The 59,898-nt window shown below is 42.0% G+C and overlaps 2 protein-coding genes across 3 annotated transcripts; one reads left to right on the plus strand and one right to left on the minus strand.

The window, feature by feature from the left end:
* The first annotated feature begins 6,690 nt into the window (after window positions 1-6,690).
* Window positions 6,691-20,338, plus strand: RBBP7 (RB binding protein 7, chromatin remodeling factor). Its single transcript, XM_068423498.1, has 12 exons — window positions 6,691-6,845; window positions 7,165-7,309; window positions 9,213-9,355; window positions 10,750-10,923; window positions 11,229-11,344; window positions 11,949-12,109; window positions 12,504-12,630; window positions 12,723-12,800; window positions 13,382-13,458; window positions 13,891-13,948; window positions 18,910-19,020; window positions 19,834-20,338. Exons 1-12 carry the CDS (start codon window positions 6,830-6,832, stop codon window positions 19,900-19,902), a joined length of 1,275 nt encoding a protein of 424 aa, XP_068279599.1. The 5' UTR covers window positions 6,691-6,829; the 3' UTR covers window positions 19,903-20,338.
* Window positions 20,339-27,658: 7,320 nt separating this feature from the next.
* On the minus strand, window positions 27,659-51,863 carry TXLNG (taxilin gamma). Of its 2 annotated transcripts, XM_068423942.1 has the most exons (10): window positions 51,720-51,863; window positions 42,790-43,102; window positions 42,002-42,093; window positions 38,496-38,666; window positions 37,552-37,746; window positions 36,009-36,128; window positions 34,863-34,937; window positions 32,564-32,656; window positions 31,934-32,029; window positions 27,659-30,898 (listed from the first exon to the last, which is right to left on the minus strand). In XM_068423942.1, exons 1-10 carry the CDS (start codon window positions 51,846-51,848, stop codon window positions 30,578-30,580), a joined length of 1,605 nt encoding a protein of 534 aa, XP_068280043.1. In that variant the 5' UTR covers window positions 51,849-51,863; the 3' UTR covers window positions 27,659-30,577. The 2 variants fall into 2 exon arrangements, with proteins under 2 accessions (XP_068280043.1, XP_068280031.1); XM_068423930.1 differs by lacking the exon at window positions 37,552-37,746 and having other exon boundaries at window positions 51,720-51,848.
* Window positions 51,864-59,898: the final 8,035 nt, after the last annotated feature.

The following is a 59,898-nucleotide window of genomic DNA, read 5'->3' on the forward strand; positions in this document are numbered from 1 at the left end:
AAAATGGCATTAGCAGCATGGTGAACCTTGATATGTCCCCCAGGGAATTTCAGACAGACTGCTAATTGCAGAACATGTTCAAGTAGACTTTTGACCTGACAGGGCAGTGCAGCTATCTTTCTTTTCTCCCATTTCTGAACAGGTGGCTATGCCGCTTCAGCTGCAGACACCAATGGGAGTAACTAGCGTAAAGAGCAGCAAAGTATATTTTCTGGATACTCCTAAGATGCTTGGGTACCCACTAGTTTTAGAACTTACTGCAGAAATGTAAACAGGCACCAACCTGGTCTCATCTCAGCAGATCTTCTGTCTGCCTATTCCTTCTTCCCTTATATGATGTCCCTAATACACTGTGAATCCACAGTTAATCTGGCCCCAGCCTCTGCCTCCCAAAGTAAAAAGCTGTACAGCCATCTGACATAACACCTATCTATTACTACATGCTCTGTGGAGTACTGTGGTTCTTAGTATTCAAAACACCTGGAAAGAAGACATCATATAAAATTCAAGATCTCTAGAGTTCTGAGGAAATCAAACAGAACAAACAAAAATCTTCATTACCACAGAAACTGATCAGTGAGCTAAAACAGCTTGATATGGTTCCTGTCTCAGTGGATTCACCTCTGAGATACCCAGAACCTTGAAGATAATGCTGTTATTAATTGCTTCAAGTCTCAAAAGAGTAAGAGTGAAGAACAAAGAGAGAAACCATATGGTGACCTCAGAGAAGTCTCTGAAAAAGAAGGCCAGGCAGCTCAGGTGGGGAGAGACATTCCCAAAGATTAGAAGGCAAGAGCAGATCACTTCCCTTCACTGAATACTTCTGGAGGCTTTTAAGCCCTAGAGTGGAAGATGAAGAGGAAATGGATTATAATAAACACCTCCCTTTCACCTTCTTTGGCACGGAAGGCTTAGACTTTCCTGTGCTTCATGATGCTTCAGCACATCACTGAGAGCAGCACTTTGCCTTGACTCCTTTCCATATAACCGAAAACAGCAGCTTCTGGGTTACAGTCTCCTCTGATTCCTGTGACCCAAGAACAGGCTTGGAACTACCCCATTCCTGCTCCCCAGGCTCCTCCGAGATCACAAGGAGGGAGGCCAGGGCAACAAGCAACGAGGAACTCCACTGAACCACATGCTAGAAGCTTCAGAAGTCAGATGTCTCCTTCCATTTCATTGACAATCCCCCTGTTGGCACCCATTTAAGCATTTACACTTTTAGGAAAACAGATAGTTTGTTGTACAAATTTGCACGTCTGTTACTTCTATCAAAAAGCCAAAGTATTTTCTGCTGAGCAAAATATTCTCTGCCATTTCTTTTAATATTCCTACACGTCTGCAAACTCCACATATGGGCAATAATCTGTCCAGGCCAGTAGGTTGCAGAACTACAGCAGACTATACAATGAAAGCACATCTGACATCCTCTTGGAAATGTGTAGCACGCAAAGCAGCACATATTGCAGCCCTGTTTCATAAGATGACCTGTTAAAAACTACTCTCATATTTCCCTGCTCCTCAGTAATTCCACCAGTTCCACTACTCTTTGCAAACTTTATAAAAGCCAGTACCAAGCCAGTTATGTAAATGATGATATCTATGTCTCAGATAATTTACCTGCCATTCTATATGGAATTATTAAAAAAATGCATAGAAAATGCTAAGCAAATGCTGCAGAGCACAGAAGCCCAGGAAGCCTAGGTGTTGAGGGAATGCTGCCATGTCCATGGCAAGCAACAAAAGTGTGTTCAGCAGGGTTGGATTTACTAGCCTGGGCTTAGTGCAGTGTTAATATTATTTCGGGAGGGGAAGAGCAGGGGGGCTTGTTGCATGAGAACAAACTTAGTTTTTGTGTTCCAACATAAATATATTCTACATCAAAGGTAAAATACTGTATATTCCTGAATACTGAAGGAATGCACAAGACTGCCATAGGATTCCTTCTCATTTGCAGCATGAAGTTCAGTACAATCTGCTATGGTTAGCTGAAAGTGTGACAAACAGTGCTAGTTATCCAAAACATGCAGATCATGAGTTCCCACTACAGCATCCCAATAGTGGGAACAATCCCTCCTAGAAGGTGCAAGAGGACTATTTGTCTATGATGCTGGATATAACCTGAGTAAGTCATGCCTTCCCCTAAGGACTGACGTTCCCACAAATGTACTTTATTTGCTGCAAAGCGCAAGCTATCATTTGCACATGGCTATGCAGCGTACATATGTTGCATATCAGGATAAAACACAGCCAAGCCTATTTAGAAGTGAACCGCCAGAGACATGCTGTCATTAGACAAATCCCAAACTGCGTGTCACAGAGAACAAGAAAGTCCAAGACACTGCTACACTGCTACAGCTCAAGATTTTCTGTGACAGCAGGGTATTGGTTAGGTGTGATTTATACTGGGGAGATAATAATTGCTGGGTAAACACAAAGAAATATTAGATGACCAGTGGGGAAAATGAACACGGTCACATTTTAAGAAATTCTGAATGGATGTTTGTATCAATTAAACTGAGGTGTACTTTTCTTATCTGCATGTTTGATGAAAATGATGCTTTATTCCAAACAGGCTACTGAGACTACGCAAAGACATCACATATATTAGAGAATAATAAACACTGAGGCTGCTACTTTACTTTTCCAATGGGCAATTTTGATTTTTTGTGCAAACTTGATTTTCTTTCAACAATTTTCTGGCCGAGATGGTCATTCAGAGTAATACTTACACCTACTTGCTGAGTTATGCTATGAACATCCATCAGCTCTGCATAATGTGTAAGGGACATAAGCATCAGCCAGCCAGCTAATTCTTTGCAGGGTAATAAATCAGCATACATGTCTTCAAGCTGAAAATTAATAAGTGCATATAATTCTTCATGAGTATATCTGGCAATTTGAAGCATGATGCAGCACATACAATTGAGGATGCAGGAGACTTCTTTTTTTTACTGAAATGAAAATGCAATATTTCATGCTTAGGTTTGAAAGAAGTATAGCTTAATAAAATAAAGCTTATGATTCAAGTCACTCTTTTACTTCAAAACTAATTTATCGTACATTTTACACATACTGCAAGTGATGAACAATGGCCTTGGATAATTACTTTCCTCACAAAGTGTGGGAATCAAAGGACGTGTTTTAGATGTATGGTCACAGATATGACCATGCTGATGAATTGCAAACAACCAACCTAAGAGTCAATGATGTGGCTTCTTTGATAGCTGTACTGTTTATAGTCTTCCATGACAATCTCAATGGCAGAAAAGCACTTAATAACAGGATTTTTGGTGTGTGGATTTAAATGAAAAGAAAATGTGGCTGTGTGCAAGTATAATTGCTAACAAGGAGAAGAGAACTGTGCTGGTCACTTACCAACTATTTTGATATATAGGTGTGACAGGTTTTGTTCACCAAAGCTAGTACTAGTCCTGGCAGCCCATTAGAACCCAACTCGATTTCCAGATCCTAAACAGTCTGCAAAAATCTGTGGAGGGTTGGGGAGCAATTCTGTTCTTCACTTACAGTTCAGCCAAGCCCTACATGACATCACTGAAGGACAATTTTGTTTATCGTTTTCCAAAACTAATTCACATTTTCCCCATCATGTTGCAGGTAAGCTGTGGCAACAAATACTGCTGTTTACAGCAAAAGGCACCAACAGCATCCCACCCAAATGCTCATACAGGTTTGATCTTTCCAGGGGGTATGTAATCACCCTTCAGTCAGAGCTAACAGAGGTCACTTAAAGCCAGGAAGCGTGACAAAAATTTCCTTTAGCCAACATCTGAGGTTTAAGTGATCAACTCTCTGTAACAACACACAGACTCTAAAACGTTCAGTCTTTGCTCTCCAACGTTTTAGGAAGGCCTCAGCACTTTGCAGGAGTAGACACATACTTGGCAGCAAATACCAAAACAACTAGTAAGCGCTGCCAAAGGCAAGCTGGTAACGCATCCTGTATGATCAAGGCTCTGTGTCTGTGTTAACACACTCACTTGTGCACTCCTATGTAGCGGATTATTTTGCAGCTTCCAATTATTTAACAAGATTCCCATTTTTAGTAAGTAAGCCATGCATAGCTTTAATTCCAATTTGTGCAGGTTGGAGAGGAAGATTAATACATAGTTATTTAGCTTCTTCACCAAAAGATTTCTGGTTTTCAACACTGGCCAAAAAAGCAACAGTTCATTGGGGAAGGCTTCCTGTTTGAGGAGCTGGCTGCCTACCTCAGCCTTCTTCCCCGATTCCCATGCTACAACCTTTGGCTGCTATTACCAGCCTCTGAGCTCCCCAGCCTCTCCTAGACATAAACATTTTCCATAACTGGATTCCTTGTTTGAAAAACTGGACTCCAGACCATAGAAAGCTCAGCTCATGAAGAGTGTCCTCAGAGAGGGAAATTAAGAAACACCAGCTCTTATTTGGCTACATGTTCCCCTCTCTCCTGCCATTATCTCTAGCTGAGCACAGTGAGCTCCACTACAGAGCTTATTTCCTTCCATTCTGGGACTCAAGGCATATAAGCCTTAGTGATAGATACAGGATTCAGCTCCCTGAGTTTAATATTGAAGCAAGAATTCATCTTAAGACTCTAAGTCACAACACGGTAGGAAAACCCATGCAATTTGAAAGCAAAAAGTCTGGGAGAATCTAATCTAATTAGACAACAGGATTTAAAACTCTTGTAACACTGATGCGACTGAGGATTCAATAATGCGTTCAGTGTCTTCCATACTCTAACTGCAACTAACAAATAGTTCCAAGAGACATTTCTCCTAGAAAATCAAACAACATTCTGTTATCTTCAGCACCATTGCCAAAAAAAAAGTAACTGTTCAGCTGTGGCCTCTGTAAAAACATTTTTCTAGTTGTAAAGTGGGATTAATATCTAAATTTGTAACATAATTTAGGGTTTATTAGCTAAGACATACTAAATATAGATCAACTGCTATTCTTTGCTGCTAAACACGTGTTTCAAATGTGGACAGGCCAACTGCTAGCTGCTGGATCTCCAATAAATTTCTCTTTTACCGCCAAAGCCCCAAACCTCCGTATACAGCGGAGCACGGACCAGCTGCGGTGAGGGCCTGCGCAGCCCCTGCACCCGAGCTGAGCGGTGCCCTGCCCTGCACGGCTTGCCCCGCAGCCCACGGCTGCCTGCAGCACTGTGCACCCCTGCTCCCCCCCACCCCGCTGGGCCCCCCGAAGTCTCCTGGATGTAGCTGTCTCCACTTGTTTCCACACGGCTAGCCTCTGGTCTTCATCCGTGCTGGGATCTTTTTTTAACAGATGTTAAAGATGTGGGCTCTTCTTTTCTCTTTTAATGGCTAAATTATTGTAATTTCTGATTGGTGGCAATGGATATCTTGCGTTTTATATTATGGACACTTCTGTCGAAAAAGTCATTTGCTCTCATTTCCCTCTCGTTGACTGCACTGTCCCTCCTTTCTGAATGTGCTCTGGGTTCTGTTCATGAAAACTAATGAATGATTTAAGCAATAATACTACTATTCCTGTTTCCTAATTTCTGCTTCCAACGTGCAGTGACTGATGCTCTGTTCTGTAAATCTCCCTTAGAGCAGCAGTAGCAAGTAGGGTAGTTTAAAGAGGGCCCAAAGAACCCTTTTGTCCTTCACCCACCCCTGTGCTTTCTGGGTATTTTATTTAACACCTCTAGAATTTTTAATTTTCATTTTATCCCTCTGTAAGTAAGGCAAGTGTAAACGATACCCGTGGGTAGGATTTTGGTACCGTGATCTTCCACAGCAGCAGTGACAAGGGCGCTTCCCGGCCTGGCTTGTGGCAGCACAGCCGTCCCTGGTATCACCGGGAGTGGGCCGGGGGGAGCGCCGGTGCCCTCTGCGGGAGCGTGCCTGCCCCCGGGGGCAGTGTGGCCAGGGGGTACCAGCCAAGCAGAGAAACCTCGTTATGAGCCCCGCGGTGGTGCGTGTGGCCCCGCACAGCTTGAGCAGCGGCCCCTCAGCGCGCTGAGGCACTCCGGCCGAGCTGGGATTTGGGGGCAATAGGGACATTTTGGTGAGCAGATCGCTGCGGTGAGGCAGCCCGTGGAACGGGCGGGCAGAGCGCTCCGCAGCGCCCTCGAATGGGGTGAAGCAGCGCGGAGCGCGCTCGCCAGCTCCCCCTCCCGTACCCTCGGGGGAGCCGCTTTACCTACAGCCCCACCTCGCGGCGACAGCGCGGCCAGGCCGACCCCCCCGCCTCCCCTCAGCTCGCAATCCCCGCGCCTCTGCGACCGCCTGGCCCCTCCTCCGCTCCGCCCCACCCCGTAATCCCGCGGCTGCCGCACGGATGCGCCCGGACGTAGCGTCAGCCCGCTCGGGGCCGAGCCCGGGGTCTCCCGGGGCAGGGAAGGCCCCGCCGCACCCGCAACCCCCCCTGTCCCAGCACCCCCCCCTCCCCGCCCGCCAGCGCTCCCGGGGGGCTCCCGCGTGCTCCCGCCCGCTAGGGCGGCCCGGCCCGGCCCCGCCTCGCCCCGCGCGGGCTCAGCGCGCGCCAGCGCCTCATTGGAGCGTCCCGGAGGCCACTCCGGGCCCTGTTTCCCGCCGGCCGCCCCGCGCGCACGCCCGTCCGCCCTCCCGGCCCTTCCGCCCACTCCATTGGCTGCCGCTGTGGGCGGTGGTGCGGACAGCGCGTGCGCGGTGGCGCCAGGCGCGGGTTGGCGGTCGGCAGCGCGCGCGCGGCGGGGCGGCGGGGGCCCCTCAGCGGCGGGGCTCGCTCCCGCCCTCCTCCTCGCCCCCTTCGGCGCCGTCAGCCGTTGCTTCCCGCGCCGCGTCTCGCCTGTGCGCGCAGGCGCACACCCAAAATGGCGAGCAAGGAAGGTAGGAGACCCCCTCCTCCCTCTCCCCGGCTGGACGGTGGGGTGAGGACGCGTGTGCCCGGGGGATGGGACTGGCGCGGGTGGCGTGGCGGGGCTGAGGCACCCCGGGCCTCCTTTCCAAGGAGCTTCCGAGGGGGTGGTAGCGGGCATGGGGCAGTTGCAGTTGTCCTCCCGCCGGCCGCGCCCGAGGGCGCTTCGGGACCCCCTCTCCGACCGCGCCCCCTCCCTGGCATAGCCCTGGCCTTTGGCGGAGCCTCCCGCGCCCCGGTTCAGCGGCGGCAGGCACCGAGGCCCTGGGTCATCTCTCTCCCTTCCCGCAGTGCTGGAGGACACGGTGGAGGAGCGCGTCATCAGCGAGGAGTACAAGATCTGGAAGAAAAACACCCCCTTCTTGTATGACCTGGTGATGACACATGCTCTGGAGTGGCCCAGCCTCACCGTGCAGTGGTTGCCTGATGTGACCAGGTGAGAGAAGGGAAGAGAGGCCCGGAAGGTGCCAGGGAGGCACAGGGCTCAGCTGCTGGATTTGCTTAGTTTGCAAAGCGGGAGCTGAGGCTGTGTGTAATTGCTTGTTCCATTGCTCTTTCTGTCTCTGTTAACTATGTCTGCTAAGTAACTTGAGGATGAAGACCACGCCGAGACAAGGATAATTTGGGTTAGACTCCTCTGTGAGCTTGTAATGCTTTAGTTTGCTTGCAGCTTTAAAAACCATTTGGGTATGTAGAAGCTTTGAGGAAAAAAGTCACAAGTTGGTACTTTAGAGAAGTATAAGAGACTTAACACTCTTCTGTAGTTAATTCTGATCAGAGAAATCTATGTAGTAAATCAGCTCTTTCTTGAAGACTCTTTTTCCTCGTGTGCACTACAGATGACTTTTCTGCAGAAGCTATAGTATCTATCTCCAATTCTTTTTTTGTTTTAAATATGGACTTATTTAAGAAGATATTGTTCTGAGACTGGCGCTTCATGTCACAGTTCTGTCCCTGGCTCACTGTTGACTTCACATATATTAATTTTCTCATTCTTCCACCTCCCCCTGAAAATTGTGGGCACAGTGGTTAATTTCTTAAAGAATTTTGAAGATGAGGATAGATTCTGTCCATGTGCCAGCTACTACAGAACTTAAATTGTCGCAGTAACCACTCAAGGCTCCATTAAGGTAGTGGACAAGGACTGGGTCCCTCTTGTTGTTGTAAACTGGATACAGCTAGGTTGTAAAATATGTTACGTGTAAAGTTCATGCAATAATCAGAGGATGGTCTTTTTCCTCTTTAAAATTCCACCTTACATATGTGATGTTGTACTTGGTGGTTAGATGATCACTTAATTTTGTATATCAGAATGTTTGGGGAAGATATTTAGAGATGTGAGCTAACTAGTTGTGGCATGGAGAAAATGAAGTGGGGATTTGAGGGTGTGGAGCCCTTATGAGGAACACTTCTGCTTGCCTCGTATTTTGCAGATTGACTTAATATTCAGTTTAAAACCTGGTATTTCTAATTATCCAGTGTCAAAATATGTAAGCCATTTAAGGCAAGGACTGTCTCTTTGTATGGCACCTGACATGATGGGACACCTGTTTCTGATGCAAGTAAGTGCATGTGAATTGTGTGGTTTTTGTTTTGTTTTATATTTTTCTTTCCCCCTCAAAATGTATGATGATGCCTTGGAAGGAGTGTAGTAATACCTACAGTGGTTTATGATTGCCCCTGTTTGCTTGGATTCAGACAGCGTAATTAGCTTGTTGCTTTCAAGAATGCAGAAGTTGCTTGGTTTTGACTGTTCAAATTTTTGCTTTCAGAGATAAATGGCACTGTCCATGCAGCCTTTCACTTATCACTAAATGTTGCATTTAACTACCAGAAGAGAAATTTGATTCTAGATAGCTAGGATTTGTGCAGTGTTCAAAAATGAGCTGCTGAAACGAAGTAGTAACTGGTAAAAGCTTCTAAGAGAAGTAACTAAAATAGGTTGCCACTTGCCTTCAGTATTTTGTTTTATAGAAAGTAGTATTGATTGTTTTCTAAAGCAGTACTGTGCGACTGCTAGGGGAACTAAAGACAGAGGTAGGTATCAGTGTTACCTTTAACTACTGTGCAAATTGTAACTGTCCCTTTCAAGCCATAGTGGCAATGTTTACTGACTTGTATTGTCACTCTAGCCTTGCTGGTTGTATCTTTGGGTTGCTTATGTCAGAGTCTAGTTCACTATTGCACAAGTTTCTTCTGATAAAGAAAGGATCTATTACACGAGTCTCTCTTTTCTAGCTCCCTGAAGAAGTTTGGATCTTCAGTGTTATTGATGCTAGCTATCAAACTTCTGGAACTGAGCACATAATTTTATTCCTTGCATTTATTATTCTAAACAGGCCAGAAGGAAAGGATTATGCTCTACACTGGCTGGTTTTGGGGACACACACGTCCGATGAACAGAACCACCTGGTTGTTGCAAGAGTCCAGATTCCCAATGATGATCAGTTTGATGCTTCGCAATATGACAGTGAGAAAGGAGGTGGGCATGCATGTGTTCTTAGATTGTGCTTTAGCAGTAGCATTACTAAGTGTTCTGTCTAATGGTATTCTAACTTTCTGTTAAATACTAAAGCTGAGTGCGCTGTCAGCAAGTTTGCTGATGACACAAAACTGGGAGGAGTGGCTGAGATGCCGGAAGGCTGCGCAGCCATTCAGAGAGACCTGGACAGGCTGGAGAGTTGGGCGGGGAAAAATTTAATGAAATATAACAAGGGCAAGTGTAGAGTCCTGCATCTGGGCAAGAACAACCCCATGTACCAGTACAAGTTGGGGACAGAGCTGTTGGAGAGCAGCGTAGGGGAAAGGGACCTGGGGGTCCTAGTGGACAACAGGATGACCATGAGCCAGCAGTGTGCCCTTGTGGCCAAGAAGGCCAATGGCATCCTGGGGTGTATTAGAAGGGGTGTGGTCAGCAGGTCGAGAGAGGTTCTCCTCCCCCTCTACTCTGCCCTGGTGAGGCCACATCTGGAGTATTGTGTCCAGTTCTGGGCCCCTCAGTTCAAGAAGGACAGGGAACTGCTAGAGAGAGTCCAGCGCAGAGCCACGAAGATGATTAAGGGAGTGGAACATCTCCCTTATGAGGAGAGGCTGAGGGAGCTGGGTCTCTTTAGCTTAGAGAAGAGGAGACTGAGGGGTGACCTCATTAATGTTTATAAATATGTAAAGGGCAAGTGTCAAGAGGATGGAGCCAGGCTCTTCTCAGTGACATCCCTTGACAGGACAAGGGGCAATGGTTGCAAGCTGGAGCACAGGAGGTTCCACTTAAATTTGAGGAAAAACTTCTTTACTGTAAGGGTGACTGAACACTGGAACAGGCTGCCCAGAGAGGTTGTGGAGTCTCCTTCTCTGGAGACATTCAAAACCCGCCTGGACGCGTTCCTGTGTGATATGGTCTAGGCAATCCTGCCCCGGCAGGGGGATTGGACTAGATGATCTTTCGAGGTCCTTTCCAATCCCTAACATTCTGTGATTCTGTGATTCTGTGATTCTGTGATATGTACTTACCAGTTCACACTAATTCTAGATCATTAATTGTGACTAAAAAGAAGAAACTTATTTCAGAAGAACTTAGGTAACATTACGATATACAATCCCTACTAGCATTTCTACCAGCTCTGTCAGTTGTGATGAAAACTGATACACATCTACCTCAAATAGAGACTAAAGCTCTGAAAGAGTTTGTATCGTAGAGGATTCAAAATATCTAAACTGTTAATGCTGTTGTGTTACATGGTGCTAGTCTTTCATAGGCTTTATTGTATTATAATAAGATGCTCACCACTGTTTCTTGGAGTGGAGGAGATAGCATGAAATGCTGTTTCACCCATTTAAAATGGTTGATGTGATAAACTGACCTTTTTCTGACAAATACAGAGTTTGGTGGCTTTGGATCTGTGACTGGCAAAATTGAAACAGAGATTAAAATTAACCATGAAGGCGAAGTAAACCGTGCTCGTTACATGCCGCAGAATCCCTGCATCATTGCTACAAAAACACCCTCTGCTGATGTGTTGGTATTTGACTACACTAAACATCCTTCAAAACCAGGTGGGTCAGACTCCTTGAAGTTAAGCAAAATGCCTCTTGTCATTGAGGGGTAAACTTGTGTTTAACTGCAGTTGGGAAGTGATAGGCTCTGGAATCCAAATAAGAAGGCCCATATCTTTGGTGACTTTAACTGCCTGGTTATTCTCAATATCATAAGAGAATCTTGATAGAAGCAGCACTCTCCTAAGAGGCTGATGTATAAGGTATGATTATTGCAACGGAAGCGAAGTTCTTAGGTGATAATGATGGTCTTGTGGATTGATGTGCAAGGTGAAGCTAAACGGAATTAATTTCGTCTCTTTCAGACCCAAGTGGAGAGTGTAATCCTGACCTTAGATTAAGAGGGCACCAGAAGGAAGGATATGGCTTATCATGGAACTCAAATTTGAGTGGACATCTTCTCAGTGCATCAGATGATCATGTAAAAACCACATCTTTTCCCCTAGTTGGAAAAAAAAACAAAACCAAAAACAAAACAACCAAACAACCCTTTCTAATTTATTCTGTAATAGATAATTAGAGAAAAACTGGATTAGTCTAGCTGTATGTTGTTATGTGGGGAAGCTCTCACATATTGTAATTGTATTTCTAAAGGCTGTCAGTTGACTTTAGACTGTAATCAACAACCAGTTCTTTGTAACGTTCTTGATGAAGTAAGAACAGAATGTTTTTATAGTTGTCTGCTGGAAGAAATTGTTGTGTAACAACCCTTTAAACTGGCCTGGGTCTGAGATCATAGATTAGTAAGACTCTAAAAGATCAATTGAACTAATAGCTTATAAACTTCATTGTGGGCTTTAAAAGTGTAAATTGCTTTTGTGACCTTACAATAATCCTTGGGCCTTGAATTTGCAGAAAACTGATTAGTAACAGGTCACTTCTCACGGCATGTTAAGTGTTCCTTTTGAAAAACAAAGAACGGTTTCAGGGGTGTCATCTCTGTTTGTATGTAGAATGTGATTATTTATTTGAAAGATAATACAGTCAGAGTTTGCCTAACAAGAGAATATGACTTTTATTTACAGACTGTGTGTTTATGGGATGTGAGCGCTGTACCAAAAGAAGGCAAAATTGTTGATGCGAAAGCAATCTTTACTGGGCACTCTGCAGTAGTAGAAGACGTGGCATGGCATCTTCTCCACGAATCTCTGTTTGGATCTGTGGCAGATGATCAGAAGCTTATGATGTAAGTTGGGGTTAAGCAGTTTATGGATAGTGCCTACTGTGTGCCATCAGTGGACCAATCCAGAGCACTTGGATAAAAAAAATCTGAATTGTGAATTGATCTCATGTAGCTCTTTAGTGCAATCAGCTATAGTAGTGCTGCAGAATCACTGAAACCTGCGTGTCATTTAATGTGTTCACGTCATTTGAAAATAAGATGTAATTACAACACACACAAAATACTGAAAGGTTATGCAATAAAAACTGTAGCTTCAGACTTGAGTTTAGTAATAATGTAGTCTCTTAAATTAATGTGTAGTGTAGTGAAAAAGAACCTCCTTTGAAAACTTACGTTTGTTCACTGTCGCTTTCTCCTCCCTGCCCCTCACCCTCCCCCAAACCCTTCATTGCAACAGTTGGGACACAAGATCTAATACTACGTCCAAGCCAAGTCATTCTGTAGATGCTCATACAGCCGAGGTCAACTGTCTGTCCTTCAATCCTTACAGCGAGTTCATTCTAGCAACTGGTTCTGCTGACAAGGTTTTTACTCGTGTATACTTTAAATTCATAAATATTCTAGATGATAGTTCTATAGCCATTATAGTAAAACAATTTCTTGTTACTTCTCCCAGACGGTGGCTCTGTGGGATCTTCGAAACTTAAAATTGAAACTCCATTCTTTTGAGTCTCATAAAGATGAAATTTTTCAGGTGGGTGAACTTTTCTCACAAGCTGTAGAAAAAACTAGAAGAGTACTGACTTGGACAAGAACATAGGTTTTCGTATGGTGACCAACTACCATAAATAAGTCTGTTAAACATTAAATAGTGAATTTTGGTTCAACAAATACAGACAGTACCACATGGTTTCTTTCTGCCTTTCCCCACTTGACTCTGAAGCAAGTAGTCAACACTTACTGCTAAAAACATACTGGGAGTTTGCAAGTACCTTCAGTACAGGTAGAAGGTTTCTCTAAAATATCTTGCTGTAGAGAGGACTTGGGTTCAGATCTAATGTTGTGAACTCTGCCTATTTAGTAGGTGCAAGTAACAGTGAATTTTAAACAATTAAATTTCATTATATGGTAAATCTGTAACAGTGAAATACTGTTGGCTGTTCCATTTGAGAAATCTTAAGACTTTAAAGCACTCTGAGCTATAGGATATCCTTTGTACTGGAAGAAACTGATTTCTTGAGTGTAGTTGTTGAAAATTAGTGGCCAGGTGATGGTTACTCAGGATACACTTTAGAAATCAGTAACTGCTTCAGTCAAGTTGTTTTCTTTCAATAGGTTCACTGGTCTCCTCATAACGAAACAATTCTTGCTTCAAGTGGTACTGATCGTCGGCTTAATGTGTGGGATCTAAGGTGAAGAGCAATTCCTTTCTTTTGGTATATATGAACAGATGGTAAAAAAGGCTGCAGACCTACTTTATTTGGCAGGCTTGATGTGTGCTGTTCTCCAGCCTTCCTTGCTTGCTTAACTCAGACCTGGTCTTTTGGGTATACGGTAGAAGCAGCACAGTACTTCTAATGCTACTTCTCTGTGAGGATTTCTTGCTGATAGAATTGTTTCCTGTTGTCTTCAGTAATAAGTGTCTCGCTTCAGCAGTTAGATTCTATTTCAGTAATGATAATGCCAAACAGTTGATGTTTTGCACCTGAGGCTTGTAGTTATTTGACAGTGAGAAAAAACAATAGCAAAAGCAAATACTGGAAGCAAAGGCTAGAAACTGTTGTTAAGCTGATATAGGATGCAATTTTCATTATTAATAAAAAGTATAAACTACTTTCTTACAGTAAAATTGGAGAAGAGCAGTCTGCAGAGGATGCAGAAGATGGGCCTCCTGAGCTGCTGGTACGCTCTTGTTCAGCTTTCAGTCTGCTGACATGCTTTATGGTGGTATCATGCCTTACGACTGTGCTGCTAAAACTGCAGCAGTTCATGTATTTTTTCACCTCCCTGGTTTTCAGACCATTGCTCCACCTTGCAGTAGGCTTCCTCTGTTCAACGAGTTTGCAGCTCGTTGGGGAGGGCGCTGACTCCCTCCCAGTGCACAAGGCGAGGAAGGTGCCAAGGAGCTGTGAACCAGGGGTGTCACCAGCAGGTATTTCCCAGCTTAGTGAGAGAACAATGGTATCTACCCGGCGGAAGAAGACCAAAATGGATGTGGGAACCCAGACAGAGCTCCCACGGAAGGAGGCGATGGTGCAGGTTGCCGGCTGCAGGGAATGCTACAGCGTCTCTGTGGTGTCAGGGGGCTGTGTGCGCTGTGAGCAAGTAGATGATCTGCGGCACAGCTGCAAAGCCAGGTTGAAAGGCTTCAAGCCGAAGTAGAAAGGCTTAGGAGCATTCGGGAGGCTGAAATGGAGATAGACTGGTGGAGCCAGGCTCTGCCCTCCCTGCAACAAAAATGGGAGCACCTGCTGGAGAGCTCCCAGGATCGAGGGACACCTGTACTCTGCCCCTCTCAGGTGGAAAACAATAACCTAGAGGAGAGGAGTGAGTGGAGGCAAGTCTATGGCCGTGGCAAAAGGCGAGTGCCCTCCTTGCCTACTTTGCCTCCACAGGTGCCTCTGAGCAATAGATATGAAGCCCTAGTGGAATACAGCTGGTCCAATGGGGATGTGGTGGAGAGGCAACCTATATCAGAGGTCCCACCACAGTCAGAAAAACCTGACGGGCGTATAGCTACCTCCTCTACAAGGAAGAAGAGAAGAGTTTTAGTGGTTGGAGACTCCTTCCTAAAGGGATCTGAGGGCCCAATATGCAGAGCTGACCTCCATCACAGGGAGGTCTGCAGCCTGCCTGGAGCCCGAATCAGGGATATCACCAGGCAACTCCCCAACCTGGTGAAGGCCACAGACTACTACCCGCTGCTGATCTTCCAGACAGGTGGGGAAGAAGCTGCATCCCATAGTCTGAGGGGGATGAAGAGAGACTACAAGGCCCTAGGACGGTTGGTGAAAGAGTCTGGGGCACAAGTTGTTTTCTCCTCCCTCCTTCCATTTTCAGGTGATGACGTGGGATGGAATAGTAGGATTGTCTCTATTAACGCCTGGCTACGAGACTGGTGCTACAGGCAGGGCTTTGGGTTCTTTGATAATGGCTAGTTTTATAAGACACCAGGCGTGACGGTAATACATGGGAAAGGTTTATGTCGTAGGGGCAAAAGGGTTCTGGGACAGGAATTAGCAGGGCTCATTCTGAGAGCTTTAAACTAGATTCGAAGGGGGATGGGGTAGTAGCTGGGCTTGCACCACTGGGGCAACGCTCTAGTGTTGAGGTAGACCAGGAGGCCTCCCATCCCCCTGGGGTGAAATCGGTGTGCTCAGCTTGCTCCCTGAAATGCCTGTACACCAATGCAGGCAGCATGGGGAATAAACAGGAGGAGCTGGAAATCCGTGTTCGGTCGGGGGGCTATGATTTAGTGGCAATCACAGAGACTTGGTGGGACGCCTCGCATGACTGGAATGTGGTCATGGATGGCTATGTCCTGTTCAGGAAAGACAGGCCGCTAAGGAGAGGTGGTGGAGTTGCTCTTTATGTGAGTGAGCAGCTAGAATGTATTGAGTTCTGTCCAGAGGCGGATCAGGAGCAAGTTGAGAGTTTGTGGGTGCGAATTAAGGGGCAGGCTGGCAGGGGTGATACTGTTGTGGGTGTCTATTACAGGCCACCGGATCAGGATGAGAAGGGTGATGAGGCCTTCTACAGGCAGCTGAGAGCAGTCTCGCAATTACAGGGTCTGGTTGTTGTGGGGGATTTCAACTACCCTGATATTTGCTGGGAGGCCTACTCAGCCAGCCATCCTCAGTCCAGGAGGTTCCTCCAGTGCATTGATGATAACTTTCTGATGCAAATGGTGGATGAGCCAACTAGGAGAAGAGCGCTGCTGGATCTGATCCTCACTAACAAGGAGGGTCTGGTTGAAGAGGTGAAGGTTGAGGGCAGCCTTGGTTGTAGTGACCATGAGATGGTAGAGTTCAGGATCTCATGTGGCAGGAACAGAATAGCTAGCAGAATCACAACCCTGGACTTCAGGAGGGCCAACTTTGGCCTTTTGAAGCAATTGCTAGGGGAAATCCCATGGGACAGGGTACTAGAAGGTAAGGGGGCCCAAGATAGTTGGTTAGCATTCAAGGACTGCTTCTTCCGAGCTCAAGATCAGAGCATCCCAGCAGGTAGGAAGTCAAGGAAGGGTACCAGGAGACCTGCATGGTTAAACAGGGAACTGCTGGGCAAACTCAAGTGGAAGAAGAGGGTGTACAGATCATGGAAGGAGGGGCTGGCCACTTGGGAGGAATATAAGTCTGTTGTCAGAGGATGTAGGGAGGCAACTAGGAAAGCTAAGGCCTCCTTGGAATTAAACCTTGCAAGAGAGGTCAAGGACAACAGAAAGGGCTTCTTCAAATACATTGCAGGTAAAGCCAACACTAGAGGCAATGTAGGCCCACTGATGAATGAGGTGGGTGCCCTGGAGACAGAGGATAAAAAGAAGGCGGAGTTACTGAATGCCTTCTTTGCCTCTGTCTATACTGCTGGAGGCTGTCCTGAGGAGACCCGGACCCCTGCGGCCCCAGAAGAAGTCAGGATAGAGGAGGAATCTGTCTTGGTTGATGAGGGCTGGGTCAGAGACCAATTAAGCAATCTGGACGTCCATAAATCCATGGGCCCTGATGGGATGCACCCGCGGGTGCTGAGGGAGCTGGCGGAAGTCATTGCTAGGCCACTCTCCATCATCTTTGCTAAGTCGTGGGCAACGGGAGAGGTGCCTGAGGACTGGAGGAAAGCGAATGTCACTCCAGTCTTCAAAAAGGGCAAGAAGGAGGACCCGGGTAACTATAGACCGGTCAGCCTCACCTCCATCCCCGGAAAGGTGATGGAACAACTTGTCCTTGGTGCTGTCTCTAGGCACATCAAGGATAGGGGGATCATTAGGGGTACTCAGCATGGCTTCACCAAGGGGAAGTCATGCTTAACCAACTTGATAGCCTTTTATGAGGATGTAACCCGGTGGATAGATGATGGTAAAGCTGTGGATGTGGTCTGTCTCGATTTCAGTAAAGCGTTTGACACGGTCTCCCACAGCATCCTCGCAGCTAAACTGAGGAAGTGTGGTCTGGATGATCGGGTAGTGAGGTGGATTGTGAACTGGCTGAAGGAAAGAAGCCAGAGAGTGGTGGTCAATGGAACTGAGTCCAGTGGGAGGCCTGTGTCTAGCGGAGTCCCTCAAGGGTCGGTACTGGGACCAGTTCTATTCAATATATTCATTAATGACTTGGATGAGGGAATAGAGTGCACTGTCAGCAAGTTCGCTGATGACACAAAACTAGGAGGAGCGGCTGACGTGCCGGAAGGCTGCACAGCCATTCGGAGAGACCTGGACAGGCTGGAGAGTTGGGCGGGGAGAAATTTAATGAAATACAACAAGGGCAAGTGTAGAGTCCTGCATCTGGGCAAGAACAACCCCATGTACCAGTACAAGTTGGGGGCAGACCTGTTGGAGACCAGCGTAGGGGAAAGGGACCTGGGGGTCCTAGTGGACAACAGGATGACCATGAGCCAGCAGTGTGTCCTTGTGGCCAAGAAGGCCAATGGCATCCTGGGGTGTATTAGAAGGGGTGTGGTTAGCAGGTCAAGAGAGGTTCTCCTCCCCCTCTACTCTGCCCTGGTGAGGCCACATCTGGAATATTGTGTCCAGTTCTGGGCCCCTCAGTTCAAGAAGGACAGGGAACTGCTAGAGAGAGTCCAGCGCAGAGCCACGAAGATGATTAAGGGAGTGGAACATCTCCCTTATGAGGAGAGGCTGAGGGAGCTGGGTCTCTTTAGCTTAGAGGAGACTGAGGGGTGACCTCATTAATGTTTATAAATATGTAAAGGGCAAGTGTCATGAGGATGGTGCCAGGCTCTTCTCAGTGACATCCCTTGACAGGACAAGGGGCAATGGGTGCAAGCTGGAACACAGGAGGTTCCACATAAATATGAGGAAAAACTTCTTTACGGTGAGGGTGACCGAACACTGGAACAGGCTGCCCAGAGAGGTTGTGGAGTCTCCTTCTCTGGAGACATTCAAAACCCGCCTGGACGCGTTCCTGTGTGATATGGTCTAGGCAATCCTGCCCCGGCAGGGGGATTGGACTAGATGATCTTTCGAGGTCCCTTCCAATCCCTAACATTCTGTGATTCTGTGATTCTGTAATTCTGAAGGCAGTGGTTTTTTTTTTTTCAAAGCTGCCCTGGACATGATTTACATGTCTTTATTGTTGAACATATTTACAGTTCGGCCATGTGCTTGTTGGTACTCTTTCAACTAAATGCGTGTAAAGCCAAGGCCTCAAATTGTTTACCTTCCATTAAACCAGTTAGGTCCCATATAGCTAACCTTACTGATGTAGAAAGTACAAAGGCTTATATTTCATTTTGCTTCCTTAGGAAACAAACAATTAAAAATGCTTATAGTTTGGTTCCCCATTTCCTGTGTTAACTGTGTAAGCGCTCCTATAATTAGATGAGGTAATGGATATAAAATACGGCTGGATTTCACAGCTGAACGTTGTGTGAAGTAGCAGCATTTTGAGGATGTCAGTCGTCGCTATAATAGTGTGAACTGTCGTCTAAAATGCTGTCTCAGCAGTTGCATCTATCAGGAATGCGCTATTTCACTCACACCTTCTTTACATCCGTATTGTGAATCTCTAGTAGCAAGTTTTTCTTTGTGTAGTCATCAGCGTGATGAATTTAACTTCTGAGTCTTGGGTTTTAACAGATTTCTTTCTAGTGGTGAAATGGCTTACTGAAGCTTGTGGGTTTTTTAACAGTTTATTCATGGAGGACACACTGCCAAAATTTCAGACTTCAGTTGGAATCCTAATGAGCCTTGGGTGATATGTTCTGTATCAGAGGACAACATCATGCAGATATGGCAAATGGTGAGTGTCAACAGCTCTTGAGTTGCTCTGAAGCTTGTTGCATAAATGAAACTGAAATGGCTTGTTCTTCTAGGGCAGCTTGTGCCTTCAGCAATTGAAAATAGTCTATGCTCTGTACTTCTTAAACTGTTTGTTAGGAGAGTAAGACTTTCAAAAGAAAACAAAGACTAAACCAACCTGAATAAATGCAACTGCTAGCTAATTCTTGACTCCAGGTCTTAGGTACTAGTTAAGAATAAACGTGGCAGTTGCAAACTTACATCCAATACTAGCCAAGACTTACTCTTCCCCTCCTCCCCCACATGTTGACCGTGAAGCAAGATGCCTTTAACTCTCTAGTTCATATTATTTTACATTACGGGAATTTGACCAGTTATCTTATAAATGTGGAATAAAGTCACTTGGGAATAATTTAAGTTAAAAAAATGTAACAGACTTAAATGTGCATCACAGGTCAGGCTTTCATTTTTTTATACCTGTTCTTTAACTTGGTTTGTGTGTTGACACTGAGGTTGAAATAAGTCCAAATAAAATGTTCATGATAAGGCTCATGGGTAAATGGCTAATGCTTATGCTGCTGAAATAAAACCATGTGAGAAGACAACTGCTGAAGTCTCATAGTGAAGTGTCACTGTGTGCACATTCCTAAATTTGCTGCCCTTTAAGAAAAGGGAGGGAGAGAGAGGGTCTCTTTAAGGAGGGGATCATGCCTGTGCCTTCTTTGTAGTATCATGTTTTTTCTATATAAAGTATAGAAGATTTTTTAAAAACAGTTGTGTCTACCACTTGTAATGTAATGTTTTGTGTCTTCAGGCAGAAAACATTTACAACGATGAAGAACCAGATATAACAGCAGCTGAACTGGAGGGTCAAGGAACATAACTTTTCTTCCTTAAGGAAATACTGGGTGTGACATAGTAGTATAATTTGACTACTGTATACATTAAAAAAAAAAGCCCCTAAAAAAAACAACAAGCAAAAAAACAAGCAGTGGGCAGAAGCATTACATCAAAATGAGAATATTCTTAATCGGGCATGAAAAGCTTGTATAGTCAAGTTGTCATGGGCTACCCTTGGTTATTTGGGCACTTTGAGCTATTGTATACTGTACAGCAATTAGCTTTTAGGGAAAATAAGAATGACTTCATACCTATGTTTATATTTTTAAACAAACTTAATGGGTTCCTGTAAATAAAACAGTCAAATCCTCTTCCCACACAGTGTGCAAAAAAAAAAATATTAATATGTAAAGAGAGCTTTTCACTTTTACACAACACTTTCGGATTGGCTTTGCATAAATAAAATTTATTAAATAAAATGTTTGGTGTGTTTAATGTCCATTGACATATGGTGAAGGCCTTCTTGCCTGAATATAATTTAATTTCTGCACGGTAATAAAGATACGTAGTTCTTAGTTTATAACTTACCCTGCAATTAAGGGTCTCGGGCAATGAGAGTTGTCTTGATGCTTGGAATAGGTAACTCTGATCCTTCACAAACAGTGGGTATAGAAAGAGGTTTGGTAGTACACAGGGATGATTGGTCGGACTCCTGTGAAGTTCAAGCATAAATCTTGAGCAGACTTGAGTAACTGCTGAGTTGGGTTTTGGTTTTGGGTGGGTTTGTTGGTTTTTTTGGGTTTTTTTTTTGGAGTGGTGGTGGAAGCACTGTCCTTTAACCTTTTCTTGTCTTAGGTGCTAAGATGGCAATGCAGTCTCAGTGAATTGGTATCGCCTGTAAGAGCCCTCCTGTAGCTTTTTTGATTAAAATGATGTGAGGCAATCAGGCAGGTGTCAATACTGTAGTATTGATTAATGTTCAGCCAAAGCTAGCCCTTTCCAGGACAGAGGTGGCAGTTGTTAGCTGGAACTTGACTCTGGATTTCTGTGGTTCAGCATTTTGTTCCTCAGGAAGGTGCTCACCTGTATGTCACTGAGAGGACCAACTTTCTTCCAGCATGCCCCCTCTAGGTGTCACAGTTTAAAGCTGGGCCTGCTATTAAACCTGTGGCAGACGCTCTCTGTTAACCCTCCCCCCCACCCGAAGGGAAAGGGAAAAGGGAGAGAGACTTATGGTTTGGAAAGTTAAAACAGTTTTAATAAACTGTAATAATGAAAAAAAAAAGGTATAATAATAATATTGGAATAATCAAATATATACAAATATATACAAAACCAAGATCGAGCTCCCCCGATGTCGGCCACGTCACCACCGGCACTGCAGGGCAGGCTCCGGGAAGGCCCAGGCTGGGCCCAGCGACGGTCGAGAGCTGGATTCAGGGATGCACAGATCGGGATTGGGGGCAGCAGGAAAACGGACAGAGTCCGCCTTGGACACTGGCCAAAGGCTCAAGCTGCAGAAGCAGCCCAAAGGAGCAGAAACACCCAAACACAGCCGAAGAAGCAAGGGAAAGGCGGAAGGGGCAAGAGAGAAGGCAAGGGGCAAAAGGGGAGAGACCCTCGTGATCCCCCCGCTTTATACTGAGAATGACGTGTATGGGATGGAATACCTTCGTTGGTCAATTTTGGGTCACCTGCCCTGTCTGCTCCTCCCTGCAGGTGCGACCCCACTTCGGCTCTTCACTCATAAGCAGTGAGGAATTTAGCAGTGACCTTGGTTTCTCTAAGACTAAGTACAGCAAGAGCCTTTCTACATAACATCCCTGCCAGTGCCTCAGTGATAACTACAAACTTCGAGCGTTATCAGTCCTAGAAGCAGACACTGTCTGCAAAACATGCAGTTACTTTCAGAAAGTGCAGTTACTTAGAAGAGACTTAGCTGAAAGTAAAAATCACTGAAAGGAAAATTGGCCTGGTTTAGGCCAAACCAGGACACTAGGTCATCGTCTACAGCAGATTATTCCTGTGAGGGAGTGGGAATGAAGCTGTGGAGTGAAGGTTCTGATGACTTTCCTGTTTGGCTAATGGTCATTCAGCTAAAAGAGTCAACATCTGTTGACAGTCTTGGTACATGTAATCAGGCCTCACAGGAAGGGCTCCACAATGATATCTAAGGGGAACTCGAGATGCTCTGAATGTTAGTTTAATTTGCAAGTGGCAGCAAATGGTAAGCATTAAACATACTGAACTTGGGGACGGTTTTTGGTCAGGTCCTACTTCCTTTTGACATTCATTTTGGCATATGCAGCTCTTGAACAGTAGGAAATGGAAGAGGTCAAGGGCCTGACTGATTGTTACTGCAAAAACAGAAGTGCTTCCCAGGGAGCATGGTGGTGGCTCTTCCTTGCACAGATATGGCTGTGGGCTATTACACGGCCCCTCCCGCTCCTGGTGCTCTTCAGTGCTTATGTCAAGGAGACCTACTGGCTGCTTTGCACCAGCATGTCCAGTGTAGTTCATTCCTATAATTAGTGATTTCAGCTTTGTGTGGCCCTTGTTAGGTTGGGTTGTTAATACTTAAGTCTTCTTACTGCCTCATTAACTAGATGGAGTGGGAAGGAGGGGTGAACTACTAATTGCAGCACTATTCTCATGGCTCTTATGCTGCTTGTTTTTAATCACGTGCCCTGCTGTTGGCAGGACCCCCTGTGTTGCAGGCACCGGGTCATCATGCATAGACATGTCTCCTTCCACACTTCTTTCCAGAACAGTTCCTCTAAAAGTGATGCAGATTCCTGTGGAAGGCTGAGATGCTGTCAGGGTTTAGCAGGTAGGCAGTAGCTGGAGAGATGTGCTAAACAGCATGGAAGGTCAAAGCTGTTGAAGGACAGCTAGGCCACTACCCAATTAACCATGCTTCTGCCTAGCTGGCGTTCGTGGGTGTACAAACAGCAGAAGGTGGAGATGAATGCGTGCTCTAAGTGTGGTTTTGGTTTGACTAACAGATGCAGAGGATGCTGAAGGGAGCGATCTGGCTTGGACACCCAATGCAGCTGCCATGCTAGCAGTTTCTGTTCCCAGCTGTCCAACTTGCTAACTGGCTCCAGAAACATCTCAGGCCACTCAGGAAGCTGGTAACTGTTAGAGGCCCTTGTACTAGACTGGCCCTGTAACTTCAGCTTCTCTGCATTCATTCCTGTTGGAAACAAGGTCTCCTGCAGGAGGCAGAACTGCTGAAGCACTGCCGTGTCTGGTGAGACCCAGACAGATTGCTACTCCTTCACTCACAAAAGCCTAAAGCCATTCTGTTTGGTTTTTTTTAATGACCTTGTTTTGCATCCCACCCGGTTAACTGGATAAAGTTAAATTATTGCAAAAGTGTACCTATCTGAGTAGCTGCACACTGTCATGAGAAATGCTGGCCGTGTTGCAATGCTATTGTACCTTTAAAAATAAAAAAGTGGTTGTCAGTGTTCCTGATTTCCTTTACTGAAATGCCAAGGGCTCCAAGCCAGAGCTCTACAAGTGAGTCGCTGGTGGGTACCTTCAACATCGCACAAAGCCCTGCCGCTTCCCTGTAGGGCATCGGAGAGTCAGCTAGCTGGGGCTTAGGGAGGCACTCAGTACCCACTCTCATGCAGCTGAAAGGCAGCAGGATGGGATAATTTATTATGGAACAAAAGGAGAGCTAATTCTTTTATCTTTAATATACTTGTAGTCCAAAGTGTAAGTACAACCTTTGTACTGATTTCCTTTCCCGAGTCCGAATTGTCTTTCACAATATATGCGTATGCACATACCTTCCTTCAACAGTGGCAGCCTTGCACAAGCCTTATTTAGGTAGCTATAGGACAGCGCAGTCCCACAGCCAGGTCACAGGGCCAGTATTTAAAAGTTAGCCTAGATCTTGTTGACATAAACCTTTTTGTTACTGAGTGAGAATGTGCTGCTGGGACCATTATGGTTTTTAATTTGCAAGTCCTATACATTTTTTTTTATTGCCTGAAGTGGAATGTTTGTGAAACATGGGAAGGTCATAATTTTTAAGCCTCTTTGTCTATCGGAGTGCCTTAATGTTTTGATTTTAAAAACTGGTTACCTCCATAGTATGTAGGTATGCTTATGTACTGCAGTTCGTAGTAAAAATAACAAAATATGAAGTTTTAAAAAAAGAAAGTCATAAAATGGTCAACCTGAACAATGGCTACAGCAAGATATTTATTTATTGCATTGAACAAGTTACTTTAGGTGTACTTACACAGTACTTATGGAACGTACTCAATTCAGTAGGTTACTCCTGCAGGTTGGTACATGCTGGTGGGAGGAAAAACCAGCATGCTTTCCATCCACTGGCCTTTCTTTTCAAGGGAACCAGTATAGAGTCGAGATGGCCCTTTTTTGTATTAGTTATTTCCAGAAGTGCAGGCAGACAGAAGGTAATTTAAAGTGAAAAACTGCTGATTTAGGGTGACTTCCTCATTTGTTCTCAACACCTGCACATTTTGTGCAGTTTTTCAGCATGAAGGGTATCTTCTCTCTAAAGTTTTTCCAGCCTGCACCAGGGAAATCTAAATTCTTTCACCTTTGTACTGAAATAAAACATGAATGGCAGCAGAACTATGAACTACATTGAAAACATGCTATTTTAGTTCAACAGACCTGTGTTTCCAGAAGATGAATGATAAATCTCCAGCCATGCTATCTTATCAGACCACCTGAGCACTTCAGAAGAGAGGTCAATAGCTAGAGAGCAGCACTCTTGCCAGACTTCCAGCACTGCAGTGTAGTGGAGGTTCATTACTAATCAGGCCAACGCACACTACTGGTGCACATCACAAATTTTTGTTCCCACCATTTTCTTCTCTAAGAACCTGATGGTTTGCATCACCGACTCCTCTGAATGTGAACTTGAAAGACAAATCGATTTCTGTGAGGAATTGCAAGTGATGAAGAGTAACTGATACTGCAATATTTTAGAAGACTGATACCTACACAGCAGGAAAACAGAGAGTGTGTAACATCCTGCATTTTGCTTCAGTGAGACATAAAGCAATTTCAGGGTTTTTCCTTTACTGTGTATGAAGAACTGCATTTGCTTTTGTTGTAGCATGAAAGACCCTTAAGTGTCAACTGTTTGATACCAGGCAAGTTTTGATACATAGCCCTGCGGTTTATGCCCTTACCTATGCTATATTTTGTTATTATTGGTGTGCACATTCAGTACTGAAGTGAAAAGGTACAAACAGCAGAACAAAGTGCGCTTGTTCCCTGTGTAAACCCTCTGCAGAGAAGTACTTATCACCGAGTTTGACCTTTTGCTTTTTCCAGCCACTAGAAATTGCAATGTAGTAGATTCTCTTAATTCTCTCAAAGTCAGCTGCAGTCCTGTGTCTTGGTACTTCAGATAAATGACTTGCAAACCCAAACATGCAGGGGTTTGCATGTTATGCACGGCCAAACATGCATAACGATTAGTAACCTGGTATTTGAGAGTTGTGGAACTACTCTTCCCCTTTAAAAGGCAATGATTCTCTGCTTTAAGCGTCAAGCCTGCATAAAAACCAGGTCCGGAGAACAGGGTTAGGAGAAGAGTCAGTGAGTAACCTTCTGGCAGGAAGCAGTGGAAGTGCAGTCAAAGCCAGCAAAACTTTTGATGGCCAGGCAACATGACAAAGATCAAATGGTTTTATATGAATATTGGTGGTGGGGAAAAAAAAACAAACAACCACCAAACCACCCCAACAAACTACATGGATTAAATATGAGTAACATATCTTGGACTTGGCAGAACTGAGGTAGTTATTTTGACTCTTAACACCAGGACACAAATTCGGTGGAAGTGATAGTGAACTACATCAGTACAGAGTATCTATTACATGGCTGTAGTTAGAATAAGGTTAAAAATTAGAGACTTTAATTAATTTCCTCAGCTTGAGCAAGTATCACAAGATGTACAGGCTATTTAAATTTTTAGATGCTGTGATTGCTTTCTTGAAGTAGAGCTTTAGAAGCAGTATTCTTGGCATAGTCTTGAATTATGCACGAGGCCTGCTTTAAGACTGAACTGTCGCACATCCCAGATCCTTGTTTGAGCAAGAAATCCAAAATAATATTCGACCTTAAACCCAGAAGATAACAGTTTAAAAAGAAATTAAAATAAAGGCTTTGCAGGCAGCACAATATTCTTAAATTACGTAAAAGTTCAGGCTAGATGAGTGCCAGTCAGCAAGATCAATAAAAGCTAGCATAGTTACATGAGACCGAGTTAGGCTGCTAGAAGAGTATACATCCTTCTTTCAAGATGACACATCTAAACAAGAGGCAAAAGGTAGATAATGGGAAATTTAAAAAGAAATATTCAGAAAGGAGCAAAAAAAGTACCTGTGAGGAATAACTTACTACAGGCCTCAAAGCAAGTATCTTTTTTCAAGTACATCAAACACTTGCCAGCCTGCCAGGGAGATGAAGCCCTGGCACCGATGGACTGAAGGGCTGGGAATGCAGCTGGTGAAAGGTTCTCACATCAGAGATACTCTTCTCTTGTGAAGAGTACAAGTATGGCCTCAAACGTGTGTGTACATGTGTACATGTGCATACATCTGTGTGCATGTATGTTAACAGAAGAGACAGCACCTAACAAAAAAAAATATAAATTAAAGGGGAAAATTCCGCAGCTGCTGTGATGTATAACCAAATTTATCTCCAGCAAAAGCTTGCAAACCCGACCAGTTTCTGTAAGTAATTTAGGAAGACTGGGGAGATCCGTGGAACTACTAACAGTAGATTTGACTTCTGTATCTGTATGCAGTGTATGAAAAGATAGCAATGGTAGAGATGATTACATAGGGGCAGAGGCAGCACCTTCTGTGGAGACAAGTCTCAGACGTGAAGGAATACTTTGAAGGAGCAAACAAGTACAGGAAGGACAGTGACTGAGACCAGACAATGTAGTTAGATTTCCAAAATACTTGGTACAGCTCCAGAAAAGGCTCAGCGGGTAGGACCTACACTGCTCAGCTTCTATAAAATGTGCGTCTTCAAAAAAGTGAATACTATCTTCAAAGAGTCACAGAGCACATCATAGTATATTTTTGTAAAAAATTCCATGTGCTACGTAGAAAAAAAGCATACATGAAGGAAAACTGAACTCAAAAAACAGTTCTCAGAAATTCAGGGAAGTTGCCAAACATTAGGGAATATGCCAAAAAAGGCAAACAGAACACTTGGCATTATTAGGGAACTGGGAGAGAACTGAACATTAATAACAAGTGACCTCACATTCATGACAGAACAGGGAGCACTTTATGAACTAGACAACGTAATTTTTAACAGAAGAACACGCATTTTTCACACTTCACCCAAATGAACTATGGTAGACAACCTTTTGGAGACAGAAGGCACAAGCAGAATTCAGAGCAGGCAGGCACAGGTTGAGCCAGTGCTCCTGTTCTCTGTGGTCCGACCTGCACTCCACCTTACGATGCCCCCAAACTGAAGCCTGCCAGGCAAGCGTAGCAAGGACAGCACTTGACTTACCGAACTCTGCCTGCATGGCTCATACTGGCTGCTACCAGTAACATGCAAGTCAGTGACATGACCCTGTAACAGCACCCTTCTGAGGTCTTTTCACTTGAACAATACGCTTGAACTCAAATTTCACATCTTTTAATTTTCATTCTCGAGTTTTCAAACAAATACAATGAGTTCAGTAGATCCAGTTAGAGGACATGAATACGTTAAAGAAAAACTCAGAGTCCAATATATTAAGCATACTTATTTACTTATCTATACAGAATCGAGTAGATAAAATTTCTGATTCACATTAGTGAAAAATCTCTACAAAATGTTTTTGAAAAGCAAAACAAAGACTGCCTGTTCATTTATCATTTTTCCTCATGAAAGCAGACATGGGTTGTAAAAATAAAGCAGTGTGTTTAGCACAAACTAGATTTCTGCATCACTTTTTTCACAGTTATTTCCATCTACAGTCCAAAGAGGTAGATTTTCTGCAACACCTGAGAATTGAACTGTAACGTAACCAGGTGTAATGAAAGGAAGGACAAACCATTAGATACAGCCCTAACTTACTTGTGTATGTATACACATATTTGGGTCTTGCTTCTTGCAGTTTAATCGTGGTGAAACTGTCAATCGGGCCCCAGAGTTTTGACAATGAGACATCCTTATTTCAGGCTACATCAGTTTACAGCCCGGGTGAAACAGTTTATGGTAGTGGGAGAAAGGCATTCATACAAGTTTACTTAAAAACCCTACTGGAGCCAACTTGGCTGCAGACCGGCAGTGCAAGAGCCTGCTGTATGGCAGATCAGTTAAGAGTGCTGAGCTTATCCCTTACATAATTTTTTTTTTTTTTTTTTTAAACACTCTTTAAGCAATGCATGAAACTGTATTGACTGGTTTCAGGAAGCAAAGTATAGCTCACCTTGGCCAGATAAGTTGATATGATATGGGTATGTTAAGGGTAGGAAAGAGAAAAGATAATCCCCATTTTAAAAGCCTTTCACTTGGGGCGTTCGGCTTCATTTACACATTAAGTCAGTAACAAATACATTTGTATTGCTGTTCTATACATCTGTCATTTCTCTAAAAGCCCTTTAAAATATTCTTGAAGCAGGGTCCAAAAATTCACTCTTGCCTCCATATAGAACAAGCACTATAGAAAGAATTGGTAGATACAAATGTCCAAATAATAAATTGTAAAAATAGAAAACTGCATGTCCTACCTTGCCAAGGGTATGATGCATCAGATAAAGTTTTTCACTTTTCCTCAGGAAAATTACTTCATGCTTAGTGTTAGCTGAAAACCAGTTCTCACAACAACTATTTTTTAAACAGCTTGATTCTATAAAGCAAGTCATTTGAAAAGCAAGTCTGAAAAACTCCTTTCCAGTATTTTTTTTTTTTGCCATATGGTTATCATGATTAACAGTTCAAAGCTCCGAGTCTAACTTGACTGACTGCTCATTGCTACCTTCTTTTCATTCCTGCATTGTGCTCAGACCACAAACACAAAACCCGCACAACTCCAGGAGAAAGATGGCCAGCTTCCCCTTTGCTCCACCATTTCAGAAATGTCAGTGTTGCACAGTTCCTCTCAGTGGTATGAGGTAACACACACTTACCAGGCCTTACCTAACCTTACTCTCTTTCAGAGACAGCTACATTATTTCAATGTACATTACTACAGGAAAAGGATCAGGAGCTCAGTGCAGCCTGAACATTCAAGTAATTCAGCCACTAAACTGTCAGGGTCATTGAGGGTGGGAAGCTCATTGAGAGATGTGCTTGATTCAGAAATCCCCTCCCAAGTAAGTGCAAAGAACTTCGAGTACCAGAAAAGGCTACATGTGTTTGTATTTCTTAAAACTACAGCAACCTAAACTAGAAAGTAAATACATGGGAACTAAGTTAAGGGTAGCTGGTAGTTATTTCACGCATTGTCTTGCCAAAAAATAAACGTTGGTCCTAGTTTCTCTCAGGAAGTCAAAATGTGGGTATCCGATTTTCTAGGAAAAGACTATATGGTTTAAGGTTAACACGGGAGCTTTGCTTGTGATATGTTAGTGTAAGAATTTGAAGTACCGTATTTACCAGATAACCTAACTGGGAAGGCACTCTGCCAACTGGTACAGCTTCAAGGTTGAGTGTGCAAGAAATTCCACGTTGTACTTCAGGAAAGTATTTGAATCTACATGTTCAATTATAACCAGTATACACCTAACTAACGCTTAAATACATTGCATAAAAGGCTATCAGAGAAAGCCTATACGCCACAGACTTGCATCTTCCACACCTATGGCAGTAAATGTCTATTTTCCAGCCCTTCAGATAATCCAGAGATTCATCTAGACAGTAACGGATTTCTCTAGTCAGCATAACCATGTGATGGACACACCGCAGCTGAGAGGGAAGAAAGTGACCAACACCTGTGCAATAGGCTACACAACTGCAAAATGCCACTCGGGAATGTTGCTGTACATTTTCTCACACATCTATATTTAACATGTTCACAGGTAGGGCAAATAGTCCAAACGAAGCTTTACAACACAACCCTGAGAAGTCTGCAAAAAGTTGTACACCCTGTTTCACCAGCTGCAAACTACTGTATTTCAAAGCTGTTTTTTCATACCACAAAGTACATAAAACCCTTTAAACATATTTTACTATATTCTGGACCTTTACTTTTTCATTCATATTTATGGGAACATACTAGAAGGGAAAGCTGACATTTTTTTTTACTGGCCATTAGACATCCTTATGTAGATAAATTTACTGGAAAAATTGGTAATTTTTAGTACATTGAGTGGCAAATCAACGAACAAAACCAGAATGCTGTTCTTTAAACCAAAAAAGTGACATGCTGTCACCATCTTCCCCAGAATGATGTTGTATCTGTACACGGTCTTCCATGACAGTGATTTGTGTTGTGGGGAGGAAACGCACATGCATCCTTTTATGGAAAAAATATTTTCTTTTAAAAAATGAGGCAGATGTGCAACACAGTTGTGGAAAATTTATAGTTTAAGCTATTTAAAGCTGCTATGCAGCTTCTTGTACCACATAAGTCCAGTAGTTCTAAGAAAATACAGATATGGTAGAAAAAGTAAGAAAATTTTCACCACAAAACCAAATAGTTACCACCAACAGAGAAAGTTATACACAAAATATATCTCTCAATACAGTGTTTACACTTCAGTTTAGTCTACAGATTCAGTGCCAGGAACAGGACTTGTTGAGACAGTCTTTTCGGAACTATTTGCTGCACATGATTCCACATCGGGTTGGATTCCTGGTTCTGTGTCAGTGGGAGTTCCCAGCTCCTCGTGGGAATTGAGTGTGCAGGACTGCAACACCTGCACAGCTAGATCCACATCTGCTTCTCTGAGAGAAACCTGCTCCTTAAGGACTTCCACCTTCTCATTCAGCTCGTTCCTTTCTGTCTGAAGGGCCCTGCATAGCTTCTCCAAACGCTCCAGTTTTATTTGAAAGCCCTTGTATTCTTTATCTCTTACTGTTTTCTGAAGGACAAAAGAAAATAAAAGCTCTGTGATCCAACAGATTTTTTTTTTGCTTAAAGTAACGAAAAGAATCACCACTATTTAATCCTGAATATTAAGTCTTAATTCAGCTAGTAGGTCAAATTCCAGCTTCACTAGAGCAAATTTATCCAGCACTTCAGATGGTTTGTCTAAGCTGAAGTAGCAACAGACACCTTTAGAAACAAGCAATGAGAACTATATAACTACATAACGCTAATTGTAAGTGAGGGCTGAGTATCAGTGAGGATCCTGATAAAGGATGAAGTCCCATAAAGCAGCCAATTACAACCCAAATAATGGCAACTATAGGGAGCAGAAGGGCACACAAGTGGGAAATCTACAATCCAGCAGCAGAATCCAGGTCAGAAGGTACCACACTCATGGCTCTCCTAACTAGGCTCCTTAAAAGAACAGAGAAAGATAAGCAGTGCTATAGCAGAACCTATATGACCTAGCACAGTTTAGCAAGACCATACCTAATATACTTGAACTAGACATTAGACAGGGTAGGCAGAACTTACACCTAGGGCTTGTGTGAAAACTGTTTTAGCTCCTCTCTTGCTGGACTACAATTAAGGAACGGCACCTTATGACCTCAAAAGGAGCAGCAATACAGGAAAGTAACTGATCCCTCATGCACGGGTTACTTCCTTCATGTCAGTCTTGTATATTTAAAATAGATTTCTATTGCAGCACTGGTTGAACTTTGCTCAGCATATTAAAATAGTCAATTCATTCAGCTTGTATGATTTCATACACATTATCCCACCAATTACACAGTAAGCAAGGAAAGATGAGGTTCAATTTTTTGTCATGAGTTTAGATTTATATAGCAGCTTTTATTTTCCGTGTCTGAGGAGAACAGTACCATTTACACAACAGAAAATGTAAGGCAGACAATCCAAGAAGAGGCTACTGTGTATTATTTCCAATTATCTAAAACTAAAAACCTGTATGAAGTTCTCTAGGATACAGACTCTAGTTTAGCCATACTGCTGCTTAAAAGATAATTACCTCTTCAGCCATTTGCAGAAGAGCCTTGTTGTTGTTTTCCCATTTTGTACGCCACACTATGGTTTCCTTTTCCAGTTTCTTAATCTTCTTTGTCATCTACAAAAGATAAGATTTATTTTTGTGGCTTGTGTTGCAACATAAGTAGGTTTGCACGAGTAATTCGACGACTTAGTGTTACTTTCCAAGTCCAGTTTGAACAAGTTATTTTACAGAAAAGTCTTTGTGCACAAAATCAACCCCACAAATACAGATTCTGCATTCAGAGAAAACAAGATTGATTCTTAAAAGAAACAGACTAACAACCTTAAAGTACAACTCATAAAAAGCTCCAGGAAAATAAGTTTTAAAACATAAGCACAGCCAAAAAGACCGAGAAGTATTGTATGCCTTTGATAAAACATTGAAATTAGGATTCAGGTATTATGCAAGTATGTCAAAAAACAGAAAAAAAAATGCATTTCTTTCCATAATATGACAAATTCTTACACTTTATCTTATGATCCAAATTAAATGTCAAAATATTCCATGTATTTTGAGAAGGCAAACACTGTTATAAAATCTAAAATGCTTCCGACTAAAAGCATGCATTTTTATATTACTTTTCATGAAACTAAGTAATCCTGTAAGTACCTTCTCCATTTCTTGCCTGAAGGTTGTAAAGAGTTCATTACTTTTTGCCATGGTCGTCTGGAATTCTTCAAACTTATCCATGTAAAGAGAAAGCTGTTGGGAAAGAGGCAGGAACATTAATCTGAACAGCTGTGTACAAATACAAAAATATTAAGGCACAAGGGAAAATTAAATTCAAAATAAATAGAAAATTAACTTTATCTTTTTTATACTATCCTATGATTGCCATTTGAGGACCATGCAGAACTTTTCTGAAAACATGCTATTCAAATTATATTATGAAAGGAGAGTTCTATGTTTATAGAACAGTAATATAGTCTAAAGAAAAAATGGCATGTTTAATAAAATGTTGGAAGACATCACAGTTCATCACTATCTCATTTTTCCTTGCCCACTGGAAAAAAGAAAAGTCTGTGGACTTTAATATACAGGAAATTCAGCACATGGTTAGTGAAATTAAACTTAAAAAAGACCTACCTTTCCACCTTAACCAGCCAAAGCTAACAGCCAAGGCTGGGACAAAATAAACATGATTGATTCCAGAAATCAAAATACACATTCACAACCTATGAAAATCTGCCCAGTGAGCAAAAATAATGGAAAGCGAATATTGACAAGGAATTCATTTAACAGTGAAAAACATTACATTTTAACAAGTGAAGAGTATTAATATTCAATGACAGAAAATTTTCTTGCCCTGCACCACAAGGTAAATCATCAAGAAGGAACTGCCAAATATGATAACAGTTTTTCACAAAAAAAATAGGCTATGCTCTTATTAAACAACTTATACTACCAGTGCTGTGATTTGATGTTCTGAGAATACATGACCATTCACTAGTAACTTCTTACTCCATCTGAAGAGTAATCCAGTTCTCTCAATTCTTACATCAGGGGTTGCAGGACAATACAATTCAGAGCACGGAAATACTGTATTTTCCTCTAATAGTAGAGGAAACTTCGTAACAGGAATTAGCCTACCTTGTCAACAGTAGATCATGACTCTCTGACATTATTGTGACTGAACTTTTTAGCTCATCTTATTCTACAAAAAATCTGTTGACCCCAGGAAACCACGAACTATACCCACTGTTACTATTAAGAAGCACAACAAAAAGTCAGTGGAATTTTAAATAAAGGGTAACCAACTGGGGAAAAAAAAAATCATAGAAGACTAAATGCAGCAAAAAAGCATTTGGGAAAATCTGGATATTAGTGAGTCCAAGTCACTGGACACCTCAAGGAGGGGGGTGTGTGTGTGTGTATGCGATTATATTTAACTACACACACACACACACTTTAAATATAACTGTTGGAAAGTCTGGAAAAGAATTAGGTACAGCGTGAAAAAAGGGCATGAAATGGAGCTTGCAAGGTGCCTTAATACAAAACCTCACAGAACTGAAGCCATAAGAGGTATACAACAAAAGGAATAGCTACTGCTTCTCAGATGCTATGACGTTAGCTGAACCTACCATTTCCCTTTGCCTTACGTGCTGAGCTCACGTGTGGCCAATGACTGCAGCTGATCCAGAACCACAGCAAAAAAACTGGAGACCATCTCTCCACTCTCAGAGAGGATTTTGCTGTAGCTTTTACAGCAAGAAAACAATTTGAAGATCATATTTTTTTTGTGGACAGAGACACTCAGTTTTAGGCTACTAAACCTGAATAACTACAAGGATAAACATGACATTGCTTGCTCCCAATCCTCCACAACAGGACAGGATGGAAACAGCAAGGAACAAATTCCAAAACCTGCATGGGTAAAAATCCCCACCCAACTCTCTATAGTCACAAGGGCCTCACTGGTCCTGAACAGCTATTAAAAAAAAAAAAAAAAAAAAAAAAAAATACCTTTGGAAGAGTGAACAACAGTTTCAGAGATGCCAAGGAATGATAAAGAAGTAGCCACAATGAAGAGATTCTTAAGCTTTCATATATTCTAGCCTTTGCAGTATTAACACTATTAATTTAAAAGGATACTAACTCCAGCAATTCAATGTTTAGCACCTTCCAGTAACAGTACTCTCCAGCTGTACTAACCAGCAAATACAAAATGTCAAGTCTTTACAATTTATACTTTACACTTCTCTGTTGAAGAGTTACCTACTGGAAATTAAATTTAAGACTTAATTCAAAAATACCATGTACTTTTCACAAGTAATATATTGCATCTGATGAATCATAATGTGCTTTTTTTCATATGTTGTGCTATGTTCACTACAATCACAAATCTCTCGGTATTTTTTTTTCAGAACAACTGTTATTGAAAAGCACTCCATTAAAAAAAAAATACCTGCTGCTTCAGCTGAGCTTCCTGTTGCTTCATCTGTTCACATTTGTGTCTGGACTCAGTAGCTTCTTTTAGCAGCTAAAAAAAAAAAATGCAAAAAGACACATAATGAAGAAAGTACTCCTAAGAATAGCTTAAAAAACTTGATCTATGATGAAAAATGAACCAAGGTTAACATCACCTAAGGGCCATTCAACCATGTTTTCTCACATGGGTATTTCATTACTATACTATATTTTCATATATACAAATTAAAGCACGTGCTGGCATGCAGAAATTATTTTTATTGAAGCATTTTTCTAATTGGTAACGTTAGTCAATGTTTCTATTTCTGTAGCAAGTTTGAACTGCTAAATTTATACTAGTTCACTATTACACTGTATGTAATTTATAATTATTTTGTAACCTCTCTAATTTATTTTCCACATCCATTTCTCCGGTCACTAATACTACCTTTACAGACTAGTTCAATTTCGCTTCAACTTGACACCATTTTGTAGATTCATCTTTGAAGATATTTTCTTCAGCTTATGATTCCAAAATTATGTTTTAATAATCTAGAACAATCCAACACTGGATGATCATTTTAAGATTATACAGAAAAAGCAAGGCTTTTGCCTAGAAGTTACAGATACTTAAGTAGCATTAAAAAAATAACTCTTCACCTAAGTATTTTTTAATTGGAAGCTAACTTCTTGGATCAGCAAGTAGATTGCTGATCATCAACATAAAAATAAAACATTAGGCATAGTTCTGGGGACAGATAGTTCAGAAGAGCATATGCTTTATTCTGCATTTGTTATTTCTTATAGCATAAAAACAGAGGTTACAACTACAAGACAGCAAGAAAGTATCTTCGGTGTTTCAGCTCAAGCCATTTCCCAGTCTAAGAAAAAACTAAATGATATCCAGCACATTTGCTGAGAAAATGCTAACAATAACATTACTTGCCTATGAATATGGACATTAATATTGTAGGCATCATACACACACACAGAGACACAAAACTTAAATCTCAGTCTTGATGTTGAATTCTATCCTAACTTTCAAAAGACAGTCCCCTTCAGTTTGTTGTATTTGTTTTAAATCATGAGAAATCTGGTTTGGTTGGTTTTGTTATTTCTCTTAACATACATAGCATTCACTTACAAACTCCCTTTCTCGCTGATGTTTTTCCTCTGCTTCTTTAATAAGTTGGGTAGTTTGCTGAAGTTTGGCATCCACAAGTTGCTGCTGCAGTTCTTTGTGTTTGAATACTTTATCAATATGCTACAGGAAGAAAGAAAATCGTATTACTTAAATACAAACAGTGCACTGGTCAATTCAGGTAAGTATGTGTATGGGGAGATGCATTTTGTTTAAAAGTTTCATGCAAAAGAAAAGCAGCAACAGACTGTTTTACATGCTTTTTTTCTCCCATTATCACCATACCTCATAGCTACACATTTTTTGTCTTTCACAGAAGCCAGATGCATGTTTTATTGAATTGGTACAATACTGTCAGTCACTTCCCACCAGGCATTTCAAAAATCCTGTAACAAGTAGTCTACATCCTTTCTTCTAAAGTTGGTGTATCTACCTCTAATCCTAATTGTATTTTGTCACATCTAAAAGCTCTAGTCCTCATAATTAAAAAAAGCTCAAAATGACTCAAGGTTTGCAACAATAGTTTATTTGGCTGATGAAATTCCACAAATCATTCCATTTTGCAGTCTTACTTTCATCTGTAAAGTAGCACAAGGCAGCTTCCTACCTTTTTTCTCCCCCAGATTATCTCACAGTAGATAGAAAAATTCCAGGAGGGCAAAAGGTGAGGAACTAGAGTCTACAGAAAGCTTTCTAACTGATCCAGATTTTAAGAAAAAAACAAAAACAAAAAAACAAAACCCAAAAATGAACAAAAACAGCTGAGAAATTATATTCCAAACCTTCTATGCCAACTAAGAACAAACTAATCTTAACTGTAGAACTCCTTAAAGCTTAGTTCTCTCTTTGACAAGGAGAATTGGCTGTTTTCCATTACGGTAGCTTAGACTGGCTGGTTCACATACTGGTGCCAATTCAAGCTAGCTCTGTTAGCCCTAAAATTTCCATGACACCAGTCTGAATATATTCTTAAAGCGTGATAGCTTATTTTAATTCTATGCCAACAAGAAGAGCTACATACACAAAGGAGCTTGCCAAAACCCCCCAACCTTAACGAACAAAAACAAGTAAGATAGAGAATAACTCTTATACTCCCCTCCCATTATAATGTGAAATTATAATTTAGGAGAACTTTAAATATGAATAGGTATTTATGTTGGAAATAACCTTTGGAAGCCATTTAGTCCACCCAAACCAGGGTCCACTTCAAAGTCTCATCAGATTGCTCACACCTTGCCCAGCTGAGTTCTGAATACCTCTAAAGACAGATTCCACAATTTCTGGACAACTTACTTCTATTTGACTGCTTTCACTGTGAAAGGTTTTTTCAATGCATCTTGAATTTAGATATGCAAAACTAGACAGGAAAGGCAGATAGTGGGCCAAACAGCTACTTAATTTTTCACAACAATGAAGTAAAAGGAATAATTTAAAATATATATATGATGGCTGTGAAGTATTAGGGGTTTTTCTCCCCTTTTAATAGTTATCTGATCCTTACAGTCAAGGAACTAACAGAATCCCATTAGAAGCATAATGTAAGCACCTCTTCTCGCAATGCATACTGCTCAATGAGTTTCTTCAGTTTTTCCCCCAGTTCAATATTTTCCTGACGAAGCTTGGCATTATGTATATCATGCTGTTCCAGTTGAGCCTGAATTTCATTCAGCGTAATCTGGAAGTGTGCAGTTGCTTCTTTCCGTCTTTCTTCTTCTTCACGCGCTTGCTGCATGTTTTCTTCCTTTTATGAGAGAATATTAACATGCTCAAGCCAAACCATGCACCTCTTTCATATTTTTGTCAGAAACAATGGTAATAATTCATTTCTGGACAGTTTAAAGTTCTAGAGTGATAGAGTTAATATAAGCCACAATCAGAACATGCTATGCTGACTATCCATATGAAGTGCATGGAATGAAGAATCTAGAAATTCCAGAACTTTTAGAGAATGTTGTCCTTACCACTACCAACATTACTCAAAGGCTGGTATTATAAGATGCTACATGAATACCTTTGCAAGCTAAGAATTACTTGGATGTTAAGAACAGCATCAATACTATAATGAAATTTCCTACAGTGATCAGAGATAAGAATCTCTTCACTCTCTTCCATTTCACTGCCATCCATTATATTCTGACAGAATTAAGCCTTTTTTGATACCTTGCTATTTCATGCTGCTGTTATTTCACTTGTGCTGTTTTTTTTCCAGCAGTCATCAGCACTGCTCCCAGAAACAAATACGACAAGATCACATAATGCAAGTACTATGATCTATGAACCAGTTTAAGGGGAGTAAAAAATAGTGAGTTGAACTATCCCTATATTCTTTACTTTAAAATCAGGTACACCTACACCACATGCCACTGATCTTCTGCAGTACAGGTAATGGGCAAAGCGGTAAGTAAAAAGCAGCAGTCCTGATTTTAAGCAGTAATCAATAAGTAAGATTTTCATGACCACTGGCACTGTAATTTATGTAAATAAACTGACCTTCAAAGTCTTGTTATGACGCTGAAGCTCCCGACAGAGAGATTCCAGTTTGCTACGTGCCAAAATGGCCTTGCTATGCTCACTCTGCAAGTGGACCTTCTCCTTCACAACTTGTGCTTGCTTCTTCTGCAGTATCTTCATCTGCCTTTGAACATTCCGGCTCTCCTCCAGCTAACATTAGAGAATATGTTTATTAAATAAACATAGGTGAAACTATCTTTATGCATCTAGATGAGCAGACTGAACAAACTTTTAAACATTTCAGATGAAAGTAAGGAAGTAAAATAATTTCATTAAGACCCCCAAGCTGATCTTAAGCTCCCATCATCCTACAGACAATTCTAAATGTGTAAGGACAGAAGACGAATATACAAATTCCAACTTAACAGACATTTGCCTTTGAGGAATAGGGGCCATGGACCTGTTGACCATGGGCTTTAAGCTTGCATTCAGCTACATGGGTAGGACTAGCCCTGAGAAAGGAGGATGTGGCAGCTACAATTAAAAGCCAACCGAGACCGGCTTTTCAACAAGTCACAACCTTTTCCACTCTCTTATCTGTAAGGTACACACAGCTGTTTATCCAACAGGTCTTGTTTTTACCATCAAAAAGAAAAACCCACTGAACTGTGTACAGAGTTCATTCTTGTCAGCAGGAGCTCCTACCAAAGGAAGCAGTAATTGATCAAGTTTGTAAAATGCTAAGGTATTTCAGAAAGGAACAGATAGAACCAGCAGCCCTGACAAATCAAGTAAAATACTATTAAAGCTGCACAGCCCAGGCTTTGATGACTTAAGAGATCTGTAGTCTCAACCATTTGAAACAAAATTTTTATTTTATTTCCTTTAGGCTGTTTAGATGGTAGATGACAGCATTAAACTTTGTATACAGTGCTGACTTCAAAATCTATTCTATGAATATACAATGAATGGATGTTTCTTGCATTATCCAGCTGAGAGTAAGTTCCACTACACATGATTTTTGGGCTCCCCAAGAAACCATATTATTTAGAGTCTGATCTATTGTAAAGAAGGTAACAATGTTAAGTGTAACACTGCTCCTCATTAGAAGGTGCATCACCCTCAGGACACCACAGGAAAAGAAAGTTGGCAATGAGGAACATGGCCATGACACAGAAGAACACAATGCTGGTTTTCTGAAAGAGCTCAAAATAATGCTGACGCACAGAAGAAAGAATAAATAAAGTTAAGGACCTCTATGACAACAGTACATTAAATGTATATTTAATCTAGTTTAGAGAAAAGGAGCATTAAGGAAATGTTTTGATATCTAAATACAAAAAGCCCTTTTCTTGGGTGGCCAGAAAAAAAAACCCGCACTTCAAGTGGCTGTGCTGTTTGCATACCTATGAAACTTCAGGCCTGTAAAAGCATGCCAACATGAGACATACCACCAAGGATGCAAACCTTCCTGCATCACAAATTGATCTCCTGATAGATTCCAAATTAGGAAAAAAAAATGTGGAAGATCTTTTGCCAGGAGAGAGGCATTCCTACCTTTATTGTACAGTCCTTTTCATGAGACACCACTGAAAAACCTGACAGTGAGCTTTAAAGATGATGAATCTTTAAAAAAAGAAAAAAAGCATTGTAGGTGTGCTGTCATGAACAGTTCAAACCTCTGCTGGCATTAAAGCTGACACCTATGCCAGTGGTTCACCACCACTATCATGAAGAAAAGAATGCATCTTAAAAGGAATACAATCAGATCCGACCTAAACTTCTTCAGGGGAACAGAGTACCTCTAACACTCATTCAGCTAAAACAGAGCCACTGTTACACCCAAACAAGCTCCCACCCAACTTCCCAGCAGTTCTGAGCATCATGGGGAAAGCAACTGGTTTTCTACGATGGTGACTATCTACGGACTGTGAATGCTTACTCTACCTAGACTATGGATCCTCTCCTGAGAGGGGAAAAAACATAACGTGAACACGTCTCTCCCTATTGCTAAGCTTTTTTGAAGGAAATTACAACTCACTTCATCTAGCTGTTCCCTAATTGTTTTGAGATCTTTCCTTCAACAAGAAAACTCAAAGTGAAGATGGTGCAGAATGTTTTCTTTCTGCAGAAGCAAGGAATTCATGCCAACCTAGCTCCTCATGCAGGCCATCATCATCACCACTGTGATTTGACATGGGAGCTGTTAGCTCAAATAGAAAAAGGCATCACGTGCGCAAGCAATTGCTCGTAAGAACTAACTCTTTTACTGCATTTTTCTCTCACAATATCAAATCTCATCTTTAGGTGGGCTCCCCCTTGAGTTGCACTATGGAAGTATTATTCTCATTTAAATGAAAGTGACTTAGAGAAGCTGCTGGTTTTGAAGGAAATTCACTCATGTGAACAAGAGCGTGCATGTGGGAGAGAGCAAGGAAAACAAAGCAAAAACATAACAGACCTCCAAGGAGGACTCAGGATTTCCTAAACAGAACTAACCTAAGTCTATTCTTAAGTAATTAGTATTGCCTCTGTCAGTAAAAAGACTACCTGCTAGCTCATCCTCAAAGCTCTGGAGACAGTTATTAATCTCAAAGGAAAAATGAATTTATTTCAGAAGAGTTATGCCATGTTGTGCAGCCGTTATGGCATTTTCAGAAACATTTTCACATATAATACACTTGACATCTTAGAAAGCAAATCTTATGCTGTTTTCAAGCTAGTAAGTTATCTATTTAGTTTTGCACTCATTTTATATCTACAAATATGATGGGACAACATATACAGACAGTATTTCCAGTCTTTCCATTCTTGTCTGTCCCTGTCTCAAGATGAAGCATTTTTGTCTCCAGGCACATTATGAAAAGTCAACTTATGAGCCTTTTTTCCTCCCAGTTTTGCTATAAATTAATTTAGAAAATAAATTATAATTTCTCCTACTTGGGGTGGGAATGCACTTTATTATCAATTACTGCTAACGTTTTGCCTTTTTGGTACATTACTGAAGGAATGTATACTTTTCTATCCATTCCTTTGCATGATCAGAAAGCACAAAGCAAAATTAAACCTAGATCTTTCCAACTTCCCCTACCACCCAAAGATCACTAAAGAGTTAAGTTTAACTGAACCTTTCCCCCCCCCAAATCTTGTTATCACAGTATGTTCTCTCCCTTTATCATAAAGGGTATAAATTATAAAATGCTAGCACAAAAGCATTATCAACAGACAAAACCTAAGAAAATAATTAGTCCCAAAAGAAACTCTTAGCTTTTCTGTTAATCCTAATGTTATGCTTCAGCACCAAATTATCAAGTTATCATAACCTATTTTTTCTTTGGATTTAGGCAGTCATGTAGAAGTAAAATGACTACATGCAAGTTTGGCTGCAGCAATACTCATAACAAGCCTGAGCATTCTTTCCCCCCCTCCCCTTACCAACACTGTGAAACATTCAAAATCGTTAACTGTCCCGTATTAGAAGTTCCTGCATTCCACAGTTAATATTAACAGATGAATAGCTCCTGCTGTCTTTACAAATTACTTACCAGATCAGCATACTTCTTGCACAAAGCTGCCAGCTTTTCCTCTGGAGTAGAAAGTGTGTTCAAGGCTTGCATTAATAATAGTACTTCTTTTCCTATAAATTGGATCAAAGACAACCATATTGAGAAAAAACATAAAAAGCAGCCTGTCTTTAGAAGTAAAATTTAGAACCATGTGAAATTAGTGTGAGTTAAGTTGTTCTCTGGTTTGATAGCCATCCGAACGGATGACAAACAGGAAGTCACCACAGTAAGAATAAAATTGTGTTGCCTATCTGTCATTTCACAACTTGGATAGCAAAAGTTACTTTAAACTTAAAGCTGCAAAAATATTTTTGTTTTATAATTTATAATAGCACAGCTAAAAAGAAAAATCTGAAAGAGTGAAATTTAAAAGGTTTAAGTTTTGCTAATAAAGGATATTCACAGAAGTGTGTAATAAGCCTTTGGAATTTAAATATCAGCAGTGCTTTGGTAGCATTGAACAACACAATTCCAAATTTAAAAGTTAATCCAATAACCTGAAAGTTAAAAAAGCTGATTTGTGATTACCACATTATTATTATTTTTATTAAAGTTCCTGTAAAAAGAGCATTACCAGCAGAAGGATTCTTACATATGCATTAAGAACTGCCTTTTCCTAAGCAGAAGTACACATATTTTCAGAATATCCCATTAAAGATGACAAGTTTTGACTACAAAGTAAACTTGAGAGAAAGACAGAGAAAATGCATAGCTATCTTACAAAAAATATTAAAACCAAAAAATACAAAATGCCGAAGAGAACATACCCAAAGTTTTCTCCTTGTGTTTTTCACTCTCTGGATCTTGTTGGCCATCAGGTGGATCAGTACGGGCTTCTTCTCTCCCAGGAGTCTCCTCACGAGACTCTTGAGAGCAACACGTGGACCCCAGGTGCTTTCTGTTCTTTGTGATATACTCAGCTTCTTCCAACGCACCCATGTTTTCCAGGCTGTAACAGTTGGACTGCACATGCTGCAATGCTGTATCAGACAATTCATTGCACTTGCTGTTCACCAGCTGATCCTGGTTATTCATTCCCATCTCCTGAGATCCAGCTTCTTCCATTGCACCACCAACCAACTTCAGAAAGGAAAGGAAGAAGCAGAAATTAAACAGTCAAACAACTGTATCTAAAATGAAAGTTTCCACCTTTCTTTTGCATGGATAGATGACAAAAATTCCACCATTATTCAAGTTGATACTCACTGTTGTTAAGACAGGTACATAAATAACTGTATACAGAATAAGCCTAAAGAGTGACGAAGAAAACAGCACACAAAAGCCCAAAATACTAATTACTCTGTTATGAAACAACTTTGATACCTTGTCACTGCAAAATATTTATACTCAGAAATTCACATGGAAATCTGTTCTTAAAACTCCAAAATTAACTGGTTATCATCTCAGCTGTTAAAGCACACAGTCTTAAATGAGACCATTTCTCCCTCATAGTTCTTAAAAACTTATCTCACAAATCAGCACTAAATATACTGAATCTAAAACTCAGCAAGAGTTTTACTAGCTTTATGTACTGCTATTTGAAAAATAAGGTACAGAAATTGAGACAGGAGGACACCATTATTAAAACCAACTTTATTACATACTAGTTTCAGTAAACTGGAAGATACCAGTTTTAAAATAATTCAAGAGACATACTGCAAGAAAGAGAGGGGAAAAAAATTAACCTGCTAGGAAGACTAAAGAAATCCACAGAAATACATTGTTTCAATAACATAGGTAGGGTAAGAGTTTAGACTACTTCAATCAGAATGCCAAATACAATTGTCAGCTCATGACTGGAGAGAATCTGTTACAAGAGGACCAGGAGCACATTCATTTTTGAAGTGTTAAAATTCACATCTATGAAATTATCAAAAAAAGTGAATATTAACTGGCTTCAGATTTGGAGTTCTACTGCCTATGATTTTTAACAATACATTATTTCTGCTCAATTAAACAGAACTTTCTTGAAAGTTTTCTTAAACCCCCAAATGTTTAATCATTTAACAAAAAAGTTAAAACATCACCAGTTGTTTTAACACTGCAGTGATATGTCCGTATTTTGGAGCACAACACCTGATGATACCACTCTATAGCTTATTAAGCAGCTACCAGACTCCCCCCTTAATCACCAGAACAACGTTCTCCATTTGAAGAAACATTCAAGGCTGATGAGAACTTCAAGGGTGTTTGGTTGGGTAGTTTTTTTGTTTTGTCTGTTTTCTTACACTACAGAGGCTGGGACTCAGGACAATACTTGGAAGTGATTGGGTATTTTTTTTTGTGTCCATTTGCAATGCTACTATGCAATGTCAATACATAGTTAGAAGTATGATAAGCAGAGTCGAACTCACTTTACTGCCAAAGTAAAGCGATCATTCTCATTGATTTATTTTCAGTGAAAGTAAGCTTCCTTAAAATGTCACACAGAATTATAAAAACAGGGCTTGTTTATATGCAAGGTTATGCTGTTTAAGCACAAATAAATTTCAGACTATTTTATATTTTAATACTAAAAATGTGCTAATTTTTAAAGCCAGGAGTTTGCACTGGGTTTTATATTCTGCACAGACAGACTGTTTTCCTCTTCAAAAGGAATTAGCCAACATCAAAGGAATGCAGCCAACACTGATAATATATTGTGAGATATATTTCAACTCCCAATTTGTTCAGCATGCTCGGAAGAGTTATTTAAAAGCCATTAAACAAATATGCATTAATATTGTAAAAAAATATATAACAGCTTAGTTGTTCTCTATAAAGGAAGTCCCTTGCTTTAGACCTTATCTCAAGGCAGATTCATTCTTAGAATCACAGAATCATTTTGGTTGGAAAGGTCCTTTAAGATCATCGAACACAACCATTAACCTAGCACTGCCAAGCCCACCACTAAACCATGTCCCTAAGCACCACACCTACTCGTCCTTTAAATACCTCCAGGGATGGTGACTCCACCACTTCCCTGGGCAGCCTGTTCCAATGATTGATAACCCTCTCGGTGAAGAAATTTTTCCTGATATCTAATCTAAACCTCCCCTGGTGCAACTTGAGGCCGTTTCCACTCATCCTATAACTTGTTACCTGAAAGGATGGAATTCATACAATACCTTTCACAGAAGACATTAAGCTTTTTAACTGCAAATAATCTGTATAGACATTAAGGAGCAACTTTTGAGTTATCAAGGAAGATTCACATTGCGCTGCTCTTTACAAGTGTGGAAATGATGCACCTGCTTTATTGACAAATATAAACACACTGCAGTTTTATTCTCCAGTCATGTTGGACAACATACTTGATAAATGCCTGAAAAGGTAATACAGTAATAGAATTGCTGTAACAAATAACCAACCCCAACATTTAACAGTTGACTTTTTAGAGCTGTAAAATGCATATTTTTTCCCTTAGATGATCTTAAACTCTGGGGCTTCCATTGGCATGGGAAAGGCTTACCCCTCCAACTTTCGGGTCAGCTAAACAAACAAGAGATGCTTCTTAAAAAAGAACAAGACACATGAAAACAGCAGAGCTCACTTACCCTTTTTGTAGGTAACAATGGTTGAAACCATGGCACAGCCCTTCTCTAAAAAAACATGATTCACACAAAAGCTGAAGATACTGTGTCACAGTACACTGACAGCACAGGAAAGATCAGAGGTATCTGAACACATCATGATACCAGAGTAGAACTGCAGAACCAACACAACAGCTGAAACTTGCAGTTTTTCAATCGCATACAACGTGAACTTTGATTCAGATACTCGTGCCTAAGCAGCCTGGCAAAAGGGTGGAAAAGTCTGCTCTAAACTCAAAGTTCCTGGTTTGGCACGGTATTTCCAGACTTTCTGAACTCCATAAACAGACTCAAAATTTTCTTTTTGAAAGCAGAGCACAGAATCGCCAGGAACTCCAACAAGCAGCTGAGAAGGCCCGACTGGCTGCAGCTGTAGTTACACATCGACCAGCAGCAGTGCCCAAACAGCTCTCCTGCTATCATTTCATTCCCCTTTTTCATACCCACCTCTGTTGTAATAGCAACAACATTCGTGCAACTTGTTCTCACGCAATTTATAGCCAGATCAGTACCTCAGCCCAGTTCACTGCACAGCAACAGGCAATCCTGCTAACCAGAAGCGCTAGCACAATGTGGGAAAGAAGCCAAAGCATGAGAGTCACTAAAAGAAAAGTCAGTCTCATCACGTCCAGAGCACAAGGAACTAAAAAAGAATACCTTATCCTCACCACAGGTACATAGTTAACACTGACTACTGAGGTACTAGAACACCATCAGCAAGATGATGTTCATGAGAAGCACTGCTTCAAATTTAGAAAACCAGTGAAAATTTCTGGGTTGTCATTTTCATCTGACAAAACTCTGCCGTTTCTGGGGAAAATAGAACAACTACTGGCAGGGACATACATGTGACTAGTAAGTCAAGAAATGCCCACCTCTACTAGCAAACCATCAGATTAACCTAAATACCTGGCAATTCAGAGCTGGCAATTCATATGCATATTCCAAAGCATATGGAAGTTTCACGGAGTGAACACTACCTCATTAATTCAGCAGAGCTTTTTGTAGAAGTTAAATTAGGTGTCAGTCCAATTCTTCACCAACAATAATAATTTCTCAACTCTCAGTATTCTCTATCCTTTGTCAAAAAACCCACAAGGGTTTTCAGAACTTCAGGCTTGCTCTCCGAAGTCTAACAGAGAATGCAGAAATAACTTATCAGAATACTTAACTGAAGAAAAAGGTTTGTGTACAAGTGTCTTGTACATCTCAAATATATTTGAAAATAGCGATAGTGAAAAAGCTACACAACTTGTCAGCCTTCTTTTGTTTTTCCAGTGAATGTGGAACAAACCCAAGCTTACTGACAAGCAAGCATGCTCCCTGAAAAACCAAACCTCAGTGTGGCAGCAGACAGTTTTTGTAATAATACCCAATTTTCTTAGCTTAAATACAATTAAAAATTGGTGACCACAGGCTAGAACGCTGTATTTAAAGAAGTGGTTCTACCAGCAGCTAGAACAACCTGATAACATACAAAAAATAACAAAAAAAAAAAAAAAAACAAACCAAAACCAAACTAGTTAAATTCTATCAAGTTGAAGTCCATAAGTTCTAGCAAAACTGACAGTAGTGGCATAAGTTACTAAAATTCCATTGTATTTATCCTAGATCAGAAAGTGTTTGGTTTTCATTTTGAACAGAGAAGTCTGCTATTGCCTGACAGGGGCCACAAACACTAATAGCTAGATGGCTTCCCAATTATGACTAACAAAATTTTCTGTCACTTTAGACATTAAAAACATAACCAGAAGTATAAGCAGCCTTCCTACACTCAATTTTATTCTTGAAACACTTTAAATACAGACAGTTTCAGATTTGATCTGTATCAAGCTTCAAGTTGGATTATAGCAATAATAAAGGTCACATTGAGAACGTTAAGTACTAAACCACATTAGTATCACTGAAATTGCACCCCCTCCACCCCCCGCTTACTGAGGCAATGGTCAGAACCTCAGTTATTACCTCTACCTTTTCAAATGCATGCTCAGACGACTGAACTCCTCAGTTTAACATTCCAGCCAGAACAGAGCACTTCCAACAGCACATTGTATAATAGCGCTGATTCAGTACTGACTGAATAAAAACAAAACAAAAGCATCCCACCAAAGACCTTCTACTGAAATCACTGCTACCTTTTCTAGCTGCTACCATGCTCTCTCAGCTTCCAGCTCCCTTCCAACCACCTTTAATGATAGGTGGCTCATAATCTGACAGACCAGAATTAGATTGTTACATACCTAGAAAGATTTTCAGTGGGAGACAAAAAGAGTCTGTTGCACAGACAATGTGCCACCTCATAAGATCACAAAAATATTTATCAAAATTCAAAACTGTACCATTAAAAAGTAAGATACTTGCCACCTACCTAGCTGTGAAACCAGCTATTACAAGACGCTGACCCTGCTGAATAAGCATATCCTCTGCAAGCTATTTAAGACAGAGCTACAGGCCAAACTTGAGGATGCCTCTAGGAAAATTACTGGTAACATCGCTCCTGCTCACCCCAAAGCTTTTGTTCAGTCTTCTGCTCTGTTCTCTCAGCTTGTATCTTGATCAGAAAAGGTGCACATCAGGAAAACTCTACCTTACTTCATACCTAAAAGATGAGAGTACAAGACAGGTATCCTATTTATGAAACTGGCTATGATCACAAGAGCCTAAGCCAACCTTAATTCAAACAGCACTGCTTCAGTAACATGCGCTGCACCTAAGGACAAAACAGATACCTAGGCAGAACTTATCCTACCATGCCAAAATGTATCATGAACAGGCTTATTTTTTTATTCTAGTACCTACAGAAGTCTGTAACACGCAGTGCTACCTAAAACATACTGTGCTTATTATTGGTACTATGCGTACTAAAGTACCTATATTTTATACTCCTGCACATAACACCTCTCTGTACCTCTTATTAAAAGAAACCATAATTAGTAGCTACACCAACATCCTTTTTCTCCTGTATGTTAGCAAATTACCCTAAAAAAATAAGCACTAGCATTAATTTATCAAAACATCTCCTATATTCCCCATAGTAGCAGTTGGCCCTTACTGTGAAAAGACTCTTACAATCTCAGCCTTTGGAACTGCTAATACTTTCAAAAAGTACCCTGGAAGCTTTAGAACAAACACATGTACATAAAATAGTTTTTTACAACTGTAAGACAACATAAATATACAAGCAAATACATAATCATTTGTTCAGCATCAGGCTCCAGAAAAGACCATCTGACTAACATAGTTCAGCTGACTAAGGTTTCAAACTTATTGCACATGCAAGTGGACATAAAAGCCTTATAACCCTTCTCCTGACCAATTACATTAAAAAAATCCTGTAGTAAAAAGTATATTTATCATAATTGTTTATGGTTTATAACAAATTTTAGGCTTTCTGCATCCCAGCAATTTACTTTTACCTGCTAACACAGGAAAACTTACTTTGAAAACATGTGTGTAATATACTTCTCCTTAGCACAGATACTCAAAAAGACTTAATTTAACATAAATGTATTGTGCTGAAAAATCAGTCATTCTTGGTAGTCATTTTATTCACGACTTCTCCACAAAAACTAGCACTTGGGGATGTCACAAAATTTGGGTTTGAATTTAATAGCAGATGCACCGTCATCCACTGGTCTAGACACTGTAATTCAGGTGCTTTGACCACAAGACTAGCTTATTAAGGTTATTTCTCCACGCAATACTTCTCTATACTGTGCTCACTGACCTAAATGATCATGCAGTCTAATTATACCCTTCTGAAAACCTCACAGCCTCTGAGGTGGCTTCCCCACTGAACTAAGATATTAGTTGTGAGATCAGAAAGTCATTTCAAACAAGCATTTCACCCTGTTCTGTCATTACATTAAAAATTATGTTCTATGCACTCATTTATCTACTTCCAAAATACTGGACTGAAGCACCTGCAGTATTGCTCATCATTAGTTTCAAAGCATTGCAAGGTTAGAAGTCCCAACACAGCAGGAGGACGATGAAGAAATTCCTACTTTGGAAATCTGCATTTTATCTTTATCAAAGTCAATACAGAGTCAATGTTAAAAGAATTCCACTATTAATACTGCTGGCCTTACATTCAAAATATGGTCTTTGATAGTGGTTCAGACACATTCTCACATGACCCCTGCTTATGGTCCTCACTTTTTTCTGCTACCCTTTCCGTGCTTCTTGCTCTTTCAGTGTCCTCATGACACAGAAGACATTCCTGCTTTTAAAAATAGCTTTTTTATTTACCTCAAACATAATCTCAAAAGAAAGAAAAAAAAAAGTTGTGTTTCTGTCACAGGTTTGTATCATTTTTCTTCTCTGTGCTCTGAAAAGACTAGAAAGATCTCTTCCCTGCTTTAGCTTAAAACATTAAAAAACATTTCCTGTCATTCTAGCAAAAATTTCACTGAAGGAACCCAAAGCTTAACTGGAAACTTTCAGTGCATTGACATGCAGGGCAAAGTGCTGCACATTTCACCAGCCCTTTTTTAATGCAAGCATCTGAGACAGGTACTAATGAAGAAAACATTTAATATAGCATGAATCACTTCCGCCAATGAGGTTTCACTTCCTCTTCACTATAAACCTAATAGTTTTCTAGTCATCCACAGTACATTTCTGGAAAAAGCAGGGTAGACAAGTTCTGAATTCCCAATGCAAACAGGTCACAAAGGAACCTAGAAATAAAGAAGCTCCTGTGTACCAAGGCAGGGGGAGGGAAACCTGAAAGAGATTGCTGAAGGATTTTTTAATTCACAAAAAAAGTTCAAAGTAAAATTTGCTTAATATTCTCTGCCACATTTCATGTTTTTTTAAAAATTAAATTTCATTTGACAGTGGGTATATGAAATAATATGGAGATGCTGGTTGGTTTTTTTTTTTAAAAAAAAAAAAAAACAACTCATCTGATATCTTTCATACCAGACACTAAAGTTAGTTACAAGCCATTTCCTAGTAAAAAACTTCAGCAAACACACAGCAGAAGAGATGGTTTTTCATTGAGGAAAGCTAGCTCCACAGCTTCCTAAATCTCTCCCCAGCAGTCAAAATAAACAACCACCACCACAAAGTCACTATTTCTGGGATGTTATTATCCTTTAAACCACAGAAAAAAGTTACCACAAAAAATGCACTTGAACGTATGTAAGGACACAGGATGAGATCCTAAAGCGGCACATGAGCTTACCAAGGCAGTTTTGTCACATAAAACACTGTGTTGGTGATATTACATACAGCAGCTGAATTACAGCACATTTTAAGTCCGTGCTGTTCGGTGCCCGAGCCCACATATTTCAGGCTTTTCCTACAAGGATACGCAACCAGAAATCACCGTAAAGTCACCGAGGACGCCAGGACACCGCTGCTTTCGGTGTCGTTCCGGCAGAAGAAGGGAAAAGAGGGAAAAGGCCACTTTTACCTGTTCCGGAGGGTAAGGGCACCCTCCCGCCGCCCCGCAGGCAAGCGGGCAAAGCCTCCGCTCCTGCCAGGCGTGCCTCGCACTCCCCCGCACCGCTCGCACCGGCGGGCGCCAATTGCCGGCAACGGCGCCGGGGCCGCCCGACACTGTCGGGCCGCGGCCCCTCCGCCGGCGGCACACACGCGGGGCCGCCCGGAGGAGCCCCCCCTCCTCCCCACGGCCGCCCAGAGCCCGGCCCGCGCAGAGCTACAGCGGTTCCCCGCCCCCCACCCCCCCCACCGGGCCCCGCCACGTGCCGCCCCCAGCGGCCCGCCGCGCGCGCGAGGCAGGGACCGCCCCGCCCCCGCCGCGCTCCCCGCGAGCGCCCGGAGAGGGGAGAGCCAGCCCCGGCCCCGCGCGGCGAGCGCGGCTCCCCGGGGGCGATGCCGAGACACCTCACCCCGACACACACCCGCGGCTGCAGCGACGGGTCCGCTCCCGGGGGAAGCAAAGCGGAGTGGAGCCTGGCCTGCCCGCGGCAGGCTCCCGAAGCGGGGGAGGCGGCAGGAGCACCGCCTGCCCCAGTCCCGAGCACCCGGGCTGGCCGGCCGCGGCGCGCGGAGGCCGCATGGGGACGGGGGAGGCGGGGAACGAGGCGCCACAAGCCGGCGGGGTGGAGAGGCGGAGCGCCCTCCCCCCGGGCCAGTCTGCGCGCCGCCCTCACCTCCGGGCTGCCGCTCGGGGCCGCCGCCGCCGCCGCCTCCTCGCTGCTTTGGCTCTGGCGCCGGCTCCGTCCCGCCGCTGCCGCGCTGCTGCCGCCGCCGCGCGCTGCCTCCGCTCCGCGCGTCGCCATGATGTGACGGCAGCATCCAAACAAGCTGCCGAGCCGAGGGACACCGGAAGCTTTCTCTGCGGGCCCGCCCCTTCTCCCGACGACAGCCAATCGCCGTGCAATCTTCTGCCCCACGTGGGAGACTTGCGCCCTCCCCGCCCGCGAGGCGGGCGGGGCGGAGTTGCCGCTCGGGGGCTCCCCGCGGAGAGCCGGACTGCGCTTCCCAGCGTGCTCCGCGCGGGGACGCAGCCGCCCGGCCCCAGCATGCACTGCGCGGCGCCCCAGCGCGCACGCCTGCGCAGGGCCTGCCGGGAGCGGTAGTCGGGCCTGGCGTGGGGCGGCCGGGGGCTGTAGTCTCGACGGCTGGGGCCGGGGGGGGCGGCGGGAACGGTCGCGGCAGCTCCGCATTACCAACGGCCGGTCAGCGAAGGAAGCGTGGGCCCCTCCCTGACTCCAGCTTTATTCTGCCGTCCTTATAGCTGTTACCTGCCTTTGTCACGGCTGTGAAGACGCGGCCAGCTCAGCGGCGCGGCCGGGACAGGGCGCCCAGCGAGGGGAGGCTGCTGCTGGCCGCGCTCGGTGGCAGCTCGGAGGTGCTGCTCCTGAAGAAAAAGCAGGGCGTCTGTCGGGAAACGGAGTTACGCCAGGAGGTTTTGCCAGGAGTTGCTTTGCGGGCGTAGCCGAGGCCAGGACTGCCGACGGAGCGTCGTCTTAGGCCGGCACAGCTGGAGGAACCGCTTTGAGCCATCGGCCCTTCTTGTGAACGCGGCGGAGTGCTGCAGCCTGTGCCTTCGCGAGCCCTGCTCCGCTCCACGTGGCTTCTGCTAGTGGCGAGGTTGCTATGGGTTTAGGGATTGCTTCTCAAAAGAAAGGATGACAACATATGCTGAAGGAAAGAGTGAGGCTGATGAGGCGTGCGTGCGACCCTTTGAACCCACCATCAGTTCCATGTGCACGTGTGGGCCTTCATCTTCTGGTGGACTGCTGTAGAATAACTTACAACAGACACATGCAAACATCTTGGAAATACATGTTTCTGCTTTCCAGGGAAACAAACTTAACCTCTTAATAATATCAGGGGAACCTTTATGTTCTTTTTTGTAGTTACTGAATAAAAATATCACTCTAAACCTCCCCAAACACTTACTTCAGCAAATAGGTAGAGTGGATGTTTGTGTTGAACAAAGTAGCTTCTGTGAGGCAGTACCTGCTTAAATTATTTTCTCCTTACATCCTAAATCTATACTTATAAGAACTATTCAATTGCTAATTTCAAGATTAAAAATAATTTTACATTTTTGGGTATCATCCTGATCTTTAGATGGAGTTTTTCTCCCCCAGAACAACACTTGTTCTTTCACAAACATGCATAATACTAGTACAATTATTGCAAAAGGAAAAAAAGAGCCCCTCCTCTCCCCCGGCAGAAATTTGATGCTTTTAAGATTTTTCCCATGCATCCCTTCTAGTCGAGAGTAGCAAGAGATCCATGCAAATATGCTCTGGTTGATCCCAGGAAGGCTTGTGCAATCCCTAAACAGAGCTTTTAAGATTCCTTTTAATTTCTCCCAAGCATTATTTAAAAGTATATATATGTAGTAAAACATAAACTAATCTTGTGCCCTCGTTCCCCTCCCCCAGATACAACACTTTTCGGAATAGAAGGAAGATTAATTACATATATGAGCTACTTTGCAAGAGAATAGAATGAAGCACAGAGTTCTTGCCAGCTGTAAGCCTCTGCTATAATAAACTTCATTAAAAGGCATATTTTGGTGAATTTGGGTGCCAGAGAGGTTAGCACATACCATGCAGCAGAAGCAGGCATGAGGCCGTTCCATCAAGGGGGACGAAGTTTTCTTCATAAGTACCAGATGTTGGAGAATATATTTCCAGCAGTAATTCTTTTCACACTTGAGCTGGCAGGGGTTTTTTTCAGCTGATACAGTGACACAGATAAATTATAATCATTTTGTGAAGAAAGATACTGCTTCCTAGTACGTAATTTTTTACAGAAGTTTGGGTTTTTTTTGAGGATAGCTGCTGCAGGTGTAGCTAGAGAAGTACCATCAGCTTCCAAACTCAGTCACAGATCTCCGGTGCCCTGATTGCTTGCTGTGCTATTGTCCTCTGTAGAACACAAATGTGAAATTGAACAAAATAACTGCTTTTGGCATTTTCAGCTACATTTACGGTTCTCTCCCTATGGTTCTTTATGTGTTTTTGTGAACTGTTTTCCTTCAAAAATGCACTTACCAGCAAAGTGCATATCAACAGTAATGGAAATTCATATTCCACTCCTGCAAGTAAATACATGTAGTGACAGGAGGATGAGAACATATCTGCAGTTGTGCCTTGTTAATGACCCTGCTGGAGATGATTGCTTGTGTGAGGGAGGAACAGTCATGGACTATACACTAGGAGCAGCCAAGTAGATATTCCACCCAAATGCCTATTTGCAAGAAGCTGCCTAGTTATTGGGCACCAAAAGTAGTGGTCTCATGTTTTGACAGGCAGGAAGCTGAAATGTTAGGAAAATTAGTTCTTTTTTTATTATTATTATTTAGGATATAACTAAGCATCCATTGGTAAAAATCTTTAGTCATCAACTTTTTATAAATTTTCAGGGTAATCTGTTTTTACGGACTACACACAAATTATGTAGTTATTCCCATACTTAAGAGTAGTCTAACTTTATGAACACTGTACACATAAGCAGTCAGTTTGACACCTCTCTCGAGTATTATTTCACTGCCTTCATTGGGGTGGGGACTCCTTGGCAACTTGGTGAAAAATAAGTTGCTTCATTATTTTTTTAAACACATCAGTAGGGTGACGACTAGAACAAGATGTTTAAAACTCTAAACAATGACAACTGAGAACCTATGAAACAAAGATAGTATTTATTTTCTTACAGCATTGTTACAACATGCAAGGCAGTCAGGAAGCTATTGAAATGCAGCACCAAATTTCATTTTGTCCTTTTCTTCATGATTACTATCATGATTGCTCGCAGCAAAATTTTCAGGAAGCTCTGGACTACCAGAATTTTTCTTGGAACGCTTTCCCCCTGGTACTTATAGAATCATAGATCAGTTTGGGTTGGAAAGGACCTTTAAGTCATCTAGTCCAACCCCTCTGCAATGAGCAGGGACATCTTCAACTAGATCAGGTTGCTCAGAGCCCCAGCCGACCTGACCTTGAATGTTTCCAGGGATGGGGCATATACCACGTCTCTGGGCAACCTGTTCCAGTGTTTCACCACCCTCATTGTAAACAAGTTCTTCCTTATATCTAGTCATCTACTCTCTTTTAGTTTAAAACCACTACTCCTTGTCCTATTGCAACAGGTCCTGCTAAAAAGTCTGTCCCCATCTTTCTTATAGGCCCCCTTTAAGTACTGAAAGGCCACAATAAGGTCTCCCCAGAGCCTTCTCTTCTCCAGCTGGACAGCCCCAACTCTCTCAGCCTGTCTTCATAGGAGAGGTCCTCCAGCCCTCTGATCGTCTTCGTGGCCCTCCCCTGGACCCGCTCCAACAGGGCCATGTCATTCTTGTGCTGAGGACTCCAGAGCTGGATGCAGTACTCCAGGTGGGGTCTCACAAGAGCGGAGTAGAGGGGCAGAATCACCTCCCTCGACCTGCTGGCCACGCTGCTTTTGTTGCAGCCCAGGATATGGTTGGCTTTCTGGGCTGTGAGGGCATGTTGCCAGCTCATGACCAGCTTTTCATCCACCAGTATCCCCAAGTCCTTCTCCACAGGGCTGCTCTCAATCTCTTCATCCCCCAGCCTGCACTGATATCAGGTGTTGCCCTGACCCAGGTGCAGGAACTTGCACTTGGCCTTGTTGAACCTCGTGAGGTTGACGTGGGCCCACTTCTTGAGCTTGTCCAGATGCCTCTGGATGGCATCCTGTCCCTCAGGTGTGTCAACCACAGCACTCAGCTGAGCAGGAACTGTAATTCTTCCAATGTTACATTTCACAGGATGAGCAATCAAAAACAAAAATGAAGGCAGGAGGGAAACAGAAAAATATGAACCAACAAAACGAAACAACACAAATCACCACTCTTCTACTTCACAGGATGCTAGAATTAAATGATGGCTACTAGAAATTGCCTGGGGCCCAATGCAGACAATATTGCAAACACGTACTGACTGAACATACAGCTAAAAATAAGAAAAAAAAAGGAATATGTTCCAGTACAGAAGGAATGGGATGAGGATTAATACAGAAAATGAAACCAGCATGTGTCAGCTGGGTGGTGCATTCTCCTACGTGCTTGTTGCACATGTTATACCTCCCTCCCTGAAAATGAACTCCGAAGGTAAATGAGCTTTAAGGGAAGCTGTCACAAATTATTGGGGGTATAGAGAAACTCTTGTGTGACAAGAATGAAAAGTCTGAAATTGCTCGCTTGGCTCAGGAAAGTAACAAGTGTGACATGAAGAAAAGAAGGCAAAGTCAGGGTCTTCTGTTCTCCTCTGTCACACAGAGTTAAGGTAAATTACAAAGTGGCATATTTACAGCCAATAAAAAGATATTTCCCCCTCACACATTAAGAAATCAATTACCCCACAACACCAATGAAATAATGAACTAGATTAAAAAAGGAACTGTACGTTTGTACCGATAACCGTGATAGCCAGTTACAGGTTCGTGCAAACATACTTTGAAAGAGAACTTGACTGCCAGCCACCAGGGTCTGAAGGCAAGCCTTGGCTCACCGTGACGAGGCGGGCAGTGGGTCTGGGAACCCAATGAACCTGGTGCTGCTTACCCTAACGCTGCTTGTGTCCTTGTTTACACCAGCCAAGACTGGAGGCATGACATCCAAGCCAGAGGCTGTGCTTGTGGTCATGAGTTATATCTGCTGGTGATTGTCCTCCAGCACCCAGACCAAGGAGATGCAGACCATTCCCTACTGTACCCCTCGGGGCTCGGCCTCCAAAGCTAGGTAGCTCACCAGCTCCACTGGGAATAACTCAGTGGCCAGGAGCAGGTGGAGAGATTGCTAATTGGCTTATGGCAAACATTTTTAGGGGTCTCTCTAATTCTTTATAGGCATTCAGTTTTCAACACATCAGTTGACTAGTATGTCTATAGCCAGAGAGACCCAAACTGTGTCCAATACACCAATTCCTCCACCTGAAAGATCCTAAGCACCAATATTTTTGCCTGCTTAGGCATGATTTCGGCTCTTTCATTCACATGCCCACTAACTCTGACACCACATCCCACTGAGAGAGATTGTTTCCACATCCACAGTAAATGTCTGTGGAGGCTCCTCTCCACCCCAGTAATGCTCTTACAGCAGCACTTTCATCCACCCAACACATGATGGGCTTGAAAGTCTTGTTACACACGACACAGGATGCAAGGTGGTGATGATACAGCAAAAGCAAAACTGTTTGATGTTTAAATTGCAGGCATCAAAGACACGAAAGGGCACATGGCCAGTATTAAAACATTTCTGAAATAAGTGGGACAAGAAGCTGGGTGTAATCAATCTATTTGCTGGCCATTATTTGACTGTGAGGCAAGTTGGGCTCATTTCTCCTCAGGAAGGATAGGAAATGCAGAGAAACAGCAGCTTTATCTGGCTCTGAAACCTTCATATTTGAGTATGGAAACCACAGCTTAAGAGAACAAATAAATAAAAGCTACTAAAGAATTAAGGTTTTGTGCATGCATACAATTAAAAAACCCCACACTAAACATGGTTTTCTTTAGAACATCATATATCAAAGCAGGCATAAAATCTTTATTCTTTTAATTTTATCTATGACCTTTAACTCATTGCATTTTTCTTCTGTCTTTCCCTTTGTCAGGATCACTTACATTGAGAAAAATTATAGTTTCTGCCCATGTAGTTCTGGATTAAGCACACCTCCCAAGTATATCTGGAGAGGTTTGTCATAACTTCATGAATGCCTGAATTAGCAAAGGAAAACGTTCCCAGTCATCTGTGCCATAATGAAAAGCACGCTTTTATGAAAAGAAGCAAGTGATTCATTCTTCAGGATAATTTCTGCAGAGCGCTGTCTCATTAAAAATGATAGAGTGACAAAGTAATGATAATTATTTTGGTTGCTCCTCCTCTCACAATGGTATCTAGTGAAAAGTAACAGCTGAAAAGGAAAAGTACATTATGGTTTTTTGAATATATTTAGACACACTAATTCATGTGGCTTTGCATTTATGTATATGCATAGTCTTCATATATATATATATATGTAAGCCAATATTGGGCCATACTGAGAAGAAAATGAAGCCATGCTCGTCTTCTGATGTTTTTGTAGGAATTGTTGTTTTCTGAAATAATTAATTTCAATATAATACAAAGAAAATATAACAAGAAATTAATTCACTGTTACTCGCCATTTCGAAGAATTGGAATGCTGATCTAAAAAAAAAATAAATCAAAACCCCATAACGTTTAAAACAAAGGAAAAAAGCATTGAAAATGAGTAGTTTGGAACAAAAATCTACTAATGGAGAACGTTATTTAAGGCTAGGCTGCTACGCAGTTGTTGTATCAGTCAGCACTTACCGAGACGTATAGTATCAGGCCATACAATACATCTTTCTTCTAAACTTCTGCTGAACAGAAACCCAGACCATTATCGATGTGATTTCTGACACTGTAATTGTCCAACTAGACTCCAGATACAGCACATGGACCAAGGGCCTGGTGTGGCTGCTATCGCCTGGCAGTGAACCGGTAAGTAACCAGACACGCTTCGTTCTCTTTTATGTAATACCTATTGCAAAGTAAAAGTCAATAATACGTGAGTGGCCGACAGTTCAAGGATGCATCGCACGGTCAGGTGATATGCGCCTGTACATAGGGTTATTCTTTAAATGCGTGAGGTTAAAATTGACATCCTGTGCCTCAGTACTACATATGTAACCCCACCAAACAAACACCACGCAGGGAGAAAAAAAAAAAGTTTTATGACCCAGCTGAAGTGACAAAGTAAAGAAATTCGAAGTTTACTGAAACAATTCAGGAACTGGAAGCTTTGGTTAACTTTTTTTAGAGAATAGCTGTAAATGATTGAATAAAAATGTAGGGGAACATTTTACTACACTTTATCCTAGGTTTTTATGATCTTTTCTCTTCTTCCTCTGCCAAACAAATTACTGAGTCAAAAAATTCCATACACATACTAATTAATAGCAACTGGACTAGTAAACTAATAGTTGAACAGGATGCTTCTGTGCACAGAATAACTGGAAATGTTGGTATCTCAGAAGAAAGCTGTATCACTGTTCTAAGCTAACCTAAATGGATCCTGGGCAATCTTTTTCCCTGTTTCTCAAAGGTTAATTCCAAAATCTGCAAGTTTAGTTTCTTCTAAGAAAACTTATTATCATTTTTTTTGTTTGTTTTCTTTTCCTCAATGTTTTAAACAACTGCATTTTCTGTTACATTGTCTCCACAGGTTGGTATTGTTTACATCCATTCTTGGTTTCTTTTGGTTTTGTCCTTGTTTTCTTGGTTTCCTTTTGTCCTTGATTTCATACTGTTGTTGTTTTGCTGGATTTTAGCAACTGCACCATCCCAGTGCTTGGAATGATAAGAAAATACCAGCATACTCACTTATGAAATACATTATTAAGACATACTTGGGCTACAAAGTCCTACAAAATTCACTGTGAACATGGCCACCTGTGTTCATCTCGTGTGACGAGCGGAACGCAGACACCTTCCCTCTTACCGTGCACAATAAAAACTGCTAGCACGAATAAAAAATTGTAGCGCTAACCTAAATGAAAGGCAAGGGCCACTCCTGAAAACTGTGCAGGATTACTCAAAACATATTTCAGCTTTCCAGGTTAAAACTAGATATGCAGATTTGAAAATATTAAGATGATATTTGCTAAGACACTGTAAATACCAGAGCTCAGTCAGATTAAGCCTTGCTACATTATTGCCTTTTTAAATACAAATTTAAATAGTGTTGGTTTTTTTTTTTTTAAGACATAGTTGCTTTTCATGAGACTTGGAAAATTAAGGTTTTGTATGTTGGAGCCATCTTTTACAAAAGATGGAGTTTCATATCT

Source organism: Nyctibius grandis, chromosome 2 (assembly GCF_013368605.1).
Source record: "Nyctibius grandis isolate bNycGra1 chromosome 2, bNycGra1.pri, whole genome shotgun sequence".
Lineage (NCBI taxonomy): Eukaryota > Metazoa > Chordata > Aves > Nyctibiiformes > Nyctibiidae > Nyctibius > Nyctibius grandis.

Bases quoted from the DNA above. Each gene is read 5' to 3' on its own strand.
- TXLNG (XM_068423942.1), bottom strand. From the start codon at position 51,848: ATGGCGACGCGCGGAGCGGAGGCAGCGCGCGGCGGCGGCAGCAGCGCG. The intron at 32,657-34,862 runs GTATTTTTTTTT...CTTTCCCAACAG, and splicing joins AAGCTCAGCTGAAGCAGCAG to CTTTCTCTTTACATGGATAA. The intron at 30,899-31,933 runs GTAATTATCTTT...TTTGTCCTTCAG, and splicing joins TTCTGCAAATGGCTGAAGAG to AAAACAGTAAGAGATAAAGA.
- RBBP7 (XM_068423498.1), top strand. The intron at 11,345-11,948 runs GTAAAAACCACA...TTTTATTTACAG, and splicing joins TCAGTGCATCAGATGATCAT to ACTGTGTGTTTATGGGATGT. The intron at 19,021-19,833 runs GTGAGTGTCAAC...TTGTGTCTTCAG, and splicing joins TCATGCAGATATGGCAAATG to GCAGAAAACATTTACAACGA.